This window comes from Vanacampus margaritifer, chromosome 3 (genome assembly GCF_051991255.1).
Source record: "Vanacampus margaritifer isolate UIUO_Vmar chromosome 3, RoL_Vmar_1.0, whole genome shotgun sequence".
Lineage (NCBI taxonomy): Eukaryota > Metazoa > Chordata > Actinopteri > Syngnathiformes > Syngnathidae > Vanacampus > Vanacampus margaritifer.
Window position 1 is genome coordinate 21,371,091 of NC_135434.1, and position 60,948 is coordinate 21,432,038.

At 38.2% G+C, this 60,948-nt stretch overlaps 1 protein-coding gene across 1 annotated transcript; it reads right to left on the reverse strand.

Annotated features, from left to right (window-relative positions):
• Positions 1–20,481: 20,481 nt before the first annotated feature.
• htr7c (5-hydroxytryptamine (serotonin) receptor 7c) lies at positions 20,482–59,965 on the reverse strand. The gene is made up of 2 exons (XM_077562532.1): positions 59,216–59,965; positions 20,482–23,851 (listed from the first exon to the last, which is right to left on the reverse strand). Exons 1-2 carry the CDS (start codon positions 59,680–59,682, stop codon positions 23,113–23,115), a joined length of 1,206 nt encoding a protein of 401 aa, XP_077418658.1. The 5' UTR covers positions 59,683–59,965; the 3' UTR covers positions 20,482–23,112.
• Between the last annotated feature and the right edge of the window lie 983 nt (positions 59,966–60,948).

A 60,948-nucleotide genomic window follows, 5' to 3' on the forward strand; every position in this document is an offset into this window, starting at 1 on the left:
TGACCTAAAGACATCATTTACATTACGTGCGAGCTTTAACCGCTTCTCCAAAAGCATATTTTTAGGCCTGTCCTCAGTGTACATTTAGGTTGAGGATGCAAGTTCTGTGACTAATGTGTCTCCATAAATGTATACTTCGCTGGCAGCAACAACAACATGCAACTGCCCTGTGTTGAATTGGTGCGACTTTTAATGAGGTCGCTCCAAGCACGCTAATCAGCCTTGCATGTGTGCGATAGCCAAGTCATAGCGACTCTTTGTGCTGGCTTGTTGGCCCAGCTGGGTCCTTTCTCTTCAACCACCGCCAAAGCCTGAGCCAACAGGATTCAACAGCTTCCTTCAGGGCTTAGAGAGTCCTGTTGCCCTTTTCTTTGACTTTCTGCTGCTTTGGGAATTTCTGTATGCTACATTGCAACATCTTTTGGATTAGATCAAATGCTGCTTCATCTGAATCCGCAGCATCCTTCTGGAAATAAATCAGCTATACTTCCAAATAGGAGTCACCATTAAAAGATGGTTAGGACTAAAAAAAACTTCAGTGGGGGAAAAACAGCTGCCAGTATGAAAAAGTGCCCGTGTTAAATAAAAGAGCTGTATTGATTTTGTGAAGGCTTAGGTATTTAGTGCGGAAAACCAGTGTCACCTCACAGGCTGTGTGATGCACGTAAATGAAGAGGTGGTTGGTTATTTTTGGTCATGGCTGCAAATTTCTATCAACCCAAGTAATTTCGCAAAAACACTTCAGGCAGTGCACAGCACTTTTATGAGCTGTACTCTAAAGCCCGGTGCACAATCATATAATTGCCCCTGCTGCTTCAGTGCTTTTAATAATCAATTCTTGTGAAGCACCTGGCTTGTGTAAAGATGCCAAATGAAGTTGAAGCGAAGAAGAGCAGCAGCATGCGTCAGCGAGCATCGAAATCTAAAGATGAGAACTGCGTCCTCTCTTGAAGGTCATTCAGACTGTCTGAGTTGCATTCAGCCTCTGCGAAGCACCACTACCCACACAAAGGGTCAAAACTGCAATACAAATATCAGAGTGGAAATGTGTCATCATCAGTGCCTAAGCAAGATGGTTTCAGGAAATCAATGAGGTAAAAAGAAAGAAAGAAGTGTTTTCTGCTGGAAATGCAAATAAGAAGTCATACATACTCCCATTCAGATATTGATATTTTGCGACATTTTTCTCTCCATGTAAGAAAATATCATGGTACAGGGTAAATACTGACATTTTTAGAATATTACTCTAATTTCTGAAGTATATAAATATTTAACGCTTTCACTGCCACTGACGTTTAAAGACGTCAAGTAAAAACCTACGCTTCACTGCCAATGACGTCAAAAGACGTCATCCAATGATTTTTTTTTTTTTTTTTGAAACGGGTAGAGGAAACCCTTCCGCATGTCTGATGAAAGTTTCAAGTCTGTCTGTTGTGCCTAATGACTATTTTTGGCCCCTAGAGGGCAGCGATGACTCTCTTTTGACAAGATCAGGTGGGCGTCAGTAGAGGCGGAGCTAGAGCGTCGAGCAGGAGATGAGAATGGAAGACAAAGGAAAAATGGCGGCCGGTCGCGAGGAGCTCACACCCGAGACGTTTTTTTCAAAGACCAAAAGCATCGCTGAAAAAGCACATTGTTGACGATGATCATCATAGATGATGAAGATGAGGGTGACTCCGTGGTTGGAAAGCATTGACGCGGCAGTAGAAGACGTTAGATGGAGCTAGATGGAGGAGGGAACGGGCAATGGCGAGCGTTTGCAAGCAGCTCTACACTTACAAGACGAAAGGCATCGACCAACGCTAAAATAGTGCATTGATGACGACGGTGATTATCCTCGATGATGATGAAGGTGAATCCGAGCTTGACGGCGAAATTGGAACCGCTGACGCGGCGGCTATTACGGTGTCGTAACGCGGAGCGCAACCGAGCACGCACAGGCGGACGTTCGATCGGACGACGGAGAGTGCCCCGAGTCCAATGCATATTCATCGGAGGAAGTGTGTACAGTCTGCTACTTGCTTTTTATTCCCCGGAAAAAAAGGCCGTCAAGAAAGTGTAACGTTTGCACGCAAAACGGAACAATGTGAAAGTGAAAGTAAACTGTGTGCGAGTCCTGGCGTCTCCTTGTACGCAGGAGAGCGTTACAAAAAGAAAAACTGTATTTGAAACATCCACATAATTGTAAATAGTACCACAGTTGCACACATTAGTAAATAGTTTGCGAAATTGTTTTGTCAAATTGTTACACTGTTGAATGGAAATAAACGCATTTTGCAATCAAAAAACACTTTTTCATTGTTGGTGAAAGCGTTTTACAGAAGTAAAGCACTATTTAGGTGTTTGTGGCATCATTCATGGACAAAAAGAAGTGTACAATTCACTAGAGTGCATGAAATAACATCGTTTCACAAAAAGCTCTTTTTCTCCGTTTTTTGTTTCAAAAGAGAGAATTTCGGTGAAAGTAACCATTTTCTATTGTTGATTACTGAAGAACGGAATAAGGTAGAAACAAACTTTTTTTTTCTGATGAAAGCTGAGAGTCAAATCTTTCATTTGGTAGTATGTGTGTTTCCATAGTCCAAACACAACATTTTCTGTGGACCTTGAAAGATCACTCTAAATGCTTAAATCGGCTGGCAGTGGGGACAACCCGTTTCTGAAAACGTCTGGCAGTGAAAGAGTTAATATCCTGATTTTGGGGGCATTGCTGATAAAAGTCCTAAATGAAAATTCATTTATCAATTTTCTGTGCTGTTTGTCCTCATGAAGGTTGCTGGTGAGCTGGAGGCGAACATACACTCAACAAAACTATGAATGCAACACTTTTGTTTTTGCTCCCATTTTTTGTTTTATTGGGTGACTGAGAACACTCACAGAAATATTTCAAACGTAACTTAAGATTTATGTAATTTTTTTGACATGATAAATTCCCATTTACTTTTTTTTGAAGATCATTTTAACACAAAACTATTGGTCTACTAACACCTATTTATTTGATATGCATAATCCTCAGGTTTATGTATTTAGTATTAATAAAGTATAATTACTCTAAATTAATTATAATGAGAGTATTTATTTAAAATACATAAAGTATATTGTTTAAATTGCATAATAATCAGGTTACCTAAAAACACTTATATTCATTTTTTTTTTTTTTACTTTTACATTTTTCTGTTTTTGGAATGAAACTGAATTCAGGCATTCCAAAAGTGTAAAAATAAAAAAAGTAATTATACTTTAGTAGTACTACACTACAAAAGCCTGAGGATTATGCATTTCAAATAAATAGACTAATGAATATGTTTCATTTAAGGTTTATTTGGTAGGTTTGTGTTAAAATTTTCAAAAAAATTAAATAAAAAGTAAATGGGAATTTGTAATGTAAAAAAACTACATAAATCTTACGTTAGGCTTGACATTTTTCTGTGAGTATTACTGACTGGTTTTGGTTCCGGGGACTCAGATGAGTGGTTTTCTGAGTACTGACTAGGGAACAACAGAGAGGCATTGTTTTTGGGGACGGGATATGCAGCTGTGACGAAACCAGGAAGCGCTGACAGTCGACACCGTGGGAAACAAACTAACCTAACATGGAACAATGGACGCTGCAATTAATTCTGTTCTTGCATATTTACTCACGGTTTCCTTGAATGGCATCGCTTCGTGCATTTTTATCTGGTACTTTTTTTTCCCTAAGACGAGACCAAAGACGACATTTTCTTCCGTGATTGGTCAAAATAAATGTGTACAAGATGCCGCATCGTCCAATCAGCTCGAAGTATTGTACACAATGTAACACCTTTCCCGAGCAAATCACGAGGAGCAGTCCCAGATTGATATTGCGGAGAACTCCCTTGCGTGAATCACAATTACCAATCTGGCAATTGCCAGGTTAGTAAAAAATGGGAGCAAAAACAAAAATGTTGCGTTTCTATTTTTGTTGAGTTTGGTCGTCGGCCAATTGCAATTCAGTAATTGCAAATATCAATATGAATACTAATTACTACACACCCACAGGCTTGGGGAGTAACGGAATACATGTACCGCCGTTACATAATCAGATTTAAATATTCCATTACAGTTACAGGAAAAACCATGTAATCAGGTTACAGGTGCATTTATCAAAAATGGGGATTACTTTGAGGGATTACAATTACAATGAGAGAAAGGGCGAGAGAGAGAGAGAGAGACAGACAGAGAGAGACAGAGAGAGAGACAGAAAGAAGGACAGAGTGAGAGAGAGAGAGAGAGCGTGCACGCCCGCGCGAGTGGGACCGTTGCTACATGTCGGGGAGGTGGGAACGAACGAACTGACTAGTCGTGTCCTCCACACGCGGGCAGTTTGAAAAAGCTTCACGGACGGGAGGAGATGGCGACCGGTATTTACTGGAACTTACTTGGAGCGAAAGTTTGAGCTGAGAGTCCAGCGGCATGCTACGCACTGTAGCTTCTTGCTAGCTAGCCCGCTAGCCTACAGCCATAATGTGAGTTACACCTTCCAAACAAATCTTCCTCCCACCAATTCACTATTTAAACATCATACACAACATATACACGGCTAAATTTGTGACTGGGATAAAAGTTCATTTTGCAGTTGATGTCACACATCGTCATCCTCATTGGATGACTATCTATCTATCTATCTATCTATCTATCTATCTATCTATCTATCTATCTATCTATCTATCTATCTATCTATCTATCTATCTATCTATCTATCTATCTATCTATCTATCTATCTATCTATCTATTTATCTATCAAAATGTGAGATGTGGTTGCTTTCAATGACAGTTCGAAAATAGCATATGGCCTTCAAGCAATCTATCTATCAATCAATCAATATATCTATCTATATATCAATCAATCAATAGCCTACATGCTTTTTAATTACACAAGGATTTTTGCTATTTGTAGGCTGCCCAGGTCCCTATCACCCGCAAATAGCAGGGGCACATTGTATAGAATATATATGGTGGTGATATTTATTTTTATTTTGTCTTCATGAGGATACTCAATATTGGAGTAATCCAAAAGTAATCCAGTTACATTACTTTAACTCTTTGACTGTGGGTGAACATGTGGGTGCCAGCTGATTTAAGCATTTAGACTGATCTTTCAAGGTCCACAGAAATTTTGTATTTGGACTATGGAAACACAGATCTGTTTTGGACCAAAATACGGAGAAATCAAGCTTTTTGTGAAACGATATTATTTCATGCACTCTAGTGAATTGACACCTTTTTTTCCCATGAATGATGCCACAAACACCTAAACAGTGTTTTACTTCTGTAAAACACTACCACCAACAATGAAAAGGTGTTTTTTGATAGCAAAATACGTTTATTTACATTTAACAGTGTAACAATTTGACAAAACAATTTGGCAAACTATTTACAAATGTGTGCAACTGTGATACTATTTACAATTGTGTGGATGTTTCAACTACACAGTTTTTCTTTTTGTGTGGTATATTGTGTAACACTCCCCTGCGTACAAGGGGATGCAGCAGGATTTGCACCACAGATTAGTTTCACTGCGATTTCTTGCCGGCCTTTTTTTCCGGGGAGTAGCAGGTATATACTGCAGTGTGTGTTTGGCCATGTTGTCATCAAGTCTACTCTCAGGATCATGACGGTGACCTGGTGTTACATCTGGCTTCCTCATGTCCTTCAGTTCCTAAACCTGGTGGTAAGAGATGTTCTGATCCATCTTATCCACTCCATTCATGGTGGCATCGTAGTCCATAACCAGTGTCTTCTCCTTGATCAGACTGTACCCACTCCTCCGATGAATATGCATTGGACTCGGGGTACTCTTCATCGTCCGATTGAACGTCCGCCTGTGCAGAAGTGTTCGGTTGTGCACCACGTATTCCGGCGTTAGCATCGCTAGCCGGTGAGGCTTCACGACGTGATCGAAGCCGCCGCGTCAACGCTTCCAACTTCAGCGTCAACCTCGGAGTCACCATCATCATCATCAATGTGCTCTTTAGCATTGGTCGATGCTATTCGTCTTTGAAAAAAATGCCCAAGCGTGAGCTGCTTGCAACCGGTCGCCATTTACACTTCCTCAGCCATTCTCCCCTCAACACTCTAGCTCCGCCTCACGTCTTCTACTGACTCCTACCCGATCTTGTCCAAAGAGAGTCATCGCTGCCATCGAGTGCCCATAAATAGTCATTATACTAACTCGATCTACTTGATACTTTCAGCACAGCTGGCCACGGCTTTCCTCCACCCGTTTTCCAAAAAAAAAAAACATAGTTAACGTCTTTTAACGGTTTTGGCGGCACTCATTTGGATTTTACTAAACGTTATTAAACGTTTTTGGCGGTCAAAGAGTTAATATTATGGTACTTGGATTACGTTACTAACTACATTTTTTAGCAGGTAACTTGTAACTGTGAGAGATTACATTTTAAAAGTAACCCTCCCAACCCTGCACACCCAGTATTGTATGGGTACACTCTAGAGGGAGAAAATGATCAAATCAAATGAAAACATAAGTAATATTGATTATACTCGTCAGCTGCACCAAACTGTATGTCCCACAAGGGTTAAAGACAAATGATGTTGACTGCTCCTTAACACTTGATGACATACTGGAGGTAAGCAACCAAAGGGCATTGTGTGGTGGGAATGACAAGAACAAATAGAGGGGAAATTTGTGAGCACTCAGACAACATGCTGGGACAGGAAATCTTTGCTCAAGCTCAGCACCAGAGATCAGGAATAATGTGCCGTGACAAGAGGCAGGTGCAAAGTGACTGCTGCTATAACGGCTTCAGACAGCACAGAGCACCTGAGTGTACTTGAGTTTTCACGTCCAAACTGACTGCTGTCAGTCTTCATCTAGCTGCACAGGACATCCTGTAGCATATTAATAGGAGGAAGGTGAGCGAAAGTGGCAAAGGCTTTCGAGAATACAGTGTTCCCTCGTTTTCCGCTGGCTTGGGTTCCAAAAAATACCCGCGATAAATGTACCACAAAGTAGTTAGCTTTATGCTTTACATTTATTAGAAATGTTTTAAGGCTCTATAACCCCTCACCGTACAGTTTATACACTTTTGTCATCGAGGTATTTACATTTTTTCACATTTCTCTCTTGTTTAAACATTCTCAATGTTCAAACCTTCATGAATTTTACAAAATAGGTACGTTACTGTAAAAATAAATGTATGCAAAACTGCACCGCGACAAGCGAACCGCATTCTAGCGAGGGAACACTGTATACACACGTAGCGAATGTTGCGATTTCATCGGGTTTTGTTCAAGGTTGAAAAAGGTTGCAAAGACGTTCGCCAGATGTTTGCAAACCGTTTTTCTTGTTGCAAAGTCATTTTGAACTTTTTGATGGTGACAAGTAAAACGGTGTCTACCTAAAAGTGCTGACATTTCATCCTACAAGAACTCCACTTGGAACTTGAGGTACTTAACCCTATAAAGCCAAATGCATCATATTAAATACAAGTCATTTTAAGCTCTCTATTTCATGAGTATAATATTTATTTTCCCATTAAAACCCTGACGTATAATGATCTGACACGTGCATTTCACGAATAATCCAGTAGAGGGCAGTATCACCCAGGTGATGGCTTTTCCAGCAACCTTGCAAGATCGCTCCAATTGAAAAATATATATATATACTATACTTAATAATAGTGAGAAATATTCTTTCTGGATTTTAAAAATTCTAATATATTTGATAGGTTTGTTTAGCATTATATTTTTGACTGTTATAAACGTCTGAATTTAAAGCATTGTGACCAAATGTATCAAATATGACACAAATCAAAAGTCATATGTGGAAGTTGTTATTTATTTTTTTAAGTTTGTTCAAAAGGACCAATACTCTGTTTAAAAAGAATCAGAATTTTCTTTCATATATTTCATGGTTCAGGCTTTATAAGAGAGGCTGTCTCTGTTTGTGTTTGTATTATGTCATGCCATGTACTTTTTGAGTGAAACCAGCCGGTCAACCACAGCACATGAATGCAAATTGCAGTTTGTCCGATCTACTCAAACCTGTTTGAATTTTCTGTTCCTCACTGTAAAAAAAAGGTTGTGCCCATTCCAAAGGAGCCGGAAGAACCCGCAATGTATGCACAGCACTGAAAATAAAGATGGAAGTCGGCAGAACTCATGCTGTTTTCTAGTAATGAAACATGTCTGCATTGTTCATTAATGTGAGTGGATCCACCTGTCGGTATTCAAAACAATCAAAATATGTATCATCTCTGCCTCGTGAGCAATGACCCTATTGTGTTTCACATGTGTAAACAAAGGAAGTTAATAAAAGACTATTTATGTGGCTGACTTGGATTGTTATTTTAGAGAGAGAGAGAGATGCTTTACATTTTATCTAATCTTCTACATTTAAAAAAAACATACTTTTTGTCCTTCATTCATTTAGAATCTTATTAGGAAGCCAGATTTTCTATTACATCACGTTGCTTTCCGCCCTCTGGAATTGTCCCTGCACAATTTGTGCCAAGTCACATACTCAGTCTGTACACACAATGCCACTTCAGAATACAGGAGCATTGAGTGGTGCTGGATAGATGGTTATAAAAAAAATAATAATTAAAAAAAAGTCTGACTGCACAGATGTCAAGCTGCTCTAATAAGCCATGTAAAATGATGCTGAGTGCCCTGGTTGGATATGATAAAATGGTTTGCATAATGCGCATATGATTCGGTGGTCTCTTTACATAAATGAGCTGAGGAAGCCTGAGGAAAGTAAGATAGGAATTCTTTGCAGTTGAGTGTAAAGAATTATTCAAAAAGAGGTGAAAGTTGCTTAGTGTTTGGCTAACAACCATTCAAAATGTAAATGAAGTTAAAGTTGCATACATACATTAAAATACTATTGAGAGAGGAGAAGAGGAAAAGTCATTTAAATGTCATCTTGAATAATGTAGAGATGAGAGAGTGAATCATACTGGTATGCTTTTGTGCTGCATGTCAACTGAATGTCCAAACCGTTGTATCCCGAGTCATAAATAATTCAACTTCCTACCATGTCCAACACTTTGAACAATGCAATAAACAGTTCATGCGCTACGAAATCAGCTACAAAAACAACCTGATGCCTTCTTATTCTCCTCTGCATTACTGACATTGCGATTTAATCTGGCAGACAGCTACAGAAAAGGAATTATTTACGATTCATGATGTAATTTTCATGTTTCACTCTCTTTTCTGAAAGCATTGGACTGAGGCTGCTGGGTGCAAAAGGTCATCCACTATTCCTGAGATCAACACGTTTGCAATTTGTTTCCCAGCTCTCAAAAGGCAAACAAGATATTAAAAAAAGTATATAAAATACATTTATATTTAAAAAATAGATTAAAAATTATAAGTGATAATAATCCTTTAAACATTACTTTTCTTCTTTAAAAATTACACACAAGTTGACTGGGTGTATTGGTTGCTTTCCAAATCTTTACATCCCATATGCAGCAACATTTTTTTTTCCAAAAAAGGAAATCTGCATTGTACTGAACCCAGATGGCATTAACTCAAATATGAGATGCCGCCAGGGGCATAATTCAGAATTTATTTATAACTAAAACTCTCTCAATACCATAAGCATGTCGCACACGTGACATGAATTAGTTAAGTCAAGTCCTGCATACTGTATAACTTTGTGTGCGTGTGTGTGTGTGTGTGTGTGTGTGTGCGTGTGTGTGTGTGTGTGTGTGTGTGCGTGTGTGTGTGTGTGTGTGTGTGTGTGTGTGTGTGTGTTCAATGCATTTTCTTGACTGTCTACACTCTGCTTCCTCTTCTCTTATGAATAAAATGCTTTGGATGACAGAAGGACCATTTGTAAAAGAAACGCACACAAAAAAAAGTAACACGTCACTAAGAGGCATGTGTGTTAGTTGTCATGTAAAATGCACATTAAGCAATTGAAGATAAATCGCATACATCCAATATTGAAATTAGCATCTTCAGAAAACATGGCAAATAATTTCGTTTCATTTGGGACAGATAACGGTAGAGGCATATTGGCATTAAAGTATATTAAATTAATTAAAATACTCGTAAAAAAAAAAATGGATTGATTTTCAGAATGAAATTAAGTGGGGTACATCTTGACCTTTATTGATCAAATTATCAATATCTCCATGCTTGTGTGGGTTTTCTACGAGCACTCGGGTTTCCTCCCACAATCCAGAAACTTGCATGATGGGTTAATTAATGGCTCTAAATTGTTTCTAGGTGTGAATGTTTTCTTTTGTGTTTATATGCAGTACAGAATGCAATTGGTCTAAACAATTATTGTATGTTAAGCATTCTGATATTGAACCAGAAGATGATGCCACAGGAAATACACTTAATTATTTTGGCCTTTCACATTGCAAGTTTAAAGCGGACAGTGGCTGGTAGTGCTGGTACCCTTCTGAAGAGGCCTCCCTCAGTACAGTGGAAAGAAGGTTTGCGTCTCTGAGCAAAGGTTATTTTCTGCCCATTCACACCTATGGATACTTGAGAGTCTTGTGTGCATGTTTTAAAACGTGGGAGGAGCACCCGAGAAAAGCCATGCAAGCGTGCGGGGAACATAGCATGCACACAGAAATATCCAAACGGGATCAGAACTGGATTTTTTTGATTGTGAGGCAGATATGTGACAGGTTCAATGTCTACTCTGCCGCCTGAAACATACCATTTAATAAATTATAGCAATTTTGCAAATGTAAATCATAGTAAAAAAAAAAAAAAAGACTAATGGAGGATGGGCATACATTTGCAATCATTGATGTTCACTAGAAACAAGTACAACAGCCTGTACAACTTTTGCAGCTCAAAATAAATCACAATGAAATTGGAGACAGTAAGAATGTTCTTCTACCACACACACACACACACACACACACACTTGTACTTATATAATTGTGAGAAGATCCATAGACATAATGCATTCCCTAGCCCCTTCCCCTAACCCCAACCATCAAAAATGATTGCCTACCCCCATTCCTTACCCTAACTTCAACCATACCCCAATTCAAACCTAAACTGTAAAACCAAGTCGTGACCCTCAAACAGAGGTCTTGAATTGTGAGGACCGTCCAAAATGTCCCCACTTTACAAAAATTTCCTCAATGTGTTGATTAAAGACATATTTTGGTCCTCACAATGTTGTATGTACAAGTACACACACACACAAGTTTGTTTCAGTATTTTTGTGAGGCCATCTCATTGACATAATGCATTCCCTAGCTCCTTCCCCTAACCCCAACCATCAAAAATGATTGCCTACCCCTTCCTTGCCCTAACCTCAACCCTAACCCAGTTGAAACCTAAACTCTCAAACCAAGTCTTGACTCTCAAAAAGAGGTCTAAACTTGTGGGGCCCAGCAAAATGGCCCCACATGGACGGGTGGGCCCCACAACTCTGTGAAATCCCAGAATGTTGGCCCCACTATGTAACAAAAACAAGACCACACACACATTTCTGTATTACAAATGCTTTGCAAACCAATGGCCAGACAAGCAATAGCCATTGTGTAGGAGGTCTTGTAGGATTGCTGGCAGGCAAGATTGCGAACGTGTGTAAAATCACAGACGTGTGTCCACACTGCTCGATTAAAACACCACATAGAGTGAATATGTCTACTCTACCCACAACTGTTTAACTGTATCTATCCATCCATCCACCCATCCAGGCTTTTGTGGTCTAAAAAAACAAGACCAAGATTTGATCATTTCAAATGTGACGTAAGCTGTATAAAAAAATAAATGTACAATTTTTGAAATTTTCAACATTGCACTTAATTACAGCCTTTACGTAATGTAAGTGTGTCATTGGTGCTGTGTGCCAAACAATGACAGCTGTGCAAGTGATGCGGAGAGTCATGAAGCAAAAATAGCCTAGTTATGATACAACAACTTATGTGCAATGATTGGTGTGGAATATTTATTAACAACAAAGACGTAGAGAACTGAAGCTGCAATAATCAATAGTGCAAAAAACTGTGACTAGGGCCCCAGTTCCAGCCAGAGAAACATACCCCCAATGCCACAGTTTTGCTCCGTTGTTCACCTAAGTGCCCTTTCAGTGTTTTTCCTGTCACCCCACCAGTGTTTCACTCTGCCAGTCACCCACTCCTACCTCATTAGTTGTCTTGCTCACCTGGGCTCACAGGTGCTCCACAGCAACCAAGCCACTATTTACAAACACTATTTAAACACACTCATTGGCAGAATGTTCTTTACAATCTCATACAAGATTCTCCAGCACTCTTTCTTGGCTTGATCTCCTAATCCTGTCTGTTGTTCTACTTTTAACCACCTCGGTCTTCTGTACCTGATCACAAGTTCTGCTTTAGCACTTTATGCTTTTCTGTCTTTCTACCTGTGGGCCCCTAAACATTGAGGCCCATATGCATGAAAGCAGAATATCAGCAAAATACTAGGACCGTGGTGTACATCAGGGGTCATCAACTTGCAACTCTGGAGCCAGATGTGGCTCTTTAGTCCCTCTCATGTGGCTCCCTATGGATCTCCAAAAAAAAAGTGTAGAAATGATTATACATTTTTTTTTACATATTTATTTTTATTTTCAAATACAATTATTCTTCAAAGGAATTAAGGATTTCTATTTTTAATGAATAATTAAATATCCCAAAAATGTCAATAACATTTTTTTAATTTTAAGTTAAGGAAAAGAGAGACAAAAGGTAGATGAAAACAGGTTTTAAAAATATAATCTTTTAAAATGTCCCAAAAGTGACCATAAGATGTCCAAAAAGGTAGAGGAAATGCAGAAATTGACCATAAAATGTCCAAGAAATTCACAAAAATGTCAAAGAATTTTTTTGTTTTAAAAAGGCAGAAAACAAAGCGTTCAAAAAGTAACTATAAAATTTCCAAAAAGAATATTACCATAAATTGTACACAAAATGTCTCCAATCAGATTTTTTTTTTTAAAGCAGCAAAGAAGACATTTATAAACAATGCAATGTCTAAAAATAAAAGAAGAAATCTGGAAATATAGAATAAAATGTCCACAAAATTGCCACACAAAAAAGATTTCAGAAAAGGCAGGAAAGAAAAGAAAGAAAAAAGTAACCATAAACCGTCCAAAACAATAGAAACACGAAATTAGCATAAAATGTACACAACATTTTCCCAAAAGTCAGAATTTTGTATTTGTTTTAAAGGCAGCAAAGAAACCATTTAAAACTATAACATGTCCAAAAACAAAAGAAACCCTGAAATTTACCATAAAATGTCCCACAAATTGCTAAAAATGTTAAATGCACACAAAAAATAGCCATAAAATGTCCAAAAACGGAAGTACAGATTCAAAAAACTACCATAATATGTCCGTAAAATTGACAAAAATGTCAGAAATTTGAAAGAAAGGCAGAAAAATCTAAAAATGTAGGGAATACAAGGTATAGGAAATTTAAAGAATAAATAAATAAATCTAAAAACAGAAGATGAAAGGTAGAAGAAAATGTATCTCAAAAATATTAAATGCTGCATATTTTTCTGTTATGGTGCATTTCTAAGTAGCTCTTGCGCCCTCAGTACATTATACTAACACTAACTCACTTTTTCGTTCAACACCATGTTCAAATGTTTTGCGGCTCCAGACAGATTTTTTTGTTATTTATTTGGCCTAAAAAGGCTCTTTTCGCAGGAAAATTTTCAGAAGCCTTGCTGTACACGATTGTGCAGTAAGATCAAACCTTAGTATAACATTAAACTTCCAATAGGGAGTTGTCTGCACAAAGGTGTATTATCTTATTCTATAGTGTAACTCCGACATATTTCTTGGTATAATTTTGACCAGTGGAGTAAAACAATAAGCAGTAGATGTCTCACAACTGTGCTTTTTATTTGGAGGATACTGGCAAAATATGATAATATAATATTCAAATTAGAATGATCAAGTAAAATGATATTGTTAGTACTAAGCAATGCCATATCTTTTTAATGTTAACATTATGTTTAATTTACATCCACAACACATATGAATGTTCATGTAAGGGCCAGAGACTCTTACCTGTCCATGGCCTTGAACCATTTTGCAACCTGTGGTTATTTTTTTATCTTAACTTTGCTGACAGCAGCACAGTTTTTTTCTGGGCTCCACCATTTTGATCCGCCATAAATGTGAATAAAAATGCACTGGTGAAGACTAAATATGTCAAACACGTTCATTAAACATATTTAGACAGTTGAACGTCAGTCAGCATGTGCAGTTGTGTGATAAAACTTGTATATAGGCGGTATAAAGCACCAACTGCCTGTGTCGGCAATTAATGTGCGTATAGTGGCTTGAGGCACTAGAGCGCGATGCCTCTCTTCCCTTCTTGCCCATGTATTTGAACAGGAAATAGTACACCAATTCAGCTATTTTAACTCATTCACTGCCATTGACGGCTATAGACGTCAACAATTCATTTGAACTATTTCTATTAGTTTTACACTTTTTCCACTGTTGTTAATAAGAGTATGAAAATATTTAAAATATATATTTTACATTTAGAACAGATATAAAATTTGTGATTAATCGTGAGTTAATTATTGAAGTCATGCGATTAATTAGATTTTTTTTTATTAATCGCATTACTTTACTAGTTAACTCACGATTAATCACTAATTTTATATCTGTTCTAAAGGTACAATAAAAAAATCTAGGTTTTCACACTTGTTAACAAAAGTGGGAAAAAAATGTTAAATAGAAATAGTTCAAATTAATTTTTGACGTCTATAGCCGTCAATGGCAGTGAATGAGTGCAAAGATGCTGTTAATGACATTATTGGTTTGAAAAAGAATAACACTGTAAAACATGAACCAGAGAAATAAAATGGAAAATAACTCAATGTAATAATTAATAATATGTTTATTTTTGTTTTTACTCATCACATGTATAGGAGGAGATTGAGTGGTTCTGCCTGCCCTTGACCATAAGTCCTTGGTGTGTAGACTTCTTATTATATCCACAATACATGGCATTGGATAACATAAGTAGGAAAGAAATTACATTCACTTTGAAGTATGCAGGCCGCTTGGCCTCTTGTGCAACTCCTTTCATGCTGGCAACCTTAAAAAGCAAGCATACGTCTTCCAGCAAAAGCTAATTACGCAACGCTAGGAAAATAAATTATTTGGTCGCTGCTTTGCAGATAACGTCACTGCAAATTAATTTGCTGCAGATCCATCCCTGCAGGGAGTGGTATGGACTAAAAGCAGTGACGCAAGTTGTGATTGGCCACCAGGGTTGGGAGTTATTTGGTAAAAAATTTAGTTAGCAAAGTAACCCAAGCACTGTATTATTAAAGTAATGTAATGTAAGGGCAAATACAGTCAAAACCAAAAGTATTAGCATGGCAAGATCTATTCCTTTGCTGTTGTTGCCATAAAGAGCCATTGCTCTATGGGGTGGCAAGCATACTTAAAGGTATCCAAAGATTAAAATCCAAATAATCCATTTCATAAATAATTAATCTCAATCGGAGTCTCTAAACAGGAGATTTTTGCTCATAATGTGCTGTTTATTAACAATGAACAAAATGTACAAAAAACATACGAAGACTATGACTATCATATGTTTTACATGAATGAAATTTGCACGTACACACTTGTTCCTTGAACAGAACTAGTCATATTTTCTCTCGTTTCATTCTCCACACACCCTATGAAAAAAAAAAGTGTTACTCCTACTAGCACTTTATTTACAACCACATAATGTTATTAATGTTATTAATTAATTAATAATGTTTTTAAATCCTGTTTTTAAACCCCCCACTTCTAAACTAAAAACTGTTCTTTAGTGTTAAGTATTCTTCAAGCTGTTTTGTGTAATGTTGAATTATATATTATTTTGAGATTATGTTTTTAATTTGGAAGGCCAGTCACTCACGTCTCATGGGGAAACTAACATGGCTTTGCTAAAAAACACTTTTGTCTTGATGAGATTCGGGAGATTCTTCTCCAGACTCCTATTGAGGTGGATTACAATCTTGTGGTACATAGCACCAGCTACTGTGCAGGAGGGGCATAACAATTAATAGGCATCATTGGAAAAAAATGATGTGTGGCGCCACTACGCCGGTGCCGTGATATGTCAATCATTTGGCATCTGCGGGGTCCAATCGAATTTGAGGGGGGGGGGCAGTGCCACCCCGTCCTCCCCTCTGGCTCCGCCAGTGCCCCTGCGTTGGCTTAAGCCTATCCTGATTTGTCAATGGTGGCTGGAAATGCGGTTACCATGACTGCTGAGAACATATTGTTAATGTAACCGCGTAAGTGGTCCACAAAGTTGGTCAACAAACAGAATCCAGCCAGCAGATACACTTTTGTTTGTCGCCAAACACCACACATTACCTTTAAAACTGCAGCAGGAGGGAGTATCAGCCATGAGTGGTTTATTGATTAAATTAAAGTGGACTGTTCGGCCTTGGGAGAGGTATATGTTGTAAGTGCATAGTTTTTATTGCTTGTTCTGGATGTTTCTTGTATTGAGGGGTTAGAATCATGTCTTCTTATTATTTTTTATTATTATTATTATTGTATTTTTTTATGTTATTGTGAACGTCAAGGATGAGCTATACAGTGTTCCATCGCAATAACACTTTTCCGCGGATTTTCTTTATGTGCAATTTTGCATGTATTTTTTTCACAGCAATGTACATATTTGATAAAATTATTTATGAATGTTTGAAGATTGAGAATGTTTAAACACGAGAGAAATGTGAGAAAATAGTAGTGAGGAAAAAAAGTAGGCGATGTCCGGTCGGTGCTGGATTTCACTTTCCTTTCTTTTCTTTGATCCTTCCTCAGGTCTCCTGACAACCTCACGACTCTAGCTGGATTCTGAAGTGTTCGGTTTAGGTGAACTGTATGGGATTTTTAATAGGTTTTAGGTGAATTAATGAGTACACACTCGCACGCACACATGCACACACACGCACACATGCACACACACGCACATGCACATACTCACGCTTATACAAAATAAAAATAAAAATAAATTAAAGTAAGAATGTGGATTACTACATGATTTACAGATGTTTGTGTTTCTAGTTTACAGCTCATGTCCACACACTCAACATCATGCAGTATTTTTCTTCTTCTTCTTCATCATCTTTGTCGAATTTACTGGCAAGTTACACTCTGTCCTTGGGCTATGATGTGACCTTATTTACAGAGCTTATGCAGCTACTAACTTTCCTTCCTACAAACCCAGGTTGGAAACATCTGTACAAAAACTGTAGCGTTGGAAAAATAACCAGAGCATGATTTGTTATAAGACAACATACATTTCTTTATCAGTGCAGAACGTCAACAATTTCCGGTTAACAATGCAGGCAACCAATGTAAAGGCTTTCAGACGAGAAAATTGTGGGCTTGGAACAGGAGTTACTGTGGAAGTCTGTGTGGGCTGGAAGTGGCCAACAACAAAGAAAAAAAAAACAAAGAGTGTTACAACAATCCAGCCTCAGACAAAAGTGTGCATCAACTTTTCTATGTCTGCTGACAAGTGAAACAGTCAGGCTGACAGGTCATTGTACATGAGATGATAGAAGACGTCAGGAGACATTTCAAGGCAGAACACAATCCATGATAACATTTTGACCTCTCGATGAATTGAGAGAGAGTGACTCAAGCTGATCCAAGACAATATGTTCAGGCGCAGGTTAAAACATTGTGCTGTTTCAGGGGAAATGATTTGGAAAAATTCAACAAAGGTTACAAGCTTACGTTGAGAAGACTGGGTAGCAACAGACAAGTTTGTCAACGGGATGGTGGGTAATCAACCAATGTGTGTGCGTGTGTGTGTGTGTGTGTGTGCGTGCGTGCGTGCGTGCGTGCGTGCGTGCGTGCGTGCGTGCGTGTGTGTGTGTGAGGGGGGTCATCCGATTGTATTTTAGTTTTAATCCAATTTTAGTCAACAAAAATAAAGAGCATTTTTAGTCGACTAAATTGACAGTTTAGTCAATATTTTCCTTCAGCATAAATTTCCACTTTTATACGGAGACACCTTATTTGTAACTGTAGTTTAACACACAAGACACATTTAATACAATGATGTCTTTATTGATTATTTCAATGAAACATGTTGAACTGACAATAATATAACTTAGTTTTCACCTAAACAAAAAAGTGCATAATTGCTTGAGATTAATCTTACAGCTGCAAAATGAATGTAAACATGTTTGAACATTAAATAAAGTGCAGTGAACACTGAACAGCTTGAGTTTCATTCCTTCTGATTGGACTGTGTGAATTTTCCTCACCGTGTTGTTTTCATTCTTGTTTTAGTCATTGACAAAATTGTCAGTCAATTTGAGTTATCGTTATCTATAAGCTGTGCACTGACTAGCAAAGTGTTGTTTCTTCAATGTTGTCCCATGAAAAGAAATGTACACTTTTGTGAGATTCTGTTTCTCAACGATCAACAATAGGTTAATGTGCAAGTTGAACGTGCATAGCTCTGTGATGTAAGGGTCATCAACTTGTTGATGTTTTTGGTCCAGACATCGTGGGTGGCAGGGTTAAAGCAAAGAATGATCCTCTGGTGCATTGTGTGGGCTTCCAGTTGGGCTTGTAATGCTGCCTCAGAAATTCAAGAGCACTTCTTTGTGAAACTTAATTCTCTCTTCATCATCAAAACACCTTGAATCAAGCTCTCTGAGTCTCTGTACTAAAACACAAACACCATTTTTTTTTGTTGTTGTTGCTATTAACCTTGAACATCACATACATCACATTGTACTGGTTTTGGTAAGTGCGGTGTGAGTGACTCACTTTTTTAGATACTTACACCTTGTGAGTATATAAAAAAAAGTGCATTTAGTAGAAGCTTTGCCATCACAAAATATTTGTACCAGAAGAACATGTACAATAGACATTAATTTAATGAAAGACGTGACTTATTGCCCCTCTTGCATACTTTCTTGTCATAACAGTCTAAATCTAATTGCTCTTTCTTATCTTGCCCTGTATCTTTATTGAAGCGGAGGTGAAAGAGATGTCTTTCCAAAAAATTAATCAACGCTTCCTCGCTTAATTACAGGAGGACATTAAAAATAGCAAAGTAAATGAGTGCATTCCACTGTCAGCAATGTCAGTAAAGCCTCTGGGCGGCATCCAGTGTGTGTAAGACTCATCTGCCTCTATTCGGCTCCGCTGCGTTGAATATACATCATATGCACATTTTCCTGTCTTCATCAGCAGCTCAACACTGTGACACACGCGGAAAGCTGGCTCAGAATACAAACCGCATGCACCGCAGGTGAAATATGGCGGCCCTCACTCCCCCAAGTGTAATGCATATCGACATGGATGCTTGGAGATTGGACATTGTCGCGGGGCTGCACAAGGTGCACTGAGGCAGCCTGCTATTTCATGTGCCCAAGCAAAATGTCAACATGCTGGCAGAGGACAAGTCCCTACTATGCACTTCAGGGACTTTCGAATATTTTCTTTTACTGTCCATAAAAACTCTAAAATGGTTTTAATGAGTGTGTTCACTGAGATTGGACAATTATACTTCTTGTTTCCTATAATTTAGTGTTGTGGCCAAGACTCCACTAACCAAGACCAAGACATTATTGAGACAAGAGAGTTTCGAGATCAAGACAAAACCAACGCTACGTTCACACCAAAAGCGAGGGAAGCGTTTCTGTCAGTGCGATAGCATTGTACACTCTAAAAACTAAAAACTCGAAAGATCTCTTAACAACAGTTGCAAAAATGCAAGTTAAAATTTTTATTGATTTAGAAAAAAGAAAATCATTATTGGTTAGCTGAAAACAAAATTCAAGCTGGCATAATTTAACTGTCTTAACTAACTTAACATAACTTTCTCAACATTGATTCAATTTTAAGGCGATTTGAATACTCCCGCAATGCCTTTCACCATGTTCAAGATGTACAGTGGTACCTCGGAGGCATTTATTTTACTCAGATTTATTGGTTGAAGTCTGAATTGAATGAGTTCCAAGACGTTCAAACTCCGAGGTTCCATTGTAAATAGTTTTCCTTTCTGTTCCCTACAATGTATTTGTGTAGTGACTTAATGATTACTATAGTGTTAGGAATCAGGGAGTGTTCAATTTATATTCTATTCTTTTATTATTTGTTAGTTTTACATTAAAGTTGCACTTTGTAACAATTTGCCCAAAAATATCTTTACTGCGAGTGTGTTCAATTAGTCCAGATTTCACCCTGAGTAAGTTCATTTGTGCATGAGTAAATTGAAATCAATCATTAAAATCATGCCGATCAATTGACATGTTCGCATACTTACCCTAAGTGAGCCAGATTGCCAGTAAGTCATATACAGTAGTTGAAGGTACGTTGGACGTGTGCGGGAAAGTGTACAGCAAGTCACTTGGAGTTGAGAGGTATTTCTGTTTTTTTGAGTATTTTTCCGTCCTGTTTTTCTGACTATTCCCCAGGACCTAACCCCCCCCCCCCCTTAATTTTGCAGAAGATTTTATTTATGACAAAAAAATTTTCCTGGTAAAACAGGTAGACAATTTATTTTTGGGGGGGAAAAAAAACAAGCTCCCCCCCAAAAAAGTCAGAAAAACAGGAGGTTTTTTTTTTCCAAGTGAATGCAATACGCTTTCGTATGTTCATACTTTTTGTAACATTTTTGCTTGGTGGGGTGCAGTGTCATATTTCAAATGTAAAATTGGTGCCTTGGCTCAATAAATGTTGGAAAACACTACAGTGAAGAGAATGTTCTAAGGCTTGTCACAATCGCTCCAGCTTCAAGTAAAGATGAGTTGCAACGCTTTTTTTGTATTATGTTTCATAATCCTCACACTGAACATAGAACTCAGCAGGATTACACCTGAGTGGCGCTCTAAAAGCACGATTTGTGGTTTAGTACATTTCCCTCTTGCTGGAGGATTCAAAAAGTGCTTCTCCTCTGCTCAAACTGCAACACATACTGTACTGTATCACACCACTTCCTTTTTCTGTGTGTGCACTACAAATCAGTTTCATCAAGAAAAAAAGCAGACAGCTGCCAACCACCCTTCTATTAATAAAATATATAGTTGCAGGCAAACATAATATTAAGGTCAGTTCTTTTGGGTAAACGTTGTCAAACACTTCCGTAAAGCCTTCAAACAAGCCTTTAGGTGTGTGCCTTTATCCGTATGGACACATCAGTCTCATCTACAAGTAGATGAGTGATTAATTTTGTATGAAGGGAATCTTGCTTAAGATGAAGACAAGCTGGTGTGGGAATAACAGAGGACATAGCCTTGTGGCGTGTCTGCGCGTTGAGTGTTTGTGGGTGGCGGGGGAGGGCTCAATCAAAATAAAATGAGAATTGGCCAGGACCGCGGTGACATTATGACCAGGGATTTCTTTATTTACAAAGTTAATGGTGTAGATGCTTTGTCACTTAAGATAATGTCAAAGCATTGAAAGAGGGCAATTACAGAGCAGTTGGAGATCCAATTCACATGATTGAAAAAGAGCTGCTAATTAAAAAGAACATTGAGTCACATCAGCCTGGAGGTAATGTACAGCATTGTCAAAAGTCGAGGTAGAATCAGCACACACTCTTTGGCTGATGGCATGTGACACAAGTTTGTACCAGTCACCAAAGACTTGTAATGGGAGTGTTGTTTGGTGTCGGATCATCTCGCACCCTAGATAGGAGACGCTGTTGACTACCAGTGGAGCAGTCTCTGGATCATGTTGTCGCTTAATTAAGTGAAAAGTTTACTTGTGGTTTTATCAAGGTCAGCAAGACAACTGTGGTGTGAAAAAATAACAGCCGTGGAAAAACTCAAGACAGATAGGATTCAAGTGTGAGACGCTGTGAAACATGGAACACTTGACATTTGACTATTTAAAATCTAAAAGTAGCAATGTGGGATGGATCTTTCAAACACAAACCAAACCGTAGACATTTTCACCATCGTTCATCACCACAATTTAAACTATTGTGAAACATTTATCATGTTTTTATGGAAGAGGATTAGGGTCAGTGAAGTGAATAAAAAGGGTTGGCAGGACTCTCACTTTATTCTCAGAATCTTGACTTCAAAGTGAGAATTCTTGACTTTCTCATCCCCACCGCAATTCATAGCACTATGACACATTTAAAATAAAAAATTCTGAGATTACGGTCAGAATTCTCACTTTATTCTCAGAATTCTCACTTTAAAGTGAGAATTCTGACTAAAATTTCTGAATTCTGACTTTATTGAATTCTGACCAAAATTTCTGAATTCTGACTTTAAAGACAGAATTCTGAGTTTCGGACTTTATTCTCAGAATTCTGATTTTAATCTCAGAATTCTGACTTTAATCTCAGAATTCTGACTTTGTGACGTAGCGCTATGAATTGTGTGGGGAGGATGGAGTCAGAAAGTCAGAATTTTGAGTTTAAAGTCAGACTAGTGTGATGAAAGTCAGAATTCTGAGAATAAAGTGAGAATTCTCAAATTAAAGTCAGAATTCTCAATTAATAGTCAGAATTCTGAGTTTAAAGTATTATATAGTCAGAATAGTGAGAATAAAGTCAGAATCCTGCCAATCTTTTTTTTTTCTCTGCACTGGCCCTAATCCTCTTCTGTATGTTTTTTTTTTGTTTATTCGTGATACAATCACTTTAAAACTATGACTTCTAAAAAGAAGGGTGACACTTAAATGCACAGTAAAATACACAGGATTTGTTCAACAGAAGAACTTCATATGCGTTGTGCTCGACCAAGGTTCCTTATTGAACATAATTTTGTAGTATACAGAAATCAATCAGCCTCCATTGTCTTTGAAGACCACAAGATGATTGTGTAACACAGCTTGTCACCCAACACTAAATGCACAAAAGCAGTGTCGACTTGAATATCTCACAAAGTTCACAAAGTTTTCTTTCCAAAAATAGCATAACTGAGTCTCTCTCACACACGCGCACGCACACGCACACACGCAGACCAGAAATGATAACGCTGTCTATCTGCCTTTGCAGTGGGACCAGAGAGCTACCAACAGTGAGTCACATTCTGTCAGAATGTGTTTTATCTACAGTCCTGCTTCATACTCGCCACAGTCCACGAAGTACAAGCACGAGGCCACCGCGTCGCACTCTGTGAGTCAATGTCAGCTGCAAAACGTCTTTAGACCTTGAGGGCTTCGTGCACGCCCACCGCCGACAGACGGCGGTTGATGTTGCGGTATCTGCAGCGGAGAAGGTCACGATAAGTGGAGCGTAGGTCTCGATTGAAGAAGGCATAGATGAAGGGGTTCATTAGGGAGTTGGCGTAACCCAACCAGAGCAGCGTGCGCTCCAGCCAGATGGGCACACAGCTGCACACCACCCCACAGATAAAGGGCCTTGCAGTGGACAGGATGAAGAATGGCAGCCAACACACAGTGAAGACTCCCACAATCACCCCCAGTGTTGTGGCCGCTTTCTGCTCTCGTTTGAAAATGGAGATGTTTCTCCGTTCACGGTTCAGCAGTCGGGACAGGGCGGCGCACTCCTCCGCCACACCAGGTGGCTTTAGGCCCTGCATTCGTAGCGCCTCGTTAGTCACTGTTTCCAAGCGCTCTCGGCGAGAAAAATCAGTGAAGCGGTGTTTGGCGCCGCTCTTGCGGGCTGCCCGGAAGATTTTGTAATACATGATCAGCATTACCAGCATGGGGATGTAGAAGGCTACGGCTGTGGAATAGATGGTGTAGCCAATGTCTTGGCTGATGAGGCACACGCCGGCTGCGTGGACGTTTTTGGCCCAGCCACAGAAGGGGGGCAAAGTGATGGATGCTGACACCAACCACACACCCAAGATCATCTTTGCCATCAACTGACCATTTTGCCGCGCTGGGTAGGTTAGGGGTCGTGTGATCCCAAGGTACCTGTGAGACGGAAACAAAAACGGCATTACAAATTGACTGTGCTCACAAAAAAGGACGGTATGGGGCACAATGGCTTGTCACTGCGGTGGTACCCTTAAATGTTTTGTAGTCATGTATATTATAATATGAATTATTTTTAGAGGCTACAACTTTCATTGTTAAAGCGGACGTCAACCCCAAAATGTTCTGTGTTAAAACAACATTCTGGGGAATATGAGTAATACAGCAAAATCCACTCATTTTAATCCATCTCAGGGGGCGGCCATTTTGTCTTGCTGTCAACTAAAAATGAGATCACAGATGCACAGAGCTCAGGTAACAGCCAATCACGGCTCACCTGTTTTCTGAGTAGGGTCATGTGATGTTCGCAAGTTGAGCCGTGATTGGTCGTTACCTGAGCCCTGAGCAACTCTGATGTCATTTTCATTTGACAGCAAGTAGCAAATGGCCACCCCCTTGAGACGGGTGAATTTTGCTGCGTAACTCATATTCCACAAACGCAATATTAACCAAAATGCAAGAACATAAAACATATTATTGTAAAAAAAAAAAAAAATCTTTGTGTTGACTCCACCTTGAATACAGAACAGAGATTGCAAAATTAATACAATGGATTTCAGACACTAAGACCAAAATTTGACTGAAATATTTAAGTTTTTATTTCCAATATACATTTTAAAATAAAGAAATGCAAAAATTTACAATATACTGAAACACCAACTGCTAGTCAAAAAAGCAGTAGGAAGAAGTTAACATTTATTGATTCCTACACTTCTCCTACAATCCTTCTACATTACGAATAAAAAGATCCAAATATTTGGTCTGTATTTAATATACAGTATGTATAATCTCTTGGAAAAATAAAAATAAAACATACGCATATCACTGGCATCGGGCCAAAACCCTGTACCTCCAAAATACTGTAGTCACTTTTCAGAAGACCCCAAAAACAGCATGTTTGTTCAACCACTAAAATTACGTAAATAGCATTACAGATACATACAGAATTTTGAAAAAATATGAAAAGTACCAAATTGTGATTTATTAGGTTTCGGCCCCACGCCATTGCACCACATTTATACCCACACAGTATCTTGTGCCCAACATGTTTTGATACATTGTTTTATAATGGTACCAGTTTATGTTTGAACATTGCTTTAATTCCTCATTCAAACTGCTCTACAATTTCAAACCACAAACTGAGAAATAAAAACATTTTGTTTTGTTTATAAAATTATTGATGGAAGAGCAAATGGAAAACTGAACAGAAAAGGTGTATCGGACAACAAGAGAAAGTACTGTTGTTTTTCTGGTTTTGCAATACCCTTAAATGGTTGGTATATTTTTTCCATTGGCAGTTAATCTTAACTTTTGCCGTTTAAGAACATACCTGCACCATTTTGGGCCTGCAATAGGCACAGACCGTTATTTTGGTGTCCAGTAATTTCCTCAACAGGGTACATTTGTGGATAATCATATCTTGAGGGAGAGAAAGAGAAATGCAACTTGTTCTAAGTTCCTTGGTATTTAACTGACTATATTCATCTTTTAATTATGAGGGTCTTCTCAAAATGCTGAAATTTACTACAAGTGTAATGTTAAACACACATCATGCACTTAAATTTCAATAAGAGCTTATGCAATGGACGAGATCTCGAATTTGTCAGGAGGGCTGTTATGTTATTCTATGACTTTGGAGGAATGTAACTGCTAAAGAGGGAGCTATCAATCAACTAAGCAGCTCTGTGATTTCAAATAGTAGCTGAAGGAGTGTGAAAAAAAAAACACGGGGATGAAAAGCTAGGAAAAATAGCTGCTATATTCACAAAATGCTGCAACAGTGTAAATTGCAGCTCAGTATGTTTTTGGCAGCATTCTTCATTCAGCATCAAATGAATCAGGAATCAAAGCAGTATGTTGTTTATATTTGTGTGTTTTGTGCTCTGATTGAATAGACAAAGCTTTCAGGAGCATGAGACAATCAACACGGATGTCCACCTCTGAGTAGCATCCATCAGTCGTGTACGAATCTAATTGAGCTCGGCCAGCCTTGTCAGATTCACTTTATCCTGTATTTAGGTGGGGAACTTCTGACAGTTTAAAAATAAGTTCTGAATATATTACGAACACCTGGATATACATCACAACAGAAGAGCCCTGCGAAATCATTTTTATGGTTACATTATTCTGCAGTCTTATTTATTGTATCTGTAACTGTAACTATATATTAAGTTGTGATGAACTCAATTTCTAACACTAGGGTAAAAAGAAATAGTTTTGATTGTTGTTAAAAAAAAGAAGGTGATGTGACATTCCCTGTCCCAGCTGTTGGGAATGTGTTACAAGCATCATCAAGTTTAAAATGAGTAAATATTTGCAAAATTATAAAACAAAATAAACATTAAAGTATATGAGTTGGAACTTTAACTATCTTGTCTTTGTAGTGTATTCAATTGAATATAAGCTTGAAAAGTATTTGCAGATCATTGTTTGCCGATTTTATTTACATTTTACACAACATCCCAACTTCTTTGGAATTGAGGTTTGTACATAAAAAATACTTCATTGATCTGATATATTTACATGTCTCCCTTGAAACCTAACACAGTACTTGGTGAGGAATGGCAAATAGAAACATGACAGATCTCAAGATTTTTAGATGGTAGAAATGTCGGACCTAAAATCTCGCAATCACTTGTATTTAGTTCATGAAGACAGACTTTGTTTACACTGCAGGTTAATTCTGATTTTAAGGCCCATAAATGTGACATGTGATCATTTTCAAGCAATACAAACAGTGCAATTCTATTCTTTTTTTCGGCCCAAATTTGACCCCATCCCCTTTTTCATATGTGCATATAAAATCTGATATGCATCCGACATGTCTCAGGCACCGACATCCGACCTCATCACCAAAAGCCAAATATGTGCTGCATGCATGGGGGATGGTAATTTTATATTTGCCTTTAATTTAATCCCAATTGAAGCATAAAGCATAAAATGGACATTTATTGAGAGAGTAATAAATCAACCACATAGACGGGTTCCACATCGACGGTTTTAACACGCGTCAATGATATGACGTTATCCATAGTTGACATCTACATGAAATGAAGAGAGCGAGGAGCAAGGAGCGATCGTCTCATTTCTCCAAAACATTTCTTCATCCTCCCGCCTCTCTCCTCTGTCAATCTCCTCGTGTCCTTCATGAAATTTCTAGTGGGAGGCACTAGAATGTAAACAGAGGAGCGAGGAATTTGTAAATAGGGAATTGAGACGAACGGGACCATATTTAATTCTGTAAACACAGCACCATGTGATGGTGTGCTTTGTACTCATGCGTGTCCCTTCATGGTCGCATACCGTGTAAATCACAAGCTGCTTATGTTTTGTACTGTGACAAACTACATAAAAAGATTGGATTTTACAAAAAATCAAAATTGTGTGACTATAACCATAGATTCAAAATGGATGTGAGTAGCTCAACCTCACTCGTCCATTCATTCATTCTCCAAGCTGCTTAGCCTCACTCGGGTCGCGGGTGTGTTGGAGCTTCTCCCTGGTGTCTTTGGGTGAGTCAGGGTATACCTTGAGTTGAGTTGATTATATTGATAAATACTGTATGATGACAAGCAATGCAATGAACATAGTTTGCCTTTTTTTTGTGCGTGTTAGTTTAAGTTTTTCATGGGAAATGTTTGCCAATTGCCATCGGAAACACTCAACAGTCTGTATAGACCACAAGAAAAATTGAACAATGGTCCATCCCTAACTTTACAATGACAAAGTATAAAAATGTATGCAACGATCATTGACTCTTAAGTTGCTGTCACCATAAAAGGAAACCAGGGTTGGTACTTACACTCTAAAAACTGTTGGGTCAAAAGTAACCCATTATGGATAAATAAATAAAAAAATACGTATAATCTATTCCGTAACTCCCCTAAGCCTGGAAAATGACCATTTTCTTTACAGCGGCCATTGGATTGCAGGTGTTTCTAAATGCCTTGTCCTTAGTGAATCACCTTTCATTTTTCGTAATGAAATTAAATATCATTCAAGCAGCTAAAATCTTTAGTAGGGCAAAGTGCCTGAACTTCCAACAGCATTCACACTACACTCTAAAAACAGTTGGGTCAAAAGTAACCCAATTATGGATTTTTAAAAAAAAATTGGCCCATCCATTTCATGGGTCAATTTGACCCAACTTCCTGGGTTGTTTTATGCAAAATGACTAAATTTTTTGACCCAAGTAAAGGATCTGACTAATAATTATGAGTTGTTTTACACTAAACGACCCATCTCTTGACTCAAAGTTGGGTCAAATTGACCCAAGTAGAGGATCGGTCCATTTTTTACCCAAAGCTGGGTTATTTTTGACCCAACTGTTTTTAGAGTGTATGGGTGTAGTAGTGATTATACATTATATAGCAGTTCTGGGAGGTTATATTTGGCATCCTCATGCACTTCTGACATTATTGTCACACTATACTATAATGGTTGAGGGGGGGAATTATCTTTTAAAGCGATGGCTGATCAAGAGATTGACTTTGCATAGGAATGTGTGACAAATTTGTAAACAAAAATTTTTTTTAGTATGATATTTTTATTGACACGGTAAGAGAATCATGTGTCTCCCCAGCTGAACACTTCAGTAATGAAATTTAGCCTTGTGAACAGCCCCCCGCTGGACATAGTATGCAATTACAGGAATAAAGTAAAACAATGACATAAAACAATGGCTAACTTCTTAACCCAAACGTGCATACATACAAGGGCCTAATGTAAATATCGGAAAATATAAGACAAAAAGTTGATCTCCTGTGACTGTCCCATGTTCATCTTTTGATGTCCAACACAAATGTTTTTCGTCTACAGCACGAATAAAGGAATTGACCTCACTGTTTACACAATGATGATAGAACATCAGGAGACTCAGGGTTCAGTATCTTGTTCAACGATACGTTTATGTTGCTACAGGGAGTCAAACCATCTACCCACAAGGTTGTGGATTGAGAGAAACCGAATTCAAGATCCCAAGCCAAGCTGCCCCCAGAGTGACACGCTTACAGGCAGTCTGGACCAAAAGAAGAGCGTGGTGTTGTTTTTTTAGGTATCTCAGGACATATTCATGCAGAAGCCTCGGGGATTCTGCTGTCACAGACCAACTGTGTGGCCAAACTAATGGAGAATATCATTACTTCCACTGGACTACCAGCTAGGGCACAGTGAAGTAAATTATTTTCTGCACCATAACACTGTAATCGGCCACAGTGTGCAACAGCCTCCTGTCTCTTGGGGTATCTCTCAAACCTTTTATGTCTGAGAGGGAATACGCAGTGAAATATTTACCAAGCTGTAGTTGGTTTGGGTGGCAGTGTGGTAAATTTAGAACAGCAAAAAAAGGAACAGGGCAGTAGGGAAGTCCATTTACTTTCTCCCACAGAAACTTTACACTCATCTTTTCATCTTTAGACTTCCAGTAGCAATGAGGGAGATCCAAAATATGCCTTTGAAAATGAGAATTGGCCCACATTTTCCGGGAGGGATCTCATGCTTGCTCTGTCAATCATGCAATGTTTTGAAATGGATGAAAAGGAATAATGTGAAAACACCCCACTGTTACTGTCACTTTGTCTTTTAGATGCATGGTGAACAAGATCCTGACTTATATTTGCCATTAGTGTTACTAGCCATATTATGTCCTAATATAAGATTATCGTTTTGTGAACTTTTTATATTGTCTATTTACTATGAACTGCCTTTCACTGCACTCACTGCATGAAGGCAACATATTGTTCAATCTCAAAATGAGTGGTAAAGTTATTTCCTACTGATCAATCAAGCAACCATCAAGACACCTATTTACCTAGCAAATCATTTGAATAAATGTGTCTTCATTAATTTTGTTTCCGTGACGCCTACTCTTGGCTGAAAAGAGGAAGTCCATGTATTTTACAGTCTTTGTGGTGAGGCTCACCACCTGTCCTGTAAACCCTCCTATCAACCTTTTATTGGCTCCCACAGCAATAGAGATGAGTGACAACTATTAAATGCCATATTGATAGCTGCATTAAAAAAAACATTGCGCCATCACTGTCAGCTTGGTCTCCATGGTGTACAAAGAAAACATTGTGCAGGCATGGCAGCCTTCACAGAAACGAGCGGAATAGAAAAGAATGGACCAGGCAAACTAAAAACCTACAAATAAATCCAGAACCATTTAGGATATGAAGGCTAAGATGGTAGCTTGCACCCGCATTCCGGTTTGGGGCAGTGATGGCATTAGCTACATGTAGTGGCATTTATTATTATTATTATTATTATTATTATTATTATTATTATTATTATTATTATTTTACTAGTACTAGTAGTACTACTACTATTCTACTGATTAATTAAAAAAACGTAAGCCGTTTGTGCATCTTGTGCATCTTCAATTGATAATCATGTGCAGATAATGGGTTTTAAGACATTGTTGGTTTTTTTGTATTCTTTTCATCTATATTACCAACATTGTTTTTCCCATTTGTATTCTTTTCTTCTTTATTCCCTTCTTTGGTTTCTAATACTTGGACTAATCCAAGCTTTGTATTATTAACTGTGACAGATCTGGAAACGTGGTAAGCAGAAGTGTCTAGGCCTGATGTTCATAAGTCATTTAACCAATTAACAAAATCATTAATATTAGTAAAATGAAGAGGATAATTGAGCAAGTTACAGAGTTAGCTTGAAACAGTGAAGCTAAATGTTTTTTTATTATCTGGGGAGTGTGCAGGTCTACATCAAAGATTGATTTGAGGTTATTTGTCATGGAAACACGTATTTGCCACATTTACTTCCTGAAACCGCTTTCTATCGCGTCAAGTCAAATTCTGATCAGCATTTATGAGGAGAATTTGCACCCCCTTGTGGAGGCGTCCATTTTAAGTGCTGTATGAGAAATGCACAGTGATTTGTTTATACGCACGTCACAGAGTTTACATTTAATCATTATTTTAAGAGGCACTGTCAAAAGCGTTTTTTTTTTTCAATCTCCAATTCAAACACATTGTGAAAAAAATACAAGGTGCTCTTTAAACAGAACACTAAAAGTACTCAAAGTCACAGTGCAAACAAAATTACACTACTACTGCTCTAGGCACACGCACGCACACACAACACATTTGTCTTTGTATCATCGTGAGGACATCACCTTAACCCACATTTTACTGACATGTTGCATTTCCTAGCCCCTTTCCCTAACCCCTACCATCAAAAATGATTGCCTACCCCCATTCCTAACCTCAACCCCATAACCCAATTCAAACCTAAAGACAGAAAATCGCAATGTTTTGAGTACATGACTATGATAGCTAAAAGCAAATTTACCTCTTAATTTTTTAGTCCAAAATGGTTGAAATAGTTTTGGCTATTCTAGCTTCAAGGTACTCATAGTGCTTTTTCACTATCACTTCATTCACACATCTCGCCGCTTTGGCATTGAAAGCTCTGTCACAGAACGTCTGCAGTCTGGTGTTAGGAAGGGAGAGCAAGCCAGCATCAGATGGCCGCGGCTTCTGTGATGGGGTTTCGCCATCGAGGGCAATTATGTGTCGTGGAGCCAAGGCATGCAGGCATTGTATGTATACAATGTATGTGAATCGAAGCAGTAGAAACACTATAAACTATTACATTTGCAATGCAGACATTCACCGTTAACTCATTCACTGCCATTGACGACTGTAGACGTCAAAAATTCATGTGAACTATTTCTATTAGTTTAAATGTTTTTTCTTTTCATTTCATTTTTTATGAAAACCTAGAATTGTTTTACTGTACATTTATAACAGATATAAAATTATCATGCGATTAATTACGATTAAACGGCCCTTATTTTTATTTATTTTTTTAAATTAGGCCCGTCAGGCAATTATTATTTTTTTAATTGTAATTATTCACATGACTTCACTAGTTAACTAACGATTAATCACAAATTTTATATCTGTTCTAAATTTACAATATTTTTTTCTATGTTCATAATCTTGTTAGCAAAAGTGGAGAAAAAAACGTTAAACTAATAGAAATAGTTAAAATGAATTTTTGACGTCTATAGCCGTCAATGGCAGTGAATTAGTTAATTTGTCTCCCCTTTTATATGTACTAGCTCTAATTCATTTATTGAGTCTTTTGGTCAAAATAAAATTACCTCTGTAAAACTCAGTAAGGGTCTTTTCCAAAAAAAAAAGATGCAGTAGAATTTTCTGTAGAATAATATTAAAACCCTATAACGCCAAACATATTATATTAAATACAGAACATTTTGAGCCCTCTATTTCATGAGTATAATATATTTTCCCGATCAAAACCCTGATATGATCTGACACATGCATTGCACGGATTATCCGTTAGAGGGCAGTATTACCCAGCCAATGGCTTTTCCAGCGACCTTGCAACATCGCCCCAATTGAGAAAGGAGAGACACCTATGTAAATGTTCTTTCTAATTTTGGGAAATACTAATATGTTTGATATGTCTGTTTATTATTATATTTTTGACAGTTATAAATATACCAATTTAAAGCATTGTGACCAGATGTATCAAATATGACACAGATCAAAAGTCATATGGAGAAGTAGATTTATGTTTTATCTTTTATGATTGCTCGAAATGACCAATAAATACTTTATTCACAAAGAATTAGAATTTACTCTCATATAATTCATAGTTCAGGCTTTATAGTTTTGTTTTGTTTTTTGTTTTGTTTTTTGTGTGCAAATGAGATCTGCTTTGGCTGTTGTCGTTCTTGTGACACGTAAAGGCATAGAAAACATGTAATGTGTTTAAGGTACTCTTGGAATTTTTGAGTGTCTAATTTCTTGTTTACTGTATGGGCCATTCTTAACAAAATAAAGTTAGATTTAACAGCTAGGCTTTATTGTAGTTCCGTTGTTTCTTTACATATATGAATTTGTAATTGTCTTAGACACAGTAAAACGATTATTTTCAGTTTAATGAAGATCAGTGGTTCAGAAAATAGATAAACAAAAATGCAGCTTGGGTGTTTTGTTTACTTGCATCTATTTCCTTGGGGTCCGTTAACAAGTGATGTTTTCTCACTGTTCCATCACTCTAAGTATGATTCTTGAACCTGCAGATCACTAATAGTGTCGTGGTGCAAAGAGTTGACTTTGGTGCAGCCAGCGTGGGATTGATTTCCACTCTGTGACTGTATAATTTAATGTCCTGCCACAGAAACTGGGACATGTGAAAGACTAATCCGATTTCCAATTGATCGAAGCGTACACTTGCAAGAGTAATTTGATTTCCGATCGAATAGTCTGGTTGTGTTAATCCACGTTTAAAGTGTTGATCAAGGTCAGAATAAGGTGTTTGCATGTGCAGTGTTCTGAAATCAGTTTTTTTTTTTTTTATCAATTTAATGCAATAATTTGGTTCTCAAAAGTGCATAAAATACTGTTGAGTGACTGACTTTTTAAATACTTTGTGGTTACCAAGACACATCACATGTTGAAACATATGCCTTTATTTGTCATTATGTTAATGTATAGTAAAAGCAGTTAGTGAGCGTGCAGATTCATTTGATTTGTCAGGAAAAAAGCAATGCTGTGAATGGCTGGTGACTCCTCCAGGGTGTATCCTGTCTCTTACCCAAGCTCAGCTACGAAAGGCAAGAAAAAAAGCAATGGTAATTCCCAACACTCCCTTTATTTAACATTTTGTTGTTCGTTTTGGGTTATTTTTCGTAATTCCTGTCCCAGTGGACTCTGAGAAAGTCATCAGACCCAAATACTTCACTGAGCCCTTGAACCTTCCATTTGAATAATGACATATACAATATTTTGAATGCAGTCGCACAAACGTCATAGTGATCCATGCATGGACCACTGGTTAAGATGCTAGCATAGCGTATCTATGAACAATTGCTGAGTTTATATCCTATTACATCCTATTAGAGGATTTAGACAGTAAGGGATCTACTAATCATAGGAACCACAACCATCCGTGTTGTATACGCCTACCACCATCCATGTATGATTTGCTGAAAGCTCTATCTCACGTTTTTAGGGTGATACAAAATCTGTAATTCAGCTGTTCAAGTCTTGAGCAGTGTCTCTTGAATCTGTGTCAGAGTGTTTTAGTGCATTTGAAACAAGCAACAGAGCAAGTTTTCTGCATCGCATTTACCTTTTCAAATGTATTTTGATTTGGGGCTGTGCAATTAATCGAATTTCAATTACAATTCGTACAATAATCGTAATAAAAAAACAAGATTATGAATATGAATTTTGAGTTGTTTAAATGTATATATTTGCACTTTTTTTCTACCGTTATAATTCCGACCGTCCGGCCCTGGGTGCTACGCCATTTTCCAGAGCGTGCAGGTGGCTATCTCTCACTATCCAGCATGCTTGCTCGTCATGCTGTACACCGTTTGGAAGATGGGTTTCTTCAGATTTGAATAATGCCCAACATTTCATGATAAAATCATATCTGCAGGCTCAGATGTCCCACTTGGTCAAAACTGGTCCAATTACTTCGAAAGGAGTCCAATGAAAGTATTCCGGAAAAATTGTTGATCTACACCGACCCTTTACATTCATATAGCCACGTTATTTGGTGCTGCAAGTTCCAAAATACGCACAACATCGACCCAGGATGTCTTGTTACTCCAAATTGCCTCCACAAATTTGCCTCGGAAGACTCGTCAAAAAACATTTGGCTGTTAGCTTCCGAATGATACCTTGTTTGGTCCAATAGAAAGATGTTTTATTGGTCACAAGATCCACGCAACCCAATGGCCGTCTTTGTGCGTCAAATGGTCCTCCTTCCAAACCTCCCCGTCGTCGCTTGAGCCACTCATAGCGAAGGTTTTTGGTGATGGACGTTTCAAAAAGCCAATTAGATCCTCAAACCATCAACGTGGCTGGTTAACTAATTATTTGAAAACAAACACCACCTTTAGCCCTCCAATGTCATAAAGCCACGTTTTTGGTTGCTGCAACCTGCCAAATACGCACAAGATTCACCCATTCTTATGCTCGTTTGAGTTAGCAATCATTTGCAACCTATCTACAAGCACAAAAAAAAGCAAAAGCAAAGGAATCACGTTGGAAGTGATTGACACCTTATGTGGTCCAATCCCCTAGCCTTCTTTTAGCCGGATTTCCACCGCAGGAACTTTGGGGTAAATTTAAGGGGCCAACCCCGTATGTGCGCGTCTCCACTGCAAGAGGCTTCCCAACCGGGCCACACTTACAGGAACTTACGGGGACAAGCGGAGGGCCTACTCGAGGGTAGGTACTACGCCAGCTCGATAAACTCCCGACCGGGCTTTCATGCTGATTGGCTAAAAATTATTTAGTATATACCTTCATGCGCGACGATGATGCATTCACGGCTTAAGTCTCTTCCACCAAAACAATTCTCTTAATAATCCTTTGCCTTTTTCAAATATCTAGACGCCGTCTCCTCTCACTCAAACCATCCATCCACGCCAAGTACATAAAAAAAGCGGCGCCATGCTTGGGTGAAGTCACAGAAACGTGTCGATCAAAACTCGTGACTTGCGAGTCCGCCTTTTCAAATTCTTCATCTACACGCCGTCTCCTCTCACTCAAACCATCCATCCACGCCAAGTACTTAAAATAAAAAGCAGAGAAAAACAGCAACCACCTAAAGTTTTTCTCTTTCCTCGTGATTTTCGTCACGCAATGCTTGGGTGAGGTCACGGGAGACACCGTCGCACGGCGTTTACGTGTCGATTGAAACTCGTGACGTCGCGAAATGGGTCATACAAGCTGAGAGGACGGTTCCCGTGAAAGTCCCTACCCCCCTCCCATACCTGAAGTCCTGCGGTGGAAATTTGACAATGCGCGTAAAAGGTCCTCCCTCGTACAATGCATGAATCAGTTACAGCGATTTCATGGTGTTTGACATTTTGAACAGCCAATGAGATTCTGAATATGTCAAATTCTTGCTTGCTTTTTTCGAAAGCCAGTTTGCGCAAACGTCGTGTGAGAGAAAACATCAGAGAGCATCAACGATGCGGCATAAATGCGCATATCTCTTTGATCCCTTGCTTTGAATTAATGTCAAAATGACGTCTAAATGTGTCTCTCAACTATGTCTAAAGATAGAATAGAATAGTGACAAATTAAAATTTTATATCAGACTTGACCTTGGATTTTCAAGGGTCACCCAAATGGCACAGTTTTGTTCGCATGGACCCCTGTTTTGGAAAATCCTGTGTAAAATGTTCATTTTCTGTAGTATCATTGTCAAACTTGAACTGGAATTAGGGAAGACCTCAAGTTGTAGTGTTTTCCAGTCCAGCACAATCTACATTCATTTTTAAGGCAGATTTTGTGAAGAATAATTAGACGAACATAAAATGTGTCTTCTTTTTTAATTCAAACTTCAATTACTCAGTGCCAGTAGCACTTAAACATGTTTTGATTATTGGGGGGAATTAAAAGTGTTATCTTTCAAAAGAGACCAAAATTATGCTGATAGCCCAAATGGTTCAAGAACAGCTTCAAGTTTACTTTGGGTGCACCTTTTTTAGGCGTTTTCGGCAAATATGACAGGACTAATTTAACAAATTTTGTTTGGTCCATAATTGCACAATTATAGTGTTTCAGGAAAATTTATTTGTCGTAATATTTTTTACATGGTTAAACATGCTCTTGTTTTGTACCAACAAATAATTGTCCTAATCGTGATTTCAATTATTACCAAATTAATCATGATTAACTAATTCACTTGCAGCCATTTTCACTAAAGCAACCCCCTTCGCTCCCAGCTGTATTACTGGATTTTGACTGATTTTGCAAGGCCCACAAAATATTGTGTTCTATTGCTATAAAAACATGGAACCCACCAAAAGAAAGATTAGAGCTTTTTTCTTTCATCAGAAAAAAGTGTATTTCTAAGTATCTGTTTCCATTTTGCAGCAATTAGCTTTAGAATATAGCTAAGTTTCATTCTTATACACAAATCTGTTGAAAACACTTGTGAACGGAGCTTTTTTGCAACATGGCCCTGGTTGATCTCTTACACTCTGCTGCCACCTGCTGGCAGTTTTTGTGATACCTACCATTGTTTTAAGCGACCTCTTCAAGTCAGAGGCTGCATCAAAGCCTTCTGTATGCTCTAGCATATATTAAATAACAACAACTTTTTTTTTTTTATTAATTAAAAAAAAAAAACGGATAAATACATTTTTGGGACCATGGGAATAGGGTAGATGTCACCGACTTCCGACTTCCGGGTTTTATACATCAGCGCCGTTTCCGGCCACTGCTGGCCGCGTTCTAACACTCGCACCCTCATCCCTGCGCCCCCCCCAACCGCACGCTCCCGCTTAATCGGCGGGAGGGCATTACGGCTATCTGAAATGCTTCGGACACTGAGACAGACACTACACACTCGCAGCCTCGCACCCGTCGACGGGAATGCGCAACTGAGGGGCACAAAGGCGGAAGCAAATGAGTTAATATTTTCTTCATAATTGAGCAGCCTTATACAGCCATATTCTGCAATTTCTTACTGGACTTTAGTACATTTACTACAGAGCCCAAGTATTCAGATAGCAAAAGCTCCATTTTCTTCCAAGTAGCACAAATATCTTGAGTTTGAGGTTACGCATATTTTGCATTTCTATTGGCAAAGGTAGCTGCAGTGATGCAAATACAGTATTGTAGTATTATTTGAGGTATTTTGATGAAAGCATGTCACAGACAGTTAAAGTGTTCAAATGTGTGATGGAATTGTTTTTACTGCCAATACAGTGTATGTCCAGTTTAGTTTCAATGCATATTTTTCAACCATGCCATGATTGAGAGGGTTACTTTAAAAATGTATTCCGACACAGTTATTACTTATTTGTATAAAATTATATATAGTTTGTAGCATAATCCAAGTACCATAATACAGTTTTTCTCCAATGGTTTGTCTCATTTTTTAAAACAGAAATCTCTCCATCTCTCTAAAAACTTTTCGCACATGCTTCAAAACTATATTCCTTTCTCATATAAAGAGTACCATCAAAACGGCAAAGATACTTCTCAATTTCTTTGGCTCGTTTGCATTCACTTCGTGCTTTTGCAAAAATAACCTGGATTGTTCAGCATAACACCATGCATCACCTGCAAATGCTCATATCACTCCCAAAACAGTTGACCCATTTGCAAACTAAAACACGTTAGCATTTTGTAAGCACTGTAAATCAAAATGACTACATGTTTTGTCACTATGGCAGCGGTCTACCTAGCAGAATACAATTACAGTATGTATAAAAGCAACCTACAAAGTTTGACGTCCAACACACTGCACTCATACTGCCAAGGAAATTGTAAGCATTTTTATTCACACACAAAAAGTAACCTCCATCCACATATAAAATAATAAATCAATACAAAAAGAGGAAAGAAAAATGATATCTAGCCTAGAGTGCTGTAAAGTCCTGCGGTTTCAGGTCAGTAAACACCAAAGCGCTGGTCATTCTAGCACTAACTGCTGCATCGGACCCAGCCGCCTATGAAGCAGTGTAGTTTCCCACCAGCGCATGCCGCCTCAGGAACATCGGCACCATTTATGTAACCCCTGCAAATTGCTGTGCAGTTTATTGTTTTACACCAAACTGCACCGCTATAATAATTCTTCATCATCGATATAAGAATTGTTGATGGCCAGGCACTGTACATTGGTTATCTACACGCTTAGTTGTCAACTAGTTACTATGCCGTATTTTTAAGGGTGCAGCAATGTTTACTGACGATTTTGAAAGGAAATGCTTTGAGATCCAAATGTGTGGTACATTTATGGTTTAAACTACTGATTTAGGCAATTATCATATATTTTAGGGGGCCGTCAGTTATTTGCACACAAAAAAAATTGCAGTCAGGCTTGGTCCCAAACCTCACTGTATCCACATCTTCCTGTGCACAACAGAAATTCATCTTAAATATGCAAGCACATGGCACAGCCTCAGAGTAAAACGCAGAGACGAAATGTAAATGTTGATTCATCCCTTAATTCTGCATTAATACCGCATTTTTCTGCGAGGAACTATAAAACCAGTCACATCAAAGCTGAATAATGACACGTCTTTGAATAAAGTATTTGTGCCACAGGCGAGTAAGCAGAAGCTTGCAATGACCAAGGACGTCTTCCTCTGTTTCCCTGTCATGATAATGTGAGAGTGGCAGTGTGAAGTACCCCTCCATCTTTGTCACATCCCCTTTGGTTTCTTTGTCAAAGAAACACCTGAAAGCTAAATATGCTTAAAGGAACTCTTCATGTCTCCCCAATTTGTTCTTGACCTTTAAGGGAAAATGTTGTGCAGAAGATGGGAGAGGCATCTAGCCAGGAGTTAATATGGTTGAAATAGCAGTCTACAAGTCATCACTGTGGCACAGCAAATAGACGCTGAGGATCAGAGCATAGCTTTCTCCTCAGAAATATCATATATAATATAACAAATGTAGAGCTCTGTGCTTTCATTTAGTCTATTTTGTTACTGACCTTTTAAAAAAACATGTATAGTTGAATAAATATTACAGGTCTGGTGGTGATAACATATCAATCAAGAGTAACAAATTGTCTGTACTTTGTAGTGTAAATGCTGCTGGAAAATCAGGCACTTTACCCTACTAAAGATTTTAGCTGCTTGAATGAAAGATAATTTCATTATGAAAAATGAATGGTGATACACATTCACTAAGAACTAGGCATTTCGAAACACCTGCAATGCAATGGCCGCTGTAAAGAAAATGGTCAGTTTCCAGGCTTTGGGGAGTTACGAATACATTATACCGGCATTATGTATTCAAAATACAACAAAAATATAACTCTACAGTTACTGTGAAGAAACAAAAACATGGGATCAGATTAAAGGATCTTTGTGCAGTTTGTCACTTTTTTTACTCACAACTGCCACCTCCCAAAGCGTAACTGCAGCATCTGTGTCAGACTCGTTCATGGTGCGCGTGCGAGTACGTGCACAATCTTAATGCGACAGCCAGAGTTGACAAACAAAGACATGACTTCAAATGAGGTACGAAAAACTCCACCAAGTTGATAAATTGTCACAATTGTCGTGTCGCTCAATGCTGCCGCCTGGCAACCCTTGCACGGTAGTTGTGAGCAAACGGGTCAATGTCAATGAGAGTTGGAGGAGCCAGTTGCGTCCTCCAAACGCAGCCAGTGCAAAAGCTTCACAGGGGGAAGGAAGAGCGTTGACCGGGATTCACTGTTTGGAACGGACACTCACTGAAGGATCAATTTATCTTAAAAGTTTAGGTGCCAGAGTCCTGCGCTGTCCTGCTACATTGGAGTTAGTTGCTAACCAATTATACCGCTAACGTGAGTTCGACTTGATCATCATCATCGCAACATCATCATCATGGTTTCATAATTACGCTTTGTGTGGGTGTGGGTGTGGGTGTGCTACTGCGGCAAATGATTCATCCATCCATCCGTCCATCCAAATGCATGCATTTTAATGGCTGTCCATGGGCTCTTTGCACAACTCCATTACTTCCTGAACTCAATATCACTCCTTCATTACCTGTCTTTCATGAGTGGACAAACTGATTAATCCAGGTGTGCCTGACCCCAGTAACCACGACGACAATGGCACACCTGGATTAATCAGTTCGTCCACTCATGAACGACAGGAAACAGAGGAATGGTATTAAGTTCAGGAAGTAGTCGAGCTGTGCAAAAAGCCCATTATACACAAATTTCCTGTCCCTATCACCCTCAAATAGCGGGGGTCAACGCCCACTGTATACAGATATACAGTATGTTGTGGCGATATTTATTTTTATTTTGTCTTCAATAGCATATTTGATATTGGAGTAATACAAAAGTAGTCACTAGGATTACGCTACTAACTACTATTTTTTTTTTAACTAATAAAAAAAAAATTCCAACAGTGTTTTTATTCAAATCATTTACAAAACATATAATGCAATTCAACCGGGAAACAAACCCGCTACATCAAACAAACATGCTCCTCTTACAACAATTGGCTCCAGATCAGCTATTTTAGTAACTTAGATCACAGGTAGCAATTAAAACAAAAACAAAAAAAAATAAAAATGAAACAATTGTCCTTAATTTCCTTCCATATTCTTGACGTAATTAATAAAGGGAGTCAGCAGGCGTTTAAAAGTCCTTTGCTTGTCCTTTAGAATATACATTATGCGTTCCAGGGGGAGAATCGACAACATCTGGTTCATCCATTGTTTGACAGTAGGTCTGTAATTAGATTTCCATACTAATACAATACATTTCTTTGCTGTTGTTAAACCAATGCCATTCTCTCAGTTCTGCTGTAGTCATGTCTTACTGGAAATAATCCCAACCAAAAACAGTGCTGGATCCAAAGGGATTTCTTTAGATACAACTCTTTCCATAACTCAGAATAGATTTTAAAAGTAAACCTCCCAACTCTGTCAGTTTCACAGTCAGGGGTACTATTTTAGCAATATTGTTTATTGTAGTCAGTCATACTTTGCAGTAGCGTAGACATTTACTGCATATATACATACACACACATACACATGCATGCACACGTCTTTCAAGAGCTGAACAGCAGAATTTACAACAGATGTTTGATCCATAAATGTGCCGACATCCACTATTATGCCCTTCTGTTACTATGTCATCTGCATGCACCTCTGTTGCAACCTTCAGATGATACTCTAAACTTAGTGACTATTTTCCTCTGAAAACATCCTGTCCGGTGCAATGGTTGATCAATGGTTAAGTGTTGCCTGGGTCTTGCTATGTCAAAATGCGAACAGCATTATGAAGAGGACTGTTTAAATACCAATTCTAATTGAACTAGGAAATGTATTGGTCGATCAAACACATGCTGTGAATTCAGCTGCCCAGCTCCTTGTTAGAGAACAGCAAGTTGTGCAACAAGTACTGAAACATTGATCAGTTGGCATGTGCAAAAGTTTAGAGAAGGTCAATTTATCTTCACCTGGAAAGGTTATAGTGCATTTTAGGTGCATCCTGATATATCACCCGAATTCCCTAACCTTTTGTGAGTAGAATTAAACTAAAAAGCGGCTTGTAGAGCACAAACCACGAGGCGTAATTATTAAAAATGCAAATGAAAGCAATTCACAGAGCTTTGTATTTGGGTTTGTTTGTCAGTTACTTGTCAAATCTGTGGTTAATAGAGGATGAAGAAAAGCCGGGGGTTGCCAATGTGATTCTGGGGGCTCAACGGTTCAAATGGATTGAAATACAATTGGTTGTTGACATTTAATTGCTTGTTTCTTCATGCACTGTTTCTCTACCAAGTTTTGTTGATATTGGTTTTGTATATTTGTGCAAATTGGCTGTGTTAATTTTTTGCAAGTCATATTAATTGCTGTGAAAAAGGGGTCACATATAACAAAGGTGACCACAGTTTTTTAGACAGTATTTATAAGTAATATAATATAAAACAGTTTAAAGTCATTGATGGTCTAGTGGTACATTTAACTGGCAGCGAGGGTTCACTTCCCACTCAGTGAAAGTGTGAATGTGAGAGTGAATGGTTGTCTGTCTTTAAATGCAGGCTTGGGGAGTAACGGAATACATGTACCGCCGTTACGTAATAAGATTACAATTTTTTTTTTTACTGTGTTCCATTACAGTTACAGGAAAAAACATGTAATCAGATTGCAGGTACATTTCTTAAAAATGGGGATTACTTCGGGGGATTACAATTTCTACGATGAGAGAAAGTGCAAAAGAGGGTGAGAGAGAGAGAGAGAGAGAGAGAGAAGGACAGAGCGAGAGAGAAGGACTGAGTGAGAGAGAGCGTGTGCACGCCCGCATGAGTGTACATGTCGGGGGGGTGGGAACGAACGAACAAACTACAACTAGTCATGTCCTCCACATGCGGGCAGTTTAAAAAACCTTCACGGACGGGAGGAGGAAATAGCGACGATATTCACTGGAACTTACTCGGAGCGAAAACGTGAGCTGAGAGTCCAGCGGCATGCTACGCGCTGTAGCTTCTTGCTAGCTAGCCCGCTAGACTACAACCATAATGAGAGTTACACCTTCCAAACAAATCTTCCTCCCACCAATTCACTATTTAAACATCATACACAACATATACACGGCTAAACCTGCCCAGGTCCCTATCACCCGCAAATAGCAGGGGCACATTGTATAGAATATATATTGTGGTAATATTTATTTTTATTTTGTCTTCATGAGCATACTCAATATTGGAGTAATCTAAAAGTAATCCAGTTACATTACTTTAATATTATGGTACTTGGATTACATTACTATCTACATTTTTTAGCTGATAACTTGTAACTGTAACGGATTACATTTTAAAAGTAACCTTCCCAACCCTGTTTAAATGTGCCCTGTAAATGACTGCTAACCAACCCGGGGTGTAGTCTGCCTTTGGCCGAAAATCAGTAGTTAGGTGGATAGGCTTCAGCTCACACATACTGTACATAAACAGGCAGGTATAGAAAATGGATGATACAATTGAGTTACATTAGAAACTGGTTTTAGTTTACATTCAATATAAAATCAATTTAAAATACCTTTTATTCATACACATATTTGTTACTATTATTTAATTCTACTTACATTTCAAGAGTGGTTATGCATTTACTTGTCAACTGAACAGTCTGATTTTATCCAATATGACAGTTGAATTCAAAGACATCTGTATTACAGTATATACTAAACAATAAAGTTGAGCTTTCAACAATGTTTTTGTTATTCTTGTCACACTGGGTACATGGATACTGGGAAAACCATTACTAGAGAAATGTGCAGTCCAAAAATTCAAGTTGTTGATTTCATAAACAAAAGAAATGTAGACTGCAGAACATAATACATAAAACACATTTTGATTTTGCACCAGATGCCATAAATCAGTACATTAAATATGGAGATGGTATCTATGTTGCTGTCTGAGCACTGCTCACACCAAACTATGACTGATTACTTGATTTTCATTACAAGAGCATATTCTGATGTTTATCACTGCTCCGTGTAGTGAGAATAAGAAAATAATTCATAGTTACTCATCTTGCAAAGCACATTTTAAGACACTGTATCACATCTGTGCATTCCACAGATTTATGTCCACACAGACCAGTTTGGAAGATGGACTGGCAAATAAGCGTAGCATTGCAGACAAGTAAACACAGCTGTGACAACAGTCAAACAACATTGATGATACTAATCCAGTTGAGTAAAGGTCACTGAAGCACAGGCAGTAAACATAATGATGGATAAGCAGGTAAGATTGTAATAATATAACAAGCTCATTATGTGCAGTTCCATGTATAATACTTCAAGTTGTGTAATCTCAGGAGAGCAGTGGGAAAAATTACGGCTGAAGGGCTACAAATGGTCCACCCGGTTCTTTAATTAATCCAGCCCACCAAGCATTTGTATCATCAAGTGTCCTGGAGCTCTTGTTGCTTTATTTTAGCCAGTTTCCCCCTAAAATTAGTTAGTTATAATGCAAGGATTTTTTTTTTTTAGTTGTCCCATTTAATAATTTTAATAATTTCACACATTCAACATATTTATTAAATAATTGGTTAGTAAATCATAACTCAATGAATACTAAATGATAATAATAATGATAATATTAATAATAACAATAATATTAATAATAATAATAATATGATGATGATGAATCATGATTTAATTATAATAAAATTGTTGCATTAATTAATTGTTAATGAAGCTGTTTTTCAAAAAAATATTTAAAATAGTTTCTCATTTTTCAAATGTATTTATCTAATTAAATAGTTTCAAATTGGAAAAAAATAATTATTGTAAATACAGTTATTTTGTAAAGTATTTTTGCATATACTTATACTTATTTTTGCATATACTTATAATTTTCTTGATCAAATAATCATTAAAAAATTTGAAATACTATCGGTATTTTGCATATTTATTAAACAAATATATTTATATCTGTATGTATTGATTTTATTAAATAATCAGTTACCTCATCTACAAGCATAAGTGCTCTGGGGTCCATTTCACAAAGCATGGTCAACAAACACCAAGACTAACTCGGCAACAGCGAGTTGACATACACTGAGAGAGGAAACTCTGCATTTTTGGTTCCAGGACAGCTGATTTGAGGTAGTTTTATCAACACAGAGTAGTTTCACCTAGAGTTACCGCTACACTAAAAAGACCACATCAATGGAGCCCCGATTCGTCGAGTCCCCATGGCAACGGGGAAGTAGAGCGCGGCAGCGCCCTCTGCTTCCGCGTTTTTTACCCTCTCAACTGGAAATCTAAATGGATCATATGGCGAATTTGAACATGTCTTTAGAAAAAAAGTGCATCACCGTAGCGGTTCCCCATAGAGGAAGGTGGCGAAGGAGAACGTTGCTGCTCGGGTCGATGCGTAAATTTAAATGTAGTCCTTTGCAATCACAATAATATGACAGGGGAAATCTGTTGAATGGTAGTTGATTAATTTAGGTGCAATCCTACGGGGGAGAAGCGCACTTGCCTTAAGATGAAATATAAAAAGAAAAAACATAATTCAAACGGTTATAAGTAAAAAGCGGAGCGCAACACACAATATATGCTGTAATGTAGCGGATGATTACGGCACCGGTAATGTTGCAAATGTAAGAACAGATAAGTTATGTATGTAGATGATGGACTGTGATGTGGAACGGTACTGTTCAAAAAGATAACTGTCCGTCCGGAAATGCCAACATATCTATGCACGGTCTGATAACAATCTCATGACGAATATTTTAATCCCTGCGCAATAATGCAGCACCTTCATCAATGGGGTCATTGTCAAAAGGACATGCGATGTTCGTAACAAAAGGGCTTTACGCTCTCGTGTATTTACGCAAAAACTTGCCGCAGCAAACTTTATAAATGAGGAAATGAAATGTCGTGTGTGGCTTAAAGGAGGCGGAGACAGCGAAAACCTTAAGGTTCATTGTGAAAAACCTGCTACTGACTAGTTTAGGTTCATGGACAATGTTACTACGTTGATTGAGAGAGCTTAAATTACCTCTTTTTATGAAACAGGCTAGAGTTACCTCTTTCCCTTAAAGTTCGAGTTACCTCCATTTCTCAAACAGAAGACGCAGAGTTTCCCACATTTCAGAGTTTCTTGACTCAGGGTTCTCACTAAACCTGCTTTGCGAAATAGACCCCTGGACAGTCTGTTTTAAAAATATAATGTTTGCACACACCCATTTTAGGGAGTGCTTTCATCCACTGTAAACTGACATGACATTGTATAAGCAGCACACAAAATAAAATTACGTTGGTTTGTTATGATGGCTTTTTGATACAACATTTCTGAAGTAACTCCCAAATAATCAAAATCTCTGACAAGGCTGCTGTTTATCACAGATTCTGTCCCAGTGTTTAAATGATGAGATTTCTGTCGGTGTTGAGGGAGCCCAATTTGGTGACCTACTCAGTAGTGTCCCTGCTTTTTGCAGATGATGAGTTTCTGATGGCTTCATCATGACACAATTTTCATCTCTCACTGGAGCAGTTTGCAACTGAGTGTGAAGAGGCTCAGATGACAATCCGCACCTCCTGTTATGAAAGCATTCTCCTCTGTCGGAAAAGGAAGGCATGCCTGCTCCATGTTAGAGACATATTGCCCTAAGTGGAGTAGTTCAAGTGCCTTTGATACTTTTTTGATTTCCATGCCCCTTGTATCTTTATAAATATTTGAATTTCTGCCTGTATTCCTGCTTTTGAGTCTGCCTGCCCTGGCCTCCACCATTCAAACTAGACCAGTATGACCAGGCCAAAAACAGACCCAACAGGACGTCCACACTGTCTGTCAGCCTGTCATCAACCTGCCTGACCAGGATCCAAAATCAAGCCCTCAAATTCTTCCATGTCAGATCAAGTCTTTCTGGCCCCAGCACTGGCTACATGTCAGCTCAAGGCATTAGACAATGTTTGTGAATCTGCATGCCTAAGTGGGCACAGTCACACCAGGCCTTTGTTCCTCTTCCACCGGTGTCTGAAGCTGCAGCGGACACCTTACTCCTCTGTTACAAGTGATGCATGTTCTGTGGCTGCAAATGAACCTGTTCCGGGGCGAAGTGCTTAAAGGTGCATTAACCACCTATTCCTGTTCTGACCGAGTGACTGGAGGTGCCTTGGCTCACCTCTCTTGTTCTTGAGCTGTGGTTGTCACCCCAGCGTTATGGCACTGAACTGCAGCATCCATACCTCAGCCCACTTCCTGAGCTGCAGCCCAGGCATTCTGTTTCCTTTTCCTTTTTTTTGTCTTGCCTTGCTTCCTACAAAAGACTCTGGTCAAGGTTAAACTTGTTATTAGTGTATAGTTTTCACCCTGTGTGGATTAGAGACAAACTACTTTTTTTCCTTTTTGAAGCTGTACAATGTTAAAATATTTATTCAAATAAATTTTCGTCATCCCCGAATTCACACATGTGGTAGAAACTCCAGAATTGCTCAATCAGGGTGTGTGTAGGTTTATTGAAAATTATTGTGTGACACCAGATTTAAAGTTAGAGAGAGAATAAAGACTCATTAAGTGGTAGAAAATGTTCCAACAGATCAACTTTAGCCCTCTTGTGCACACTCTCATGTAATTTCCACTTCTAATTTTATTTTGGCTGTCCTTGGTGGGGGTAAACAGTGCCGCACACTTGGATGCAGCGCCCTACAGCAACAAATTATTCTACATTAAATGAAACGTCACTACACTGAAGCTATGCACTAGAGAACTGATAAAATAGCACCAAAAAAAGTACTATTGGAGGTATAAATAGCTTTTTATTATCAAATAAATGTTTTAAATTGGCCACAAGGATTCATTTTAAAATAACTTTTCCCCATCAAAATCTATTTCTGGGTAACATTACCCATAGTTCTGACTTCTATTTTCTTACCTCTTCCTGTCTAAATTCCCTTCACACACTTGCACACACATATACACACACACACACACAGACACACATGTGCATGCACTCACACATCCACACACAGAGATTTATTCTACTGTATTGACAATTCCAAGCTTACATCACAAGTCAAAATGGCAGTCTTATGGTGATTTTGAGGTAGGTATGAAGTCGGATTTATCCAACTCTGAGTGTCCCAGTTCCGCCCTCAAAGCGCTGGAGGCAAATGTAAACAACAAAGGCGGTTGATTCCAGTAAATTGTTTGTTGTTCTAGTTTATGCAGTCATTCCAAATCAGGTTGTGTCACATGAACATATATCTTGTATTGACATTTGCCTCGAACACTTTGAGGTTGGAAGTAACACAATCAGAGTCGGGGGGAAAAAACATTCAATTTCCTACTTTCACCGAATGCAGCATTTTTCTTGGTGAAAGGAAGCTCTCCACTCATTGAAAAAGATTGGATTCTGGATTGTTGTTGGTTTTTTTGGGAGGAGCAACATGACGGCCTCGCAGCTTTAAAAGTCTTGGCCTATCCAGTAATATTCAGATCAGTGGAACATGCAAACTCCACACATGAATGGTGGAGCCCGAGTTTGAACCCACGACCTCTGCACTGTGACGTTTTAACCAGCCATCCACCATGCCACCTTGTTTAACACATATGGAATAAAAGCAATAAATAGATTGAAATAAAAGCTGGAATTCTGAACTGTTAAAGGAACTGACCTTGCAATACCAATACATCGGGGACTATGTATCCATATATTGTGCAAATATTAATCAAATAAACACACACCATGTTGCAATCAAATATATGTGACATATTAAAAGTGAACAACCACCAACTAAGAACCAATTATGTTTCACATTGTTTTTCTGAGTCCCACAAGAACAAGGCAACACAAAGCCTATTATCTCTCTGACTTGTAACTTTATTGGCCTCTTGTTTAGTATGGCAAATAATGGATGCCATTATTGTAATGTCAAACTTGAAGCTTGATTTATGCAACACTAAATTCACACAGCACTTCACCCCTTTTTATTCTTCCTGTCTCCGGGGATTGTTGAATAAACAGAGTGGCAAGTAGACAATAGTAAAGTAAAACTCAGATCACTATCACCTGGCCGGTTATTAATAATCCATCATCCTCCATGTCAAGTTCCACAAGAGAGTGGAACGTTGCAATTCTGCTCGTGGTGTAGCTGTCTGTCTTCACAGTTTTTTTTTAAATCAGAAATAAAGGGCTTCATCAGACATACTGTATGTACATGAACCCACTCAATAGCAATGTGTAATTTCATCAAAAGTAAGACTAAAATTGACTGTGATTTTTAGCTCACACTCACACATCACAAAAACTTGAAAATCATAAGTTCCTTCCTGACCTCATTTTCAGTTGTGTGATTGTGTTCAATAGGTCACTGAATAGTGCTGAAGGATTGTTTTGATTAAGTGGCTCACAGTATAGACAGCATAGAAAGTGCAGCAAAAATTAAAAAAACAAAACACAGATGTTAACTTGTCAATGAGGCAAGAATTAGTTCTAATTTAGTCTGCTGAACTGACATACAGTAATTTGTGGAGCAGCTACCTATCAGAGGTCTGTACCACTTTCTCCATTCAATGTCACAATTAAACATACAGTAATTAATCAAATAAATAGATAAATTGGTATCTGATTGAGCCTGTAATTTTTTAAAATCATTTGGTAAGTATACTATTGTAAGCTGTGTCACTTCAACGGAGTCTTGATTTTTTTTTTGCTTTTCCTCTGCTAAGAAAATGCTAGTATGCTCACCAATCTATGTCATTTGTTTTTCAAAACAAAACAAACTAACAAAAACAAAACAATATAAGGGCATGTTGTCTCAACATTTGTACCTACCCAAACTGAAAACATATATAAATAAAACGGATATAACAACTCCGGTTTAGTGCACAAATGAAAAATAGGGAGGGAAAAAACAAAAAACAATTGGCAATTTGGAAGTCTCATTCAATTTTGATATTTTCATTTGCTTTAACTTCTTTTAACAAGGTGTGACAAGTAAAATGTCAAAAAATGGCATCTGCCACATCACAGCTACATTAGTTAAGACCGTTTTTGTTTTTTTAAATCTAAAATATTAACAAAGGTTAATTTATTATAGTTGAGAATGTTTATGTTACACTATAATATGTTTGACCCTTCTATTTCCATCATTTCTATGGAGTCAATAAAATTTCTCGAAATAAGAGGTAAACCGGCATTCCAAAACAGATTATGTTCAACTTCAGAGGTTTCAATAAACATATTTGGGGTTTTTCCTTCTTATTTACTATTTTGGAAGCCAATTTACAAGCACACCCTCTCTGAGCATGTGTAAAATTTGTCTTTTACTTCAGGTTATTTTGTCATAAAAGTCAAATGTGTATTTGACTTCAGGTTATTTTGTCATAAAAGTCAAACAGGTAGTCAAACAGGACACAAACAGCTGCAGTTGGCAATACAAGCAGCACTTATCAATGTTTAACCAAGCCAATATATTCTCCCACCGTTTTTTTTTTTATGACTTCTGAAATACTTTCATTGACAGAACTCTGCCACAACCTCACAGGCGTATGGTGGAATTTTATTAGCTTCTCTATGAGGTTGAAAAATGTTTTTAGTCAGCATGAAATAGCTAGATTAGTTCGTCGCATTAGCTTGTGATCATGGGGTTTACGAATATTGTATTTCCTGACTAGAACACAGTCTTTTTCAAAGAATTTCTCCACAAACGTGAACTACCTTTGATGTGATCACGTTAGCTAGCCTTGTTGGAAATATCCAATCCTTCACAAGGTGGAAGATGGAAGGGAATAAGTGCCCGAGAGCAGAGCTTGGGCGTCACATCACATTACCTGAAGATGTGTCAGCTATGTCAGGTCATGTGTGTGTGTTGCTGAGGGTGAATACTCCCCAGCTGCACTCTCTCTGAAGGGACAAACTTACTCCTCTCACACTTTTTTCCCAATGCAATCATTGCTTCTATGGGAATAATAGACACTTCTTTTCTAAGCCAAATACCATTAAGAGGTTCTCACTTGTTTGATTTCCCATGCTGAGTGTAACTTGCAGCTAACTTTTACAGTTAAGTGATATTTTATATTAATATCAGCCAACCTGCAATGTGAGCTCTTTCCTTCCTTCAGCATGACTTTTCGTAGACATCCAAAGAACTACAGAAAAGCACCCTCTCTTCCCTCTGTTTTGAATGAATCATTCATGTTTGACTTTTGAATTATTGAATGTGTAACATATTACTCTCAGGGAAAGTAAAAAAAAAAAAGTGAAGCCAAAACACATTTTATCTTATTAAAGTGAGTGGGTCTGAATACATCTCAATCTTTATTGAAATTCATGCAAAGTGCACCATTAATGACTATACCTTTTCCCTTTATAAACCGGCAGGCACGCTCCGGCTGTGGCGGAAAGAGTGGTTTAAATAGTGCAGTTACATTTTAACTTAATGATTACTTCTCCATATGTGTGGCCTTCAAAGCTATGAATCTGAATTTATATTTAAACATAAATGCCATGAGAGTTTATCATACAGTTGTTATGCCTGTCAATGACCTGCTTTTATAGAAAAAGAGGTTTTGTGGTTTTATGTGGCTAATATTTTATAGTAACATGATAATTTGTGTATCTTCAATTTCTAAGTAGAAAATCATTCTTTAACACATAGATTGTTAGAATTTAACAAGCAATATCATATTCGCAATGATTTCCGAATGAAAATTATCTGAGCTGGAGCCTATCCCAGCTGAATTTAGATGTGAGATCCAGCTTGCGGGTTTTGACTGTTGGCCAGTCAAACACAGAGTACATACAGTATAGACAACAACAAAAAACATTCACACTCTAATTCACAACTATGGACAAGTTAAATTTCTCCATTTATTAAGGTTATAGAGGTGGGGGGCATTATGTACTGTGCTTTTATCTAGCTCCTTTTTTATTTTTATTTTTGTCTCTTCAGGAAAAAAAATCGTCGTTTCTTTGGTTGTTTTGCAACTTCTCCATGTCAACAGTAATCGCGCGTAGACGTTTGACTCGTCTTTGGAACGAATAGCGAAAGGGGGATGTGATGCATGCCGTAAAGCAGTCTGTACGGTTGTATTTTGTGTGTGTGTGTGTGGCAGTGATCCCACTATCCTCCTCAAAGTTGTTTAGTGCAAGTAAAAATGATCCAGACCCCCTCAAGCCATGACAAAGGTTTAATTAATCTAGCTGTAAGTCAATGTTTCATGAGCAGAATTATGAAAATATGAATTGAAGGTTCAAAACTTATTTAGTGTTACTTTAAGGTCTGCAAGTTGTAGGTCACAATAATGGTGGTGGCTCTGTGAGCTGTCACCTTCACATGATTGCTTTACGCAGGGTCACCAATGGCAAACAGGTCCCAGGTGAGGAACCAGACAACGTAAGGCCAAGAACCCCCATGATGGAAAAAAATATTGGACCTAGACTTCTCTCGCCTTCACTCGGGTCACCAGGAGCCATGACTGGAGGTGGAGCATGAAGGCAAGTGTGCCAAGCAGGGCGCAGCCCAAAGAGGCAACGTGGGCCCCCCCTCCCCATGGGCTCTTATCATTACCATTCTTCAAATGCTTGCTCTTAATGGGTCAGTGTATTAGACACATAAGCATCAAATAACATAACACGACCTCGGCACTGAATGTTCTGATTATAATGGGCGACTTAGGTCATTCTTGGGAATTATTAAGTTGTTGGGCTTCAATTTGTGTTTCACGCTGTTCAAAACCATGACACTGTGTGTGTGTAATACAGTAAAACATTGACTACTTCTATTGACTATCAATCTCAAAATCAAAGTACTCTTCTGGTGATCTAATCATTTCACAAGGCAAAGGGGAAAGTCCTCGGTAGCAGCGGCCACTCTGATTTTTGCACTTTTGCGTTGTGCACATAAACGCCTGTTTGCAGTTTTGCTTTTTAATGTGTTGGATTAACTATTGCAGAACTGTATATGAAATGACTAAAATACAAGCATGATGCAGCTCCATATCAAAACAAAAAATATATATAATTGACAATACTGATAGTATCAGTTGAGCATCTGATAGACTGTAAAGTTCTGACATTCTTGTCTTGGATTTCATTAGATGTGCAGGGTTATTTAATGTTGTGTACATAATACATGTCATGATTTATCTGATGACTTAAATCATTTAATTCCAGCCACCTTCCATTCCACAGTCAACTGATGAATCGCGTCAAATTACTGTTACTATTCTGAAATTCCCTGATAGCTAATGTAATATCCTGAAAAAGTTGTGATTTTCTATCTGGGCGCAGTTGTTCAATTCTCGGTTATTTTAACCACTGTTTAACCCCTAACCGGCCTTTAATTATGCATTGTTCAAAACACGGTTAGTCACGCTGTTTGTTAACGGCACCGTCAAAGTTAACCATGCCGTTTACGTCACTGGTTAGCACTCTTTTTGTTTAGTTCCGGTTAGGCAAAAGAAATGGACACTATCCAAACGACCCCTGGCACGACCCCTGGCACTCGGCGCAAAAAAACTTTTCAATTATTGTTATAGTTATTCAATCAATGGTTGAAACAATTCAGGAGTTTTGGTGAAATTATTTAGTTTTAGTTTTTTTATTCATTAAAAAATATATATATATTCTACTGTATGTATTTTTAGTGAATATTTTGTGTGATATTTTTGTATTTTTGCCAATATTTTTGTAGCATATAATATTGAATATGTTTGTCTGATTTTGTTTCTCATATTTTTTGTCATATATTTGTATTTTTGACTGATTTGTATTTTCGTGTAAAATTTTGATAGAATAGTTTTGAATTACTTGTCTTTTTGTATTTACATACATCTAATATGTGTGTATTTTGCATCTAATATTTGTAACTATTTGTAATTGTTTTCAATTAAAATTAATTTTAAAAAAAATTACTTAAAATTAAATAATTAGCCGCTATTCACAGTGTTGTCTGTTTTATTATTGACATGAAAGCAAACAAGAAACATCACAGGTAACCTTTCTTTGGAATCACCTCCCACTAAATGTTGGGCAATCCTGTCCATTTTCAGAACTCTTCTTAAAAAACACATTTTTATTCTTTCTCTTTTGACTCAGCGTGAGACTTGGCATTGTATTACTGCTGACCTTGATAGACTCTCTTTCTTGCGCTCTATGGGAATCATGAAGGCATCATTAAGCCACAAACGCAGAGTTAACCACACTGTTAAAAAGTTAGCGGCGGTCCTTAAAGTTAACAGAGTTTGAACAACAAGATAACAGTGCCGTTAAAGTTAACCGTCGGTTAAATCTACTTAACCAATGGTTAAAGACATAACCGAGTTTTGAACAGCCGGGTCCTGATTGTTAAATTAGAGAGAATGTGAATTACCTAAAGCACCTTTGGACACTTCGTGCACAGTACAATATTTATGCGGCACACCTTCATTGGTGATAGATGTATTTATGTAAAGGTGGCATGGTGCCCATTGCAGAGCCATTTACCATGGATCTTATTGGTATTATCTGCCTGTGATTAGATTGTGGAAGAAAGGTCAGAGATACTGAACTCCACCAAAGTGGTCTTTCTGAGAACATCCATATAAGGCTGTGGGATTAAATATTTATTGGGTCTATACACAAGGGTTCATGCTTCTGGCTCCATGATGTCGATGGCGTTAGCTTACTCAGAGAGGCAGTCACCATACGTCGTACATTTCTAGAATCCTTAGCAACCCACTCATCCAAAGTGAAATCCTGCAGTTTCATTTTTTATAAGTCTGCGCAAGCCTTTGATCACATTCACCACAGCTATCTTATCATCAACACTCACCATCCCTCACAATTTCCTCTGAGCCCTGCTGTGATTCATATGTTAACTCCACTCTCACTTGTTTCATTGCGATTAATGTGCAGTGTTTAACAGAAACAGTATAATTCATTCTGGTCTGCTCTATTTTAGTGGTGCCGAAACTTGGATTTCCCAATAACGGCCCACGGATGCTTACTTGGTCTAAGTTTGTTCACTGATGGGTCTTCCTGTTTCATGTACCATTGAGCACTATCACATAACACAATATTAGCAATGAGATAGCAAGTGTTCTACTGTATAAATCCATCTTGTCTTGGGGTGTAAAGACAACAAACATCTATTCTGCAGGGTAAGGTTTTCATTGTGATGTTCATTGGTTCCGTATGACAACTTAGTGGAGCTCATGCTCTGACTGAGGAATGATTGTCCACAAATCTTGAACATATCACACTCAGCTCTTTGACTTTTTTTTATACACACACTAGTCCTTTCGTTCACCCTCAAATTTTCATGCAACAGTAGATTGGATTTTACATTTGGATTTGTGTCTTGCGGCACAACAGATTAAATACCAATATTTTGACTTTTTATTCCAAATTACAGCAGGGAGGGCAGACTCATTTGTCGCAAGCAAACCAAAAACAATGGTTATACAACAATTACTGCTGAAAGCATCCCGGCTATCCTGCACTCTTAGCCAGTATAATACAGTAATTTAGTTGTTTTGGTGTTGCTAAAACCTGCATTGTTGTGTATGCAATGAGTGAAAAAAATAGCTATATTGATTGTCACTTCAGTCCATTCAAACTCTGGTGAGCCATGCAGTATGTGTGAGTATAAATGTAGGACATTGGTGAAACTTGTTTTAAGTACTGCAGCTGATCCTAAATGCCTGATTAAACACTTCCCATGATCTGGTCAAGCAGATTAAGTGTGCAGGAAATTAATCACAGTCTGCGTGCGCATCTGCTGCTCCAGTGACTCAAACAAGTAGGAAAGCCTATCCTCTGATCTGGAATTTTTGATCCCCTAGCACCAAATGCCCCATTATTGGATGGATTTGACTCACAGTTCGTTATTGGATATGGCAGAGTAATTTACTCATTTATAGTATTAGCAGTTCTTTTAGGTCAACTACACAGTAAAATTGGAAATGTAAATTTAACTCCCATGGTGTTAAATTTAACACTTTTCCCGAGTTTATATACAAACCCAATTCCCAAAAAGTTGGGACACTATACAAATTGTGAATAAAAACAGAATGCAATTATATGGGCGTGCCAAATTTTAGAATTTTATTCAGAATAGAACATAGAGAACAGGTCAAAAGTTTAAACTGAGAAAATGTATCATTTTAAGGGAAAACTATGTTGATTTTAAATTCCATGGTGTCAACAAATCTCAAAAAAGTTGGGACAAGGCCATTTTCACCACTGTGAGGCATCCCCTCTTCTTCTTATAACAGTCTGCAAACGTCTGGGTCAAGTTTCTCAAGTTTAGGAATAGGAATGCTGTCCCATTCTTGTCTAACACGCGTCTCTCTAACTGTTCAACTGTCTTGGGCCCTCTTTGTTGCACCTTCCCCTTTATAATGCGCCAAATGTGGTTTAGAAGTGAAAGAAGGGGACTGCAGGGTGGCCATTTCAATACCAGGATCCTTTTCCTACGCAGCCATGATGTTGTAATTGGTGCTGCATGTGGTCTGGCATTATCGTGTTGAGAAATGCAAGATCTTCTCTGAAAGTGATGATGCCCGGATGGGAGCATGTGTTGTTCTCCAATCTGAATATACCTTTGTGCATTGACGACGCCTTTCCAGATGTGAAAGCTGCCCATGCCACACACACTCATGCAACCCTATACCATCACAGATGCAGGCTTATAAAGTGAGTGCTGATAACAACTTGGGCTGTCCTTGTCCTCTTCAGTCAGTATGATATAGCGCCACAGTTTTCCACAAAGAACTTCCACTCGTGATTCGTCTGACCACAAAACAGGTTTCCACTTTGCCACACTCCATTTTAAATGAGCCCTGGCCCAGAGAAACGCCTGCGCTTCTTGGTCTGCTTTAGAAATGGCTTCTTCTTTGTACTGTGGAGTTTCATCTGGCAACGGCGTCTGGCACGGTGGATTGTGTTCACCCACAATATTTTCTGGAAGTATTGCTGAGCCCTTTCTTTGATTTCCCTTACAGTAAGCATTCCTGTTTGGGGTGCAGTGCCGTTTGAGGGCCCGAAGATCATGGGCATCCAGTATGATTTTTCGGCTTTGACCCTTACACACAGAGATTGTTCCAGATTCTCTGAATCTTTGGACTCTAGATGATGATTACTTCAACCTTTTTGACATTTTTTGCTGGTAAACACCTTTCTGATATTTCTCCACTATCTTTCTGCGCAACATTGGAGGAATTGGTGATTCTCTACCCATCTTCGCTTCTGAGAGACACTGCCACTCCGAGAAGCTCTTTTTATACTCCAATCAAGTTGCCAATGGACCTCATTAGTGGTAACTGGTCTTCCAGCTGTTTTTTTGTGCAATTGACTTTTCCAGCACCATGAAATTTACTATCAACATATTTTTCCCTTAAAATGATACATTTTCTCAATTAAAATTTTTGACCTGTCATCTATGTCATCTATATCTGTCATCTATGTTCTATTATAAACAAAATAGAACATAGATGACAGATATAGATGAACATCTATGTTCTATTCTGAACAAAATATTTTAATTTGGCACTTCCACATAATTGCATTCAGTTGTTATTCACAATTTGTATAGTGTCCCAACGTTTTTGGAATTGGGCTTGTCGTTCTCACTAGTTCCGAGTTAAATTTACACTTCCAAAAGTGAAAGAGTGAAAGAGTAAAATTACAACACCCATCGTGTTATTTGACACATAAAAGTGAACTTTTTACATTTTAAAGTGTTATCTACATTCACCTATCAGTGTTATTTTTTCACATTTTCAGTGTTATTTCTTAACACTTAAAAGTGTTATTTCCTTTCATTTATTGACATTAATTTCTCACAGTTTTGTTGTTACTTTTAACCATGAAGTGTTATATTTATTCATTTCATTCTCCAGTTTTAGAGTTACTTCTTGACAATTTTTAATTTTCCAACCCAAATGGAGAGAAAGTGCGACTCAAACCTAGTACAGACGCTCCCCAACTTACGAACGAGTTACGTTCCGAGCGATCGTTCGTAAGGTGAATTTGTTCGTAAGTTGCTTCAGTGCTATATTTTGTAATATAAATTATGTTTAAAGAGAATACGTACAGTACTGTACTACGTATGTTAGAGAGAGAGAGCGAGAGACACACACAGTATGTACATGTACGTAATAAGATAAATAAAATGAAGTTTAACTTACTTTTGGAAGATGTACTCGATGCTTAAGGATTTGATGGAGGGGGAGGAGGAGGAAGAGGAGGATTTTATATCATGAGAGGTTCTTCGTCGTCGCTGGAATGGGCTTCAAAAGTTACTTCCTCCTCCGTAACTTCAATGTAGGAAGAAGTTGAGGGTCGAGGAGAAGAAGATGAGGGTTGATGAGTATCTTCCTTGGAGGATTTACTAGAAACTGGCCGAAAGAAGCGATCTAACGACGATTGCACAGTTTTCTTCTTTTTTCATCATAAATGATGCGGTAGCACTGTATGGCATCATTCAATTGATTTGCAACCTTTGTGCAACGTTCAATATTTGGGTCTTGCTGCTCGAAGAGTGCGATGGCTTTATCTATGAGCGACAGGCGTTTCTTCTTCTTCCTCCTCCTCGACACGTTGCTGAGCCTCCAATGCTGGGTGAGCTCTCACAGCGCCAAGCGTCGGTATTAGCGGCGGAAAGAAGCACTACAGTACTCGGAAAAAGGTGCGCAATACAAAATCTAACTTACAGCATCTCTTTACGAACATTTTTTGACATGCGCGCATGCGCGCAGACATGTTCGTATGTACCGTTGTTCGTAACTCGAATGTTCGTAAGTAGGGGAGCGTCTGTACCTAGCACTTGGGGGTGGGGGGGGGGGTCAAAAACACTAACAAGTACGCCATGAGATAGTACATGTTAGTAGCCGCAAAATTCTTGTAAGCCTATAGTTCCCACATGACTCGTAAATACAAATTGCCGGTACGGCAAAATATCCAATTAGTTTTTAGTTTTACAGTTTACAGTTGAACATGAATTACACTACTCGAGAAAATCCGGAAACTTTTTGTTTTATGTCTCACACACATTTTCTACGTTAACTCATGAACAAACTAATTTAAGAACTGTATAATTTCATCTTTAATTTCTAAAACCGGACAATCCAGACCTAGAGTTGTCCTTAAAATCAAGGGAAAAAACGTAGCAGCCTTGCAGGAGAAAAGAGCCGGATGCATAAGGTAACTCAGCTTGGAGTCCATTTGTTCAACTCGCTGAAATAACACCACCAATAGAGCTTTTTCTTCACTGTGAGTGTTCAAATAACACTTTGTAACTCAAAATTAATTAACACTAGATTTTTAACTCAATTGAACACTACAAAATTTGCTGTGTAGCAATTTACGTTTCATGACTTACCTGTCAACGCTGATCACACAGAGGGTCATGATGGAGGCAGTGCAGCACATTACATCCATGCCGATGAATATGTTGCAAAACACTTCGCCAAAAAGCCACTTGCCCCCGGTGAGGTCAGTCACTATAACAAATGGCATCACCACTATGGCCACGGACAGGTCGGCCACAGCTAAAGACACCAGGAGGTAGTTTGAAGGCTGCCTTAATTTCTTCACCACGCTCACCGCGATTACGACCAACGAATTTCCCATCACGGTGACCGCTGTGATGATGGCCAGCAACACCCCGATGATGATCTTCTCCGGGCGTCTGAAATTCAGCAGTTGCTCCCCGCACGACTCATTCCGCATGGTTGTGGGGCCGATGTTCTGCAGGACGTTGTAAAAAAGCTGCCAGGTGCCATTGGTAACTTCAGAAATCTCCTCCTTCTTGTTCAAAGGAAGCTCAATACCTGAAGTGTTAAACATCACGACAACGCGAATGAATGAAATAAACGGACGATTCGCCAGCGCACTCCAGCGCGCATATTTGGATGTCTGTGACCTGCTTTCCTCTGCGAGTCAGTGCTTTCACTTCGAGCCAGCTGCCGCTTCACAGGTCGGGCGCTTTCAAAGAAGAACAGTTTGGGGTACTAGTGGCTTCCGGTCCTAAAATAATCCATGTAGCGAAGCCCGTGTTCCACCTCCACATGCGTCACTACAACTCCAAAGCAATGCAATAGTAACAGCATGCCTTGTTACGTGACACGCTCAAAGCGCATCGCTCTCTCTCTCTCTCTCTCTCTCTCTCTCTCTCTCTCTCTCTCTCTCTCTCTCTCTCTCTCTCTCTCTCTCTCTCTCTAACGACAGAAAGAAAGGACGCCCCAAATACAGATAGAAAACGAATTAGCCATATCATTACAGTATAGCCTACTGTACACAAATAAATCATCGCTTTTCTGGGGACCATTTTATATTTGTTTAATCATTAGTCAAGTCTAGTCATTTTCAACACTTTGCAATGATAATAATAATAATGATGATAATAATAATAAATTAATTAGCACACACGTGAGAAAATTTAATTTTCTATACCAGATTTTGATTGATTGATTGACCAAGAGAAGATAATTATTACATCAGTATTCAAATTTTTTGTAATATTTTTGTTTGGCGTAATAGTGCTATTAATTTGTTCTAATGTGAAATGGATGCATCGGCATAGCCTACTTAACTTTGGGTGGAAACTTTTCATAGAGTTACATTTTATGTTATTTATTAATGCATATTTTCATACTCATACACTTGCAAGTTCAATAGTATTTAGTGGGTCTCGTCTTTGTGATACAATATAAAAAATAGTAGTACTCAGAGGATATTGGTCTTCAGCAAACTTGGCTTGAGGGCCTGAGTGTTCAAGGACCAGTGAAGAATTGCTTGAAAATTATTTTATTATTTTTTGATGCAGTGAATAATAAAAATGTGTTCTCTGCAACTGACCTCTTTCAGAAGAACAGCAGTCATCACTTTCTTGTTCTAAAAGTTTAGTGTTCTACAGCATGCCAGGTTAAAGGTTTACTGTTATGAATTGAAAAGTGAGCAGATTTATAAGAACCCAATGCTATTAAACTGTCTGGTTCTTTATCTCTGAATTCATGTTAGCAAGTACTACAAGTCAAACATAATACTCTACATATTCTGTGTATCTCATTCAGTGCTGCATGTTTTCATTCAGAGCAAGCTGAGTGGTATTTC

Bases quoted from the DNA above. Each gene is read 5' to 3' on its own strand.
- htr7c (XM_077562532.1), bottom strand. From the start codon at position 59,682: ATGTTTAACACTTCAGGTATTGAGCTTCCTTTGAACAAGAAGGAGGAG. The intron at 23,852-59,215 runs GTAAGTCATGAA...TCCGTCTCACAG, and splicing joins TGTGTGATCAGCGTTGACAG to GTACCTTGGGATCACACGAC.